Consider the following 72089-nt stretch of genomic DNA (forward strand, 5'->3'; position numbering starts at 1 on the left):
CAGCCCCAAAAAGGACTTCCTCCTCTGACAGTTTAATTGTTCTCTTGGTTTCCAGGTTTTTCACCTTTTACGAAATATGATGCTTTCTCTACATCTTGTCTAAATATGGATTTGAAACACTGGACTGGTTTAAAAGCTGAAAAGCTAAAGTCTAATTGGAAGGCAAATGTGATTGTTGCAGATATATACAGAGCTTCTTGAAAGACAGCTCAGGACTTCAGACTAATGTCCCGGGAAGCATAAGGCACAGGCAAGGTGCAGATTCTCTGGAACAACACTCAGGGTGCCTGGGCACTCAGCAGCCACTCGATGGCGTTTTGCCGTTGGCCCATCGGCTAACAAGTGAGTACCTTGCCTGTACTGGGGACTGCCTTTCCACCCCATTAGCCTGCTTTATGGTTCATAATGAGCCCAGTGCCTGGAATCCACATAGCCACTGTGTTCAAGGCGAGACCTCCACCTGTTCTCTTCGTCCCGCCCGTCTGCCCTCCCCTAAGTTCTTGCTCTGCCACTTACATCTGTTCCGTGTCTTCTGACTCTTCACCTCTGCTTTTCTCTGACTCCTTCCCCTCTGACTGTAAACACGTTATATATATACCATCCTTAACCTAAAAGAAACAAAACGAAATCTGTCTTTGAACCAGCCTCCTGCTCAAGGTAGGACCCTCTCTCATTTTCTTTCTTGCAAAAACTTGGAGAATCTTTCTAAATTTACCACCTTCTCTCTTTCACCTTCCATTCACTTCAGCTCACGCGCTGCCTCTTCACGGCGCCTGCTCTTAAGGGAACCACTGGTTTCCTAAATCAGGAGACTTAGTCCTCATCTCACTTGACCTTGGAAGCATTATCAGCAGTGTCAGAGGAGCCATGTGCTGAGCTAAAACCAAGAGGTGCGAGAGATAGAGAAGGGGCAAAGAGTATCAGAGGTCAGTTGACGGTCTCTGCCCCACTAATATTACTCTTCTTGACCAGTCAACTTCTTTTGTTTCCCCTTTAATTTTCACCTTAATTGGTGGTTATCTTAGGATTTGTACTCACATCTTTCTCTTCTATTTTTCATTTTCTTCTTTCATCATATCTTCTCTACTTACTTTTATATTCTTTTAGGCAACATCATCATTTTCCCCAGCTTCAAGTACCGTCTCTCTGCCTGGACTTCCAAATCTTTACTTTCACCAAGGACCTGTTTGCTGAGCTCTAAACCTGTATTCCAAATGCTTGTTGGGCACGACCCCAGCGAAGTTTCATGGGTACTTCAAGTTAACGTGTCACAAAGGGAATTTGATAATATCTTCAGAATTGCTCCTCTCCCTGTGTTCTCTCTTTCAGCAAACCGCAGGACCACCTACTCCGTACTCTAAGCTAGAATCTTGGATATTTTCCTGGTCTTTCCTCTATTGCGTTTCTCACACTCAGTGTTATCAAATGCGGTGAATCCTTCCTTGTCTAGAACTCTCGAATTTATCGTCTCTTTTCCAGTTGCACTGCCGTAATTTGGGTTCTGTCCCTAGCATCTCTAAGGCTCGTTAACTAACATGTAGCCCAGCGCTTTTTTCCTCCAAGTGCAAATCGCCTGGAGATCTTGTTAAAGTGTGGATCCTGCGTTCAAAGGCCGGTCGGGGGGCTTGAGTCTCTGCGTGTCCGACAAGCTCGTAGGTGACGCGGCTGCTGCTGGGTCGTGGGCCAGAGCTCGAGCAGCAGTGCTCCGGACAAGTAATACCTGCTCTCAGTCCCTCTCCCTCTATCTTTTCACTCCCTCACCCTTCTCTTCCCTCCCTGACCTGCACCCTACATAGCACCTCCTTATGCTCACAAGTCATTCTCTACAATGATGACAACCTTCTAATTTCTTAAAGCAAAAATACGATAATTTCATTGTCTTGTTTAAAAAACTTGATGGGGATTTTGTTGCCTTTGGGACAAAGTCCAACCTGTTTGGTAGAATATGCAGGACAATTTTAATGATCTGTAACGCACGTGCCTCTTATCTCCCCTGCTTTCTTAATCCACAGAATATCTATGTACAATTATTTTATTATTATTTTTTTTGGTGAGGAAGATTGGCCCTGAGCTAACATCTGTTGCCAATCTTCCTCCGTTTTTTATGTGGAATGCCACCACAGCCTGGATTGATGAGCAGGGTGTAGGTCTGTGCCTGGGATCCAAACCTGTGAACCCCAGGCCTCTGAAGTGGAATGCACAAACCTAACCACTAAGCTATCGAATCAGCCCCCTTTATGCACATTTTTTTTATAGGGAAAGGGACTGAAGAATCTGTTGGATTCTCGAAGTGGTCTTTAACCTCAGAAAGGGGAATCACTGCTATCCTTTCTTGATGAGGAAATTTTATAGATGAAGAAACCATGGTCCACATAGATTAGACAGTTTCCCAGAGCTCATGAAACATGCATAGTTGCAGAGGCTGGACTAGACCTTGAATCCTTGGAGTTCTAGTCCGGTGCTGATTGCACTGAGCCATGAAAACCAACCTTCGTTAGTGGGTGAGGTCGGGGTCGAAGTGAGATGGCTGTGAGGAAGTGGGATGTCTTACAGCTGCAACAACCAAGCGACGTGCTTTAGCGCCTGGGTTACTCCCCTCCAGTGTTTGCACCCTGGAGGGGGCTTCACTGTACCTATGCGCTCGCGGTTTTCTAACCAGAAGAGAGAAGCTCTGAGGCTGCAGGAAGGGCAACTTGTACTGTGGCTGGAAGAGCTCACTAGGAATGTGCGGTGTCAAGATGGTGACGTATGAGCCACAGAAGAAGGAACTTGGCTGCTTAGCCTGGGGGAGAGGGGGGTAGGGGTGGGGGCTTCTCCAAGGAGTTATGATGGCTGTTTTCCAATATCTGCCAAATTACAGTATCCAGTATATATTGATTGATTTTCCACAATGTGCATGTGGCTGTTTGTGTTTATTTGTATGATCTCCTAGAAGCCAGCAAGGTTGCTATGTGAGCGCTGGTTTAAGTTTTGGTTAGTGTATTGAAACATCACCTCTGAAGACCAACATTACTTCTTCTTTCAGCAGAAGACTTGAAAACCCACCAGCAGGGCAAAGGGAGAAATCTGTTGACTTTCAAAGCTGTAAACTTTTACTATCAGGCTTGTTCATCTTTAAACATACTGTTTTCACTCTCAGAGGACATTTTTTCTAATGTCAAAATAAATAACATTTGACATTTTAAAATATAATTAGTAATGAGCATTCAGTAGAGGGGGGTAGGAGGAGCCACTGGGTATATGCGGAAGGAGAGGTTTCTGGTGTCCCCGTCTATCACGCTTTTGGAATGATGGCAAAAGGCAGTGACCACTACGTCTTTGGGTCTGTTTAATCTCCAGCTGTGAACATGTGATCAATCATCTTGTGGACAACAAAAGACTTTTTCTAGAACCAGCAATGATTTCCATGTGCTTGCAAAGGTTTAAGCACGTGCTGGTCTGCCAGCGGGTCGGCCCCGATGATGCAGTCTCTGTGCTCGGTGACTTACAGGGAGCTCAGGAAGAAGCCTCAGGACTTACTACTTCTACTATCAACTTTGCAGTTAACTCGCTATCTTGAGCAGTCGTGTGCCAGTTTTCTTTCTAATAAAAATAAGGGAAATCAAGCTTGTAAGTTTGCAAAGCTCTTTGAAATTTAAAATTCAAATATTATCAACGTGCAAATGATTGTAAGTCTCTCTCAGTTGCTGCCTTCTATTTACAAACAGCTGAGCCTTTTCTTCCCACTTCTGGATGAGACAGAGAAAGGGCACCAGAACCAGCCTCAAAAGGTTTGAAGGAAACATGTTGTGGCTTGGAACGCAGAAAATCAGGAATGCTATCTTCAGAGAGAAAGAAAAGGCAGATTATATCTGCTACAGAGGTTTCAGGCTATTTGGCTAGAATCCCTCCATGTATAGGGACATATAGGGTGAATTTAACTCAGCAAATAAACACTTTTCAATTCAAATTGGATCCCAGAGCGCTATCTGAGGAAAAATCATTTTTCAGGATCTTCATTCTCTATAGTTTCTTGGAATTGAAATTGCTTAAAAGAATTTCATGTTTTATTTTAAACCATTTAAAAACATATCATGGCAGGAACATGAAATCTACCACTGGAATTCCCATTTCCACCATTTTCAAAATGGATAGGGCTGGTCGAGGGCTGGTGTGACGCTAGTGGGGGTTTTCTGGGTTGCTTTCCGTCGTGTGCTTGGTGAAAAAAGGCAGAGCATATGGAAGGCTGGTGATTCATCTCCGTGTAAGATGTCCTGGGGAGGGTTGGGATGCATTCGCTCTGCAGCATTTCCCCCGCTGTACAATGCTGAAGTTTTTGCCTTAATGAAACAAAAGAATTTGCTCTATTTCAGATTTTCAAATGGATGATCCCAGAAATTTTTTCCAAATCAAAGTTTCCTCCTTTTCTGTCTTTGTGTGACCCCATCTCCTTTTGCAGTCTTATTCACGAGGGTCCCACTCTACCCCGGCAGCTGGGGAGGAGTACGATAGCCTATGTGTTCAGTGGTGCTTTCAGGGCTCAGAGAGCACTGCCCCGTGAGTGTGTGGCAGTGTAGGTGTCCCCAGGTGGAAGGACATTATTAAATCAGGAAGAATATTTCAACAAATAGATGGCAGTGTATATCTTAGTGATGGTGGAAGGTAAATATTTAGGCAGTCCAAGCTGTTGTTTGCAAGAACTAATTTTGTTGGAGATCAGGGTCAAGTGTACGTACTGAGAGTCTTTGGTTTATTGGCATTATTCAAAAATTGGGCTTAATTTGTTCTTCCCTTGGAGGGCACATCTTTCGCGCTTGACTTCAAAGCATCAGTGACATGACTGGAAGAAGCTTGAGATGTGGCTACTTTTTGTAAAAATATTAAAATGTGGAAAATCAGAAAGACCTTCTTTAAATAGTCTGCTATAATTAAACATTTATCTTACATCCATATAATGGAAAATGGTGAGCCATTGGAAACTATTTTGGATAGTTTGTTTAATTTTAAACTATTAGAATGTTTAATGTCAGTAAAAGGAGATTACGTTATACAATTAAATGAAAAAAATGAGTATACAAATAGTATGTATGCCATGGTCCCATTTCCTTAAATCTATCTACAACAATAGATGGGGCTATATGAAATTACCATTTCGTATGTCAAAATATTTTGACGTCAGCAATTTTGGATAGTTCAAGGTACAAGAGAAAGCGTCCACATCCACACACACCACATATACACACATACACACATGCCACACACACACACACACGAATGATAATTACCAAACTCTGGATGGGGATCACAGGCAATTTAAAAAATGTTTCTTTTTCTTATTGATGCTTTCTATAATGAACGTGCGTTACTCTTTTAATAAGAGAGAGAGAAGCAGATGCAGAAACTTTCAGGGTGGAGACAGGTTGGCTTTGGAGCTTGTCTACGTTGTCAGTAGAAGACTGGAGGATTTTTGTCTCTGATTTTCAGAGCTCTTTAGAAATGACCAGATTTGGTGAAAGTAACTACCCTTCTCTTCTCTTCCCTTCCTGTCCCCAGGTAGATTCCCCCAACTAAACTGTGGGATCTCCTTTTGCATGCAAGGATCTGGCATTAAGCAGGAGCTCAGTAAATATTTGTGAAGGACTGAATGAGTGAATACTTGAAGGGGAGAGTGATCAAATTATTGTTGTATAATATATTCTGAAATTTTGCCTTTTTCCTCTCAATTACTAAATGACTTGATTTGTCCTAAGAATAGAATGGGGTTGAGTTATAAGTCCATATACTAAGAGGAAAATCCAGTCTGTTGAAAAAGGCAAAAATGAAAACATTGAATTGACTGCCGAATTTGTCTAGAAGAATCTTCACAATTCTCCTGGATAGGGTATAAAATATCTGGGTAAAAATCTCAGTTTATTTTGAATTTCTGGAAGATGTTAGAATTCCTGACCCCTTATTATACAGACATTTCTAAAGCAGCCTGACCTATAGGGACAAGTGCTCAGGCCTAGCTGGCCCTAGACTCTAGTTTTGGCTCCTCTGCAGGATGCATTTAACTCTGTCTGTGACCAGAAGCATCGTTTGTTCAGTCTTATCCCCCTCCAGGATTGCTATCTGTGTCCAGTTTTCATTTCAATGGCTATCCACTTCTACTTTGGGTTGAAAGGAGGGTAGGAAAAAAAGAGAGAAAGAGAGGAAAGATGGAAGGGAGGAAGTGAGGGAGGAAGGACTGAGGGAGAGAGGGAGGGGTAGGGGGAGGGAGAGATTTTTAGCCATGTGGGATCTTTCAGTACTCTTTTTAGCAAATGGTTATAAAAATGCTCCAAAGGGTAGATGCTGATCATTTACCAGCTGACACGATCAGGGGAGCATTATTTCCATCCTGTGATTACCTCTAAGTGACTCATGCCAGCCTAGATGGGTTCTAAGTCCCTGAGTAGCGCAGGTCCTGAAATTAACTCGAATAACCTAATTTCTACCTTCCCGTCGATCTCTTCTTACACACTGTGCAAAGGGCAAAACAGAAGTGAAACAAGAAAGATTAACAAGGTCTGTGCCAGCTGTTCGAGGAGAAGGCATTGTTTGTCTGCATTTAAGGAGAAAAGGACACTATTTGGCAGCGTGGGGTGCCTCGGCGTCGGCTGGAGCTAATGATCATCCTGAGAATTGAGCTGTAAGGCGAGTTGCCCATTGACCGGCCCTGACTGCTCTGGCTGACAGGTGCTAATGGGAGGGGGCAGGACACAGCTGCCTGAACAGGAATCCCATTATCCTTTGCTGGGTATTGATTCGCCCTGTGGGATGTTTCCTTTCTGGCTGTGTTAATTTTCAGAGTGCACGTTCGCCTCGTTCTCAGCACAGAGAGAGAGTCAGAGGTGCTTGGGGCTAACGTGATGGGCTCTGCCTTCCAGTCTGCAGAGGTTCTGTCTGTAGGGATGTAGGCTTTCTCTAATTATAGTGCCTGCTAGGGGACAAGGTCTGGAAGAATAGCTTTACCACTAATATAATTGCCCGAGGTGCATGGCAAATTAATCTAATGACATGAGGTGCATTTTGAAAGTGTTTTTTTTTTCCCCCACTCATAAACAGTAGTTCAAATTTAAAACTCAATGTTTTTGCACAGAAAATCCAGGAAGAGATCCAACAGTTGGAGTCTCGGCCATCTACAGTCTTCTAAAAATTTTCAATCTCTTCTTTGTTTACAATTAGGCCTTCTAAAAAATCTTTAGAGATAATTTAGAGATGACCTTTGCCTTTGGTCTTCCTCTGTGATTTGGTGGTTTGTATTGAAGGGCAATACGTGGGTGAATTGGTTTATTATAGTTAAAGTGATTGAATATAACATTTAGAGATATCTTATTAGGTAGGTAGGCCAAGGCAGATTGTCCATTGAAGAATTAGATACTACAGACTCAACTCTGGGTACCAATGAGTCATTTAAGTCATTTCATTTGACTCTTTTTCGCATCAGCCAGTCCACATCATTTACAGACTCTCTACGTGTTAAAGAAATTGTCCTTAGATTGAGCAGAAACCTGTATTTCTGTAAACTTTATGCAAGTGTATCTGTGCGTGTTGTGTATCGTGACAGGGTATTTCAGGTACATTTAAATGCTGGAACATTCCGTTTAGTTCACAAATTGCCCCAATTTCTTTCAGCTCCTATGTCTCTGTTAATGTCTGATGCAGAAACTGCAGGAGGCCTTAGTTCTGAAGGGACACTGGTCACATGCATAGCTTCTGTTCCTCAGCCTCCATCTGGCTGTTTCCCCGTGGGTATGTCGTGTTTCTGAACAGTGCAGGCTTCCGGCTTTTGGAATTCCTCTGCATTCAGCTCTCCTGGGAAAGGTGAGACTAAGCAAGGAGGGATCTGTGCTCAAAACGTTGACAGGAGGCTGTCTAGCACCACCCGCGGTGAGTTCTGTTCTTGAGAAACAGATTTCTGCGTCCACTTGCAGTGCTTCTGCCAGCAAGGAAAGTTCGTGTCAGAGGTTCAACTTAGCAAAAGGCAGACAAGCTAGGCATGAACGATTTGTCTGAGGAGGTCGGAAATGGCTCTCATAATGATCATATGATTTTTCCTCCACGGCAAGCTCGAGATGTTTTCTATTCACTATTTCTTGACTTTTCAGAAGAGCTCTGTGGTAATCTGGTTTCAGTGTTAGAGCCCGTTTGATCGATCGGGGACTGAGGAAGCGGAGCATGTCCATTCAAGGGCTGGAGTGGGACTTAGGCCTGCATTTGGTAAAAATATATAGAACTTGCTTGAGACAAGAGGCAGCAATCCTTTTTTTAATGCATTATATTTTTGTGGTTATACAAATAATTATGTAGCTTTTGTAGGAAATTTAAAAATATAAAAAATGACAATCATCCATAATTCTGCTATTCAGAAATAATAACCGTCATTACTATTTTGATAATTTCTGTCCATTTCTAATTATATGATTTTTGTGTCCTTGTTTATCGTTTGTTATTCTGCCCAAAACCTTCCCTCACAGCACTAAAAACTCTTTAGGGATGTAACTACCAATGACTGAGTCACACTCAGGGCAAGGAAGGACAGTCGGGGAGATGGGGCATCTCCACAAGCCTGGAGCACAGTGGACAGAGGGATGAGTTCCCCAGAGCAGGTAGAAAACGCTGGTGGACAAGATGGGGGTGACTTGGTGGCCTTTAGGAGATTTCTACTGCCCTGTTTGGCTCGATGAAAAAGAGGGGAGGTAGAAGTGAAAGAGGGACATCATAGTGGTCGCATCTCTGAAAGAAGAGGGTGACTGATATAGAGGGTGGATGGGGAATACTGCCCTACGGATACCAGTCTTGGAGAGCTCAAGAGAATAAAGCTGAAATCACCTTACAGAAAACGTAGAACTGATGACGTCATACCTCTGGTGGAGGGTGTTGTTGAGAAAGCGCTCAGAAGTAATGGGCTCAGACCCAGACCTCCAGCCACTCAAGCTCAATCCTCCATCCCTCTCCACCACCACCCTGCAAATGGGTGACTCATTGAAAAATTGTCATCAAAATGCACGTGAGCTTTGTAGATTGATTCCAAACACAAGTGGAGAGTTAGAATATAAAAAGTGAAAGGCATGTAGAGAATACATACCAGAAAAAATGATGCCGCAAAGGTAAAGAAATGTATAAACAAATAGTTCTCTATGGATGCAAAGATATTAACAAACATGTGACCTTTCTGAGAGAAAAACTCAAAGGAGAAATGTAGGGCCTCAAAGTAGAGATCATAAAAGTAAGAAAACAATCAAAATCGTTATGGAAACAAGACTCTTATTACCAGAAGCCAAAAAATATATACAGCAAAAGACACATTCTGAGACATAAAAAGTAAGTTTCAGGGAATAAGCAAAATGAAATAGAAAAGAAATAAATTACAGATGGTTATAGAAGAAATCGTTGGTAGTGAAGACAGATAAAGGATAGCTCATATAATCATAGTTGTGCCTGGAAAGGAGAAGAGAGAAAATGTAGGCAAAAATTTAAAATTATATTTTTAAATTTTGGGTTTTTGTTTTACAAACAGATTGGCATCCACAGATTGAAAGAGTACACCATGTCCCAGGAAAACAAGTTCAGAAGAAAACTACTCTCACGTGTTTTGCTGAAGTTAATAGGGAGGATTCCGTGGCACCTAGGGGAAAATCAAGTTCTCTCTAAGTCGACAAGGCAGGGTGGCCCCAGACGTTTTTATAGCATTCAAATGGGAAACGCAATGGACCAATGTTTACAAAGTTAGAGATGAAAATATGAGTCAAGATGTTTATATGCAACCTAGCTGCTATTCAAGTAGAAAGACAACAGGCAGGTCTTCTCAAGCATTCAAGAACTCAAGGTGTATAGTCCCCAGTAGTCCTCAAAAAGCCTGTGAGAGAATAAGCTGTAGGCAAGCAGGAGATCACTAGAGATTTTAGATGAAGACGGAGGAGCAGGAGGAAGGGAAGGAGAGAAAGGGGACGAGGCAGGAGGAAGAGAAGCGACGAGAGAGAAGGAGGAAATGAGAACGGAAGAAAGGAAAGGAGAAGACTGGTGACAGCATCGAATTCACTGAAATGAGACGCAAAGCTGAGTAACTGGAGAGTATGATTAGAAAACAGAATGTAAACATAAAATATGCTAATAATAAACTGCCAAAACATTGAGTTTGAGTGGGGAGAGAAGATGTGAGTATTTATGGAATATATCCAAACAAAGACATACAAAGGATAACTTTAATAGAAGAGGTGGTGATTTACCAGGAAATGCAAATAAAAATAAAAATAAGGCAGAGTTGTAAAATTCATGTCTAGCAAGTTTTAACTAAAAGTAAAAACTATTAAAGATAAACACTGTGTACTGATAAAGATTACAACCTACAATGAAGGTCTATCCTGAATGTTAATGCACAAAATATGGAAAAACTCATTAAAACAGAAAATAAACAGATGAAAACACAAAAGAACAAGTAAACTTTAATTTACCTTTCTTAGCTTACAATATATCAAGTAAATAAAAACAAGTAAAAGTATAGAAAGTCAAATTATTCAAGACGTGAAATAGATATGTATTGATTGATCATATGTTAAGCCACAATGAAAACAAAGTTCTGAAAGTAGAAATGGTTCAGATATTATCTGATGGCAATGTTATAAAAACTAGAAATGGACAACTGTGATTGACGCTGCCGGTGACCTACTCAATATTCATTTTGTCTTCTGCTTTTTAGTTGAATCTCAGTTTTGCATGGGCTGCAATGTTCCCAGCTGAAAATACTCACCCAGACGCCATTTCTGCTAGGGCTGCCATATGACACAATTGCAGTCAGTGAGACTTGGAAGCTGAGAGTTCTGGAAAAGCTTTTGCTTTCCTGATACAGTGCTCTTTCTTTTCCACTTTCGTTTTCTTCCTTCCTGCTTCTTGCTTGGAAAGCAAATGTGACACCTTGAGGGAAGATGAAAAACACAAGGAAAAAGATCTACATACTTACATACTGGTAAAATTAATTTGTATACTGGGATCCACAAAACGGAGGCTGCCCCAGGGGTCCAGCTGAGGCCACGAATCTAAACCTAAGTCAGACTGTACTTACAGGAAACACCTCATCGTCAAGGAAACCTAACATACACCTGTGGCTTAGCATCAAAAGAATGACAGGCATATTTACCAGGCAACTCTACATGCAAGAGCTGGGCAACTACCCTGAAATTCTCTGCCAGAGGCACATGTGTGAACAGCAGTTTATAATAAATGACAGAAAGTTGTAAATGTGACTAAGAAGAAGTGATCAATTCTAGGAAAACTTTAGAAAGTTGCATGGAAGGAGGGTCTTTGTTTATGTCTATGTTTATGAGGGCTACTACCAAAAAGTTGGTATTTTTTTGGGTAATGCCTTTGTCTGGTTTTAGGAATGCTGGCCTCATAAAATGAATTGGGATGTACTCTGTTCTTTTTTATGTTGTGTAAGAGTTTGTGTAGAATTGATATTATCTTTTCCTTATATGCTTTTTAGATTCACTAATGCCACCATCCAAGCCTGGGGTTTCATTTGTGGGAAAGTTTTTCAACTGTAAATCCAATTTCATCTACAATTTAAATATAGGGCTTCAAGTAGAGAGTTTTATAAATATATCAGTTTCAAATATTCTGTTTATTTTCATTTAAATATTGACAATTTGTATGATTCAAGAAATTTTTCCATTTCAACTAAGTTGTTGAATTTATTGTCATGAAGTGATTCACAATATTTCCTTATTATCTTTGCCTTATCTAGAGGATCTGTAGTAATGTCTCCTTTTTCATTCCTGGTATTGATATTTCACATATTTTCTCTTTATTTTCTGATCAGTCTGGCTAGAGATTTATCAATTTTATTGATATTTTCATAAACCAGTTTTTAGTTTCACTGATTTTCTTTTTCGGTTCTCTGTTTTTAATTTTGTTGATTTCTGCTTAAAAAAATCCTTTCCTCGTATTATTTGAGTTAAATTTGTTCTTAGTTTTCTAGTTTCTTGAGGTATAAAGTGAGATCATTTTATTTAAGACCTTTCTTCCTTTCTAATACAAGCATTTAATGCTCTAAAGTTTTCTTTAAACATTGCTATAGCTGTAAACTGAAATCCAGCAAGTTTATTATGTTGATTTTTAATTTTCATTCTGTTGAAAATATTTTCTAATTTCTCTTTAGTTTTTACTTTGACTCCTGGGTTGGTTATGATTTCCAAGTCTCTGAAGATCTTCCATGTGTCTTTCTGTTACTGATTTCATTGTCGTCAAAGAAGTTACTTTGCATGATTTCAATCCCCTTAAAATTTTTGAGGCTGACTTTATGGCTTATTGTATGATCTGTCGTTTGACTATTCCATGTGACCTCAGGAGCGTGTTGTTGAATGGAGCATTTTATGAAGATCAATTAGGTCAATTGGGTCTCAGGTTTTCCAAATGCTTAATTTTCTTTGAATTGCTCTAGCAATTCCTGAGAAGGAGTTGTTGAAATCTTCAACCATAATTAAGGATTTGTCTACTTCAACTTCTAGCTCTGTGTTTCTGCTTCATGCCCATTGAAGCATTTTTATTACATGCCTACACATTTAGGATTTTTAAATTTTTATCTTTTGCTGGAGAAGATTGGCCCCCTGAGCTAAGATCTGTGCCAATCTTCCTCTATTTTGTATGTGGGTTGCTGCCACAGCATGGCCACCAACAAGTGGTATAGGTCCGTGCCTGGGAAGCAAACCTGGGCCACCATAGTGGAGCCTGCCAAACTTAACCACCAGACCACAGGGCCAGCCCCACATTTAGGATTTTTGTAGGCTGTTTATTATTATGGTATGTCCCTATCTATCTCTGGTAATAATCCTTGTTTTGAAGTACCACTTTGATATTAATATAACCACTCCATATTTCTTTTGATTAATGTTTGCATTTAGACTTTTTAAATCTTTTTACTTTTAATCTATCTTTGTTTTTATGTTTAACTTAGATTATTGATATACTATGTTTGCCTTGTTTTTTCTTTTAATCCAGTCTAACAGTATCTGTCGTTAATTGAGGAGTTTTGTTCATCTACTTTTACTGTACTAATGAATATGTTTGAGATTAAGTCTACTCTTGCTATTTATCTATTTTTCCATCTGTTCTTTATTACTTTTTTGCCTACTTGCTTCCTTTTGTGGATTCATTGAATTTTCTTATGACTACTCTTATTTTTTGAGGAAGATTATCCCCGAGCTAACATTCGCTGTCAATCCTCCCCTTTTTGCTGAGGAAGATTGGCCCTGAGCTGACATCTGTGCCCATCTTCCTCTATTTTATATGTGGGAAACCTGCCACAGCATGGCTTGATAAGTGGTACACAGGTCCTCACCTGGGATCCGAACCGGTGAACCCTGGGCCATGGAAGCAGAGCGTGCAAACTTAACCACTGCGCCACTGGGCTGGCTCCTTCTTATGACTACATTTTACCTGTACTGCTAGATTATTAGTTGTTCCTCTTTTATTTTTTGTTAGTTGCTCTAGAGTTAACATTATGAAATTTTAATTTATTTCAGTCCCTATTCAAATATTTTACCACTTCAGTTTTAGTATAATAATCTTATTACAGTGTACTTCCAATAACACCTTTTTTCTTGTGATATTATTGTCATACCTCTTAGTCCTACATATGCCATAAATCTCACAATACATCATTATCACAAGTATCATTATTATTGCTTTAAACAATTTTTTTATACATTAAAAAATAATTAAAATGTATTTTTATAACAGTCTACATGTTTACTATTCTCAGCACTCTTTATTCTGTCCTATATGTCTAAATTTTCATCTAATATTATTTTTTTTGAAGAAACACCTCTTAAAGTTCTTGTAGTGCAAGTCTGATGATAGTGAATTATATATTTTGTCTCAAAAAGATCTTTATTTTATCTTCGCTTTTGAAATGCTGGATAAATTCTAGATTAGCAGCTTTTCAATATTTTAAAATATGTCTCTCCATTGTCTTCTGGTTTGCATAGTCTCTGGTGAGATATCTGCTGTAATTCGTATCATTGCCCTTTTTAGTTTATTGTATCCTTTTTATCTTGTTTTTGAAAGATTTTCTCATCACTCATTTTCAGAAAATTTTAACTTCACGTATTATCCCTTGCATTTCTTTTGCCTGGGTTTGTTAAGCTTTTAGGATCTATAGATTTACAGTTTTCATCAAATTTGATATAAAAGTCTTTGTCTATATTTCTGCAAAAATTTTTCTCTCCATTTTCTTTCCAGTCCTTCTAGTGCTCCACTTACATGAATGCTGGAGAACTTGACATTGTCCCACAGTTTGCTGATAATTTGTTTAATTTTTCATTCTTTTTTCTCTGTCCTTCATTTGGGATAATTTCTACTGCTATTTCTTTAAATTCACTTGTCTTTTCTTATTCTATGTCTAATCTGCTCTTAATCCAGTGTTTTTATTTTTAATTTGAAATACTTTTTATTTATAAACGTTTCACTTAGTTTTTTTTTTCTGTAAATTAGATCATTTCCCTTTTCATCATGGTCATGCTTTCCTCTGCCTTCTCGGACGTTTGGAATAAAATTATGTTCTCTTTTTAACTTATTAATCCACTAGTTTCCTCATGTCTGAGTGAGTTTCTATTTTTTATTTCTTCTGATTATGGAAAAATTTATGCTTTTTTACAAGCCTAGTAGCTTTTTAATAATGCCATGTATTGTAAATGTCATGTTGTTGTTTGCTGTGTTTTGGTTTTGTGTGTGTTTTTAATAATGATGAATTTTTGTTTTTGTATGTCATTAGATTAGTTGGTATCACTTGGTATTACTTTGAGGCTCATTTCTTCTTTTGACTGGAACCATATGTTATGTTTTTAGTGACTTGCCATCATAAATGCAGGCGGATTTCTTTGTATACTTCAGGTATAATATGCAATAGAGTTTTACATAATGCAGATTAATTTTTGTATTTTATTTCTTTAATCTTTCATTAAAATTTATGCCAAAGGCTTCTTTAATTTTATTCACATTCTATTTCTTAATTAAACTTTTTATTTTGAAATAATTATAGCTTCATGTGCAAGAAGAAACAGTACAAAGGGATTCCATGTGTTCTATACCCAGTTTCTCCCAAAGGTAACATCTTGAAAAACCACAGCACAATATCACAAACATAATGTGGACATCAATACAGTAAGACTGCTCCCTCACCATCTGTTGTGTGGCTCTTGGTAGAATACCCATTTGCCTGCCAACCATGCCCCCTCCTTAACCCCAGGCAACCAGTAATCTGCTTTACACTTCTATAATTTTGCAATTTTCAAATGTTATATAAATAGAATCATACAGCATATAATCTTTTGGAATTGGCTTTTTTCACCCAGCAGAATTTTCTGGAGATTCATCTCAGTTGTGATGTGTATCGATAGTTTGTTCCTTTTTATTGCTGAGTAGTATTTCATGATATGGATGTGCCACAGTTTATTTAACCTGTTGAAGAACATCTGAGTTGTTTCCAGATCTGGGCTATTGTGGGTAAAGCTGCTATGAATGTTTACGTACAGGTTTTGAGTGAACATAAGTTTTAATTTTATCTGGGATTAATCCCCAGGAATGCAATTGCTGGATGTATGGTATTTGCATGTTTAACTATTTAAAAAACTGCCAATCTTTTTCAGACTGGCTGTACCATTTTACTTTGCCACCAGCAACATATGAGTGATAACAGTTACTCCACGTCCATGCCAGCATTGATGTTGTCACTTTTCTAAAGGTCCTAGCCATTCAGATGAGTAATTTTATTTTGCATTTCCCTAACAGATAATGATGTTGAATAGCTTTGCCTGTCTTTATTTGCCATCTGCATATCTTCTACAGTGAAATGTCTGTTCATGTCTTTTATACATCTTCTAATTAGCTTGTTTCTTTACTGTTGAGTTTTGAGAGTTGTTTCTATATTCTAAAGAGTAGCCCTTTGTTGAATATGTGATTTTCAAATATTTTGGCCTTCTCTGTAGCTTGCCTTTTCATTTTTTAATAGAGTCTTTTGCAGGGCAAACGTTTTAAATTATGATAAAGCTGAATTTATAAATTTCTTTTATGGATTGTGCTTTTGGAGTCAAGTCTAAGTGCTCTTTGCCTACCCTAAGATTCTGAAAGATTTTTCCCCTATTTTTTTCTAAAATTTTTATAGTTTTACATTTTACATTTAAGTCCATGCTACATTTTGAGTTATTTTTGTGTAAGACAAGGGGGTCTGTATTATGTTCCACACGTCTGTGGGTCTCTCTCTCTCTTTCTTCCCACTAACACCACACAGTCTTGATTACTGCAGCCATAATAAGTCTCGAAGCTGGTTAGACTGACACTTCCCACTTCATTCCTTTTTGTTTTTAAGGCTTTGTTTTTTTAGAGTGGTTTTAAGTTCACAAGAAAACTGAGAGGAAGGTGCAGAAATTTCCCATATACCCACTGTCCCCACATGTGTATAATCTCTCCCGTTATCAACAACACTCACCAAACTGTTACATTTTTTACCAAGGATGAACCCACACTGATACATCACAAGCATCCAAAGTCCATAGTTTACCTTAGCATTCATTCTTTCTGTCCTACACTCTATGGTTGGACAAATGTCTAATGACACCTACACATCATTTTAATACCATACAGAGTATTTTCACTGCTCTAAAAATTCTCTCAGCTTTGCCTTTTCATTTTCCCCCATCTGCACAAACAACCACAAATCTTCTTATTGTCACCATAGTTTTGCCTTTTCCAGAATGTCATATAGTTGGAATCATACAGTATGTAGCTTTTTCAGATTGGCTTTTTTCACTTAGGAATATGTGTTTAAGGTTCCTCCATATCTTTTCAAGCCTTGATAGCTCATTTCTTTTTAGTGCTGAATAATATTCCATTCTGGATATTCCGCAATTGTTTTACCCATTCGCCTACTGAAGGGCATCTTGGTTGCTTCCAAGTTTTGGCAATTATGAATATAGATGCTATGAACATCTATGCACAGGTTATTGTGTAGACATAGATTTTTTGCTCCTTTGGGTAAATACCAAGGAGTGCGATTGTTGGATTGTATGGTAAGAATACATTTAGTTCTGTAAGAAACCACCAAACTGTCTTCCAAATTAACTGTACTATTTTGCATTTCCATCAACAACGAATGAGAGTTCCTCTTGCTCCACATCCTCACCAGCATTTGGTGTCATCATTGTTCTGGATTTTGGCCATTGTAATAGATGTGTAGTGGTATCTCATTGTAGTATAATTTGCATTGCCTTGGTGACATATGATGTGGAGCATCTTTTCATATGCTTATGTGACATTTTCTTTGGTTAAGTGTCTGTTAAGGTCTTCGGCCCATTTTTTAATGATGACATGAATGTTAAATATTATTTTATAGTCCCTTAGGTGACTGCAGCTCTGTTCTTTTTTAAACTTTTTTTCAGTATATCTTCTTTCTTGCTCAGAATGGGTAGCTTCTATCATTTTACCTCCAAGTTCACTGATTTCTTTTCCTCTTTCCCCTCTGTTCTATGAATGATGCCATCCATTGAATTCTTTATTTTAGTTATTCTTTTTTTAAGTTAACATATTCCCATTTGGTTCCTTTTTATATCTTCTATGTCTTTGCTGAGGCTTTCAACTTTTTAATTCATTTCAAGCCTGTTTGTAACTGCTTTTTGAAGCATTTCTCTGATGGTTGCTTTAAAATCTTTATCAGAGTAATTCTAATTTCTGTGTCATCTTGGTGCTGGAGTCTGTTGACTTTTTTCCTCATTCAGTTATAGATCTTCCTGTTTTTTAGTTTGACAAATAATTTTTGATGGAAACTGGGGCATTTTGAATATTAAGTTTTGAGACCCTGTATCTTATTTCAACCTTCTCTTTTGTTTGGCTTCCTCTAGCACTATCCTCTAGGGGTAGGGGAGCAATGTCACCACATTACTCTCAGGTGGGTGTAGAAGTCCAGGATCCCCACTCAGCCTCTAAGACTTGTGAGGGGCGGGGTCTTCTCATTCTTCCTGAGGGTGGAATTTCCGGCTCTTTGCTGGGGCTCCACTGATAACATCCAGGATGAGAGGGTTAGAAATGCCTCATTACTGCTCCTCTTGTGGCCTCATCTGACACCTTGGGCAGGTGGCTTCTTTATCACTGAGCACTTGTAAAATCCCTGACTGTATTCAAGGCCTCCTTTGATGCCACCCCTGTAGTGAAGGGGAGAGGCACCTTACTACTGCTGGGTGGGGTGGAAGTCTAGGCTCCCCACATGGTCTTCACTGACAGACACTGAGGGGCAGGGGCAGAGGGGGAAGGGCTCATTATACCTGGGGGGATGAGAGTCCTGGCTCCCTAGTCTCTCCTTCTCAATACTTCCCTAGGGAGGGTTTGTGGGAACCTGATTACAGCCTGGCAAGGATGGAGGTCTGGCTCCTCCACTTGGCCTTTGCTGGTGTGGGTGGGAGTGGGATCACAACATTTTTGGTGTGTTTGACTGCAGTAGAGCAGGTAGTATCTAAAAGTTTTCTGTCTTTCTATGCTGCCTCTTCCTTCTACCTCTGACTAGAAAGAACATACTGGGGGGGCCTCTTTTTATCTGCACCTGGCGGCATTTCTGTGTTGCCCGCCCCTCTAGCTCTGAGTCTGGAACATAGGAGGCAATGTGAAAACCCAGGGAGCTTCCTGTGGTGTCAGTCTTTGGGTCCCAGTGTCCCTAGCTAATCTGTCTTAGCTCTACTTTTCAGAGTCTTCTTCTATTTGTCTTTCGTATGATGTTCAGGGTTTTAGTTGTTCTTAGTGGGAGGAATAGGGTAAAGTATGCCTACTCTGTCTTCCTGAAAGCAAAAGTCCCATGAGACTAGTTTTGAAGCCTTGTAAAGGTGATTCCTCAGACTTTAGTCTGGGGTTAGTTTAGTCCCACTTCTAATGTCTTATCCTCCTGACGTGTCTACTTAATGCCCCGTGTATGACAAGCTCCTTTCTCTTTGCCTGGTGGGAATATAAGCTATTCCATAAACACACCTGGATTTTGACAATAATATTAGCTAAGAGTATCTTTCCTTTAATTTGAATTTTTTTTGATATTAGTGTGGTTGGATATTTTCTTTCATATGAAAACTAGGTATCTGCCCCTCAATGCCTGTAACTTTTCCAGTTTGCTAAGAGTCGTCTTGTCCTTTAAGGTTTCCATAAGCTTTGGCTTTTCCCTCCCTGTTACTGATCCCTTACAATATCTTTGGGAATCTTGAAGCTGGTGGCTGGGGAGGACACATGTCCCCTGGTCACTTAGTGCTCTGTGTTCCTGCTTCCTCTAGATTCTCACTGCCTATGTTCTGCTTCACCTCCTGTGTGCGCTGGGTTTTTCTGCGCTTCATGGAGCTGGAGAACACTCCACATCTGGGCTCTCAGAGCACCGCTGACTCCATGGTGGGCCGCAGCCTGCTCTACCCAAAGTTGGGAAGATGAGGTGGGGGTCATATTAGAGCAACAACGACTCACATGAGAGCTCAGCAAGCAATTTAAGATCACGCGTTAGATTTCCATCTTCTCAACAGTCTCTTGGCTGCTTCCAATGCTGGGGATGTTCCCTGAATGACTCTTCCCTTTGTGCTCAAGTATTCTGCCATGTTGCTCAGCCCTCTCTCCTCAACCTCTTCATCTCTCTTTCTTTCAACCTCTGCCCCGAAATCCCTCTCCATTTCTCGTGTACCGCTCGTTGACCCCATGGCCTCCCTGCAGCCCATCTGGGCCTTGCCCAGACAACAGCCTCATCTTTCTCACCAAATGTTTTCTGAAGACATTGTTTCCCGGAGAGAAATTTTTTTTCCATCTTCAAGCTTATACATTGCACCACTCCAGGGGGCATCTTTCACACTTTCACAGAAAGTAGACCATGAGCGGGTCCTGGGACTGTCGGATGGGGAAGCCTGGGGCTTTGTGTAGTGCAGACGTTAGCTCTTTGACTAGTAACATAAGCCTGGAAAACACTTTTTCTAGTTTGCCATTTGTCTTAAGATGTTTGTTGCTTTATTTTGCTGTATAAAAATATTTATATACATAAAACCTGCATTTGAAGTTGAATATGTAATTTTTCCTTTATTTGTATTTATTATTCAGGCTTATTTAGAAAATCTGTCTCTGCCTAAAGGGTATAAAATACCACATTTTCTTCTAGTGCAGTTCTTTTGTTGTCTTGTTTTAATTTTTTTTAAACCTGTAATCCTGTTGGAAACAGTTTGAAATAAGAAGCTAAAGACCCTGCTTTCTTCTCACTCTTGCCAAATAACTTGTTTGACATCGTTTACTGGTTAAAGAATTATTTTCTGTTGATTTGAAATGACACTTTTCCACTATTTATACTTGAGCCTTTATCTGGGTTCAAGTTTAATGTTATATCAAACTTTAATCATGACTTCGTTTTATCTCTGTTCTTCTAAAGACATTATCTCGGGTTCAAGGTCCTAGACTGCCAGAACTCTATGGCATGTGAAAGTCATCTGGGTCCAGCCCCATCATGCCATGGAGGGAGAAACTGAGGGCATAAAATTCAAGCAACTTGGCTGTTGGCGCACAGGGAGCCGGCAGCAGGGCCAGAGTTTAAGCCAAGTTTGTGTGTCCTTAAAATGGGTTTTGCCTCTACCCTTCATCTTCATTTCTACCACATCACACATATCTGTCCTTGTAATTTCCCTTCACTGGTTGTGCTGGTCCCCTCTTCCCCACCCTAGTACATGGTATACAGACCTTCTAGAATAATCTTGGTAAAACAGAAACTGTGCAAGACAGAAGAGAGGATAGCATGTTGCCTGTGTGGAAAATTCTATTGTGGCACAGCCTCATGGACCTTCCTGAGCTATGTGGTGAGTAAGAAGACCCTGTAGTCAGGGCAACCTTGGGGCCCAGGACGCCTGGCACAGAGGCTCACTGATCAAGTGCTACTTGAGGTGGGGAGGAGCGTTCTCCTACTCCTGGTGCAGGACCCAGGCATGCTGGCTGGCTCAGAAGCTGTTGGCAGAGTCGATGGGGGCATCAGCAGGCCCAGCAAGCAGTGCCCCATCCAGAGGGTGGCGGGAATGGAGCATAGATAACAGGCGGACAGGGGCGGTTCCTAGAAGACAAGACACCCTGGCTGCTCTGTGAGTTGTGAGGCAAGTAGGACAAAGTATGAGGGCAGGGTGAGTAATGATGCATGTGTGTATTTGTAACGTGCTTCAGAGGTAAGAGCTGTGACCAGTATAGCAAGAAGGGGGTATCTGTGAATGCCAGAGGGTCTGCAAGAGAGGCACGTGGAATGGAAAATCCTGGCTGAGAAATGGGGATCTGCTCCTAGATGCAGATGGGATGGTGCCTGCCCTGTTCCAGAGGGAAATGCTGGGTCCTGACACTGTATGTGAGAGATTTCTGAAACCACGTCCTTCTTTGGATTTCCCGTGGTAGCTGCTGCCTTGGCTGGGACTCGGTGACCCCACACGTGATGTGTTGCTTCACACAGTTTTCCAGACAGGCCTCAGCAGGTTGTCATAAAGGCTGCTTGGTACCTGAGAGGAAGACAATGGTGACTAACACCTGTGGGCAACAGAACTTGTTTAAAAGCTAATATAGGACCCCCGAGGTCTTCCAGAAATAACAGAGAGGATTTTTTCAGGGGGATAACTCCTGCTTTGTGGAGTAGGAGCAATGCAAATTTTACAGCCCAAGCAGTATAAATTTTACTGATAACCTCACCCCATTTTTCTTCTTTTTGAGCCCATTTTTAATTCCAAGTTGAGATGGCATGAGGATACTTGGGTTACGTGTATTTTCCCATGTTGCCTCAGAGCCTTGGAAGCAAAGTGCATGTTACTCCAGCTGTGGCTGTATTGAGATTAACACTATTGAAAATATACTTCCTTTGACCCCAGGTATGTGCCTGCAGTTTTTCAAGCCTGGGGCCTGTCGGAAAAGGAAGTGGAAGAGGGTTGTGGGAAAGCTTGATAATAGCTGGGAAAGAAGAGAGCATCCCTCTAAACATGCACTTGATCAGACTCTCAAGGAAATCATGCTAGGTTTGTGATAAACACAAGGAGCAGGTATTTAGAATGCTCCTAGTTCTAAAAGGAATAATAAAAAACCCAAATCTCGGTAGTTCTAAGAGTATATCACTGTGTATATTAACAGATGAGAATATTGACTAAAAGTAGTTACTTCTCATAACAAGTGGCTCCCCTATAGAAACCTTAGAACTCTTCCCTTGGAATGGAGGAAGCAGAAATTCACCCCAACCTAGGTGCTTAGAGGGGCAAGATGCCCACTGCCTTTAACTAGTTGACCATTTTTGTGGACATCTACCATTTTGGTCATTAATCAATGATGTTGGCAGGAAATCACCCATTAGGATGGGTTCATGCAGGTCTTGAAAAATATTAACTGTTTTGTCTACATTGGGGTTGGAGAAATCCCACAGAGCAGGTTGTTACGGACTAAACTTTTGTATCTCCCCAAAAATCATATGTTGAAGCCCTAACCCCCCATGTTATGGTATTGGGAGGTAGGCCTTTGGGAAATACTTAGGTTTAGATGAGGGTCTGATGGATTAGGGCCCTTATAAGAAGAGGTGGAGCCACCAGAGCTTCCTTTCTTCACCACGAGAGAACACAGCAAAAAGGCAACCATCTGCTTGCCAAGAAGGCCCTCACCAAGTACTGAATCTGCCAGCACCTTCATCCTGGCTTTCCCAGTCTCCAAAACTGTGAGAAGAATGTCTGTTATTTAAGCCACCCAGGCCATGGGATTTTGTCATGACAGCCCGAGTAGACTAAGACAGAACAGCTACTTCTAGTGTCAGAGAGAACTGGGCCCTGGGTTTGGCTTCCTCACCTAGCTAATGGGATGGCCCTGGACTTCTCTGAACTCCCATTTACTCATCTCTAAAGCAGAGGTAATAATACCTCCATTGTAGGACCATTGGTCCATTTAGGATACACACACCCAACCCTGCACTCCCGTTCCTCCTCCACACATGCACAGCATGCATCCGGCCCTGGATAACTGGGACATAGTTGAACCTCCATATATATTTCTTATTGTTTATTGGTTTATACAAATAGAAGCTCTTTTGGGAGCTCTCATCTATGTGATGAATGTGATTTTTTAAAGGGGACATTTAGAAATTGGACTTCAATTTGGAGGTACAAGATTTTAGAGGTACTAAATTTGAAGGTACTTGAATTTGACTTATTTTTAAGATATTTGAAGATGGAAGCCAAAAAGATAACATCCATCTAGTCTAGAGGTAAGCACCCAATAATAAACTACTATGAATAGTAAAGAAAAATTGCTGCATACGGCTATTCCATTTTTTGGTTAATAGGATCTGATGTCACTGTAATGGTATTTAGTAAATTATAATGCTCCCATTAAATTATAATCCTGTAGCAAGTAGTTGTGAATTCAATTATGCTGCTTAGCTTCTAGCTATCCTGCATATTTCATCAAAAGCTGATGTGCCAATGATGGCAATGGCTCCACATTGCTATAAGGAAAAAGACATGGTAGGTAAAACTTGGGTTGAAAGTCAACCAGTTAATGAGAGGCTCATCAAAGTCCTACGCTAGCCCAGTCATTGAAATCATCTTCCACTGACGTGGCGTGCCCTGAGGTTTTCTGTCTCATGTTGTTCCATCTGTCCAGGCCCACTCTCCAGCTGTCCACAGAGAAGAGGAATGGGTGATTCCCTTCAACTTCTGTGTGAAATATGTGGCCAACGGTAGATCCCACCTGGGAAAGGGGAGGCTTCAGTCCCTGAGCTCAGGTGTGTATACCTGCTAGGAAACCTCAAGGGCAAATTAGCACCCAGAGAATATAGAATCTGGTTCGTAACAGGAAATCTGAGCGTCAGCTTTCAGCGACTCAAGTTTCTTTGGGGGAGAGTCTCTGAATTAAATAGCTTTTCTGAGGAGAGCTAAGAATCCAGGGTAGACAAGGAGGTCTTCAAAGCAAGGTCAGAGGCAGTAAGCAACATTCGCATGACCCAAGAAAGCCATTGTCCGGGATGCAAGCTCCTTGTAAGAGGCCTGGAGAGTGAAATGAAATGAAAAGAGAGGCCGTATGGGAAGAAATAAATTGTTCCTGTTGGCATAAATACAACTGGAAAAAACAACTTGGTCTGTAGGTCTTAGGACAGCAAAGCAATTGGCAGCTTGAAAAGTGGAAACACCCTTGGCTGTGCAGTTGTGTTCAATGCCAGGTTCAGATCTCGGCTTTGGTGGGTGACCTTGGGCAAGATCTGCCCTTGTAAACGGAAATAATGATCCTGTCTTGGGAGCTATTGATATCGGCGTAAAGCATCCTGACGCATTTCCAGTGTGCAGGCAAAGAGACTGGGGTCTCTGGAGCCAGATTGCCCTGGTCTGGATTTGGTGTCCACTACTTACTAGCAGCCTGATTTTGGACAAGTTCTTTTACTTTCCTGTGCCTCGGTTTGCTCACATGAAATAGAGCCAACAATAGTACTTTCCTCAAAGTGTTGATGTGAAGAGTAAATGAGTAATGTATGTAATATAGTTAGAACAGTGTCTGGCATCTAATACTATTACTGTATAAGTATTTGTTGTTATTGTGATCAGGCATGGTATTATCACTTCTTGAGGAACTATATGGTCTTGAGAGAATATTGAGTAAAGAAATAGAAATGGGAGGATACTTGAGAGAGAATCAGTAGCTGTCCTCACTGTATATGCAGAATGACCTTGAGTCCATTTCTACCTGACAGAGGGGCACACTTTCCGACATCATTCATCCAATTGTGATGCAGAGCTGGGGTTCGAATTCTGTTATACTGTAGCACCTCCTCCTTAGACATCCAGTGCTGTGCAGCCAAGATAAAACCTACCTGATTAGTGGGCTCCCTGTCTCCAGGATTTGATTATTAATCGAGGTCAATACAATATTGTAAAGCCTTGGCTTGGACCGCCACTGGGAGCAGCCGTGCAGCTGCGAGCGTGCGAGAGCAGAGGAGCTGACTTCCTCTTTATCGAGGGGGAGAAGGAAATCCCAGTATCTAAAGGCAGGGAGAGGCGATGTTGATTCCTGACTAGATTCTAGAAGATCTGTGTGCTAGGCATGAAAGGTTTTCACCAGTATCTGGTTCTCCCAAAAATTAGGCAAAGGATTGAGCTCTGCCTCCTGGGAGTTCATTGTGGGCTTGCAGAGCGAGGGATGTATGTCAGTTTTGGGTGGAAGCACTTGCTGGGGGACAGCTCTGAGCCCACTCCTCCCTGGTACCCATGGCAGAAGTACATCTTGACTTAAAAGGGCTGTGAGAGCAAAATATTCTGGAATTTTGAGCTAACGCAAGGAGGACTTTGTGGTCCTGGAGAGGAAATAAACTTGTGTTTGTTGGGCCACTGTTACTACCCAGCCCTCAGAGACTATTTGATTTCACTCATTCACACATTCATTCGTTCTTTAGTTTGTTCATTCAGCACATGATTATTGGGTATGTAGGGTGCTCAAGCCCTGGATGCCCTAAATCACTTGTTAGCTCTTGAAATACAGATCTTGTTCTCCACTATACTTGAGTGTTTGGAGGCACTGAATTACGCTGTTGAACTGTTTGTCACAATATTACTGCTGGTGTATTGTAAAAATTACAGTGTGTTCATTGTTCCCTCTCCCTGTACTCATTTCCTTCCTTCCAGCTGATGGTGAATTAAAACAGATGCAGAGAGAAGAGGGCAGAAACGCAACCTTAGGCATCACAGACAGGGACAAAGGGAGTGTTGGGTCACATTCTATTGGGACATATTTGGGATGCTTTCTGTCATGCATTTGCACCAAGTACACTTTCCCAAGAATGAAAAGCAAAATAAAACAACACACACAGGTCAAGGATTTGAGGTTTCTTTGATTTGGGTTGCTATTTGGGAACCAGAGAAAGCAAACCAGAGGAGTTTTGCTTGTTAAGTCAAGATGAGCATATTCTTGCAACTAAGTTAATTTGCTCAAATACTTAGGGAACAATATCTACCCTCTAAAGGAGATAATAAGGATTTTGTAAAAATCGTATGCAAAAATAGTGCTCTGCAGCCAGCTGGCCCTCAGACTGTCCAGTGGCTTCCTGCTCTCGCATCTGTGCACCTTCACTTTGCCTGGTGCTGGACCCCTCAGTGGCATCTGACAAGTGGCATTTGTGTGTTGAATTGACTGAGCCTCTCACTTTTCAAGCAACTGTGGTGGCAACAGAAAATGTAGCATCAACTCATTTACGGTGGCTGCTATAACACACTAAAATGCAGTAGAATGTGGAAAAGGGAAACTTTCACAGCAACGGAAGCTCCCGTTGTCCCCCAGCACTACAGGGCTCTGTAGCGTGATTTTAAAGGCTGTAAGTCACAGGGAAGAGAGGGTTTCCTGAGCCTCTGGGGAAACCTCTCTCTTTTCCGTTCCATGTGATTGTGAATGGAATAACTGAAAGGCTAAAATGGTCTCCAGATTAGAGAACCAGGCAATTTTGGTTTGTTTCTGTATTGCTAATGGGATTGTAGAAATAAATATATTTTATTTGAAATTTTTATTTGCTTAGAAAAATAAGATGTTCTCATAAAAACTCAGAAACTACAAGAATATATTTTTATACGTATAAATTGACTTTTAAACATATTTAAAAGTGAAACTCGTTCTGCTCTTCCTACTAGACATAATTACTGTTTATATATGTAAATAGATATACACACATATCTAGTTGCATATAAAAGTCATATAATTATATATATAATGTAATCTCAGCTGTGTATATTTATAGACTATTTCACATTTTTCCTACTGTTATATATAAAATTTTTTCTTATTTTAAATATAAATTTACATACCTCTTTTTATAAACCTTATTTTATTGGCTGTATAATATTTCATTCCATATTCACAATGATGATTTTTTCATGTAAAAATTTCCTGTCAGTATAAAATCATAGGCTGTTACTCTTTCCACCTGCAGATGCATCATGCAACTATGAGAAGATGTTTGTTAAATCAATTGCTAAAAAAAAAAAATGCACAGAATCTGGCTAGCAGTAAGTATCATGTTCACCCACTCTCGTCCAAAACTAGAAAGAGTTAACATATGTGCTGTCACCGCAAGCACGAGTGTGGGAAGGAAAGCATTTCTCCTCCTGAACCGTTTTTAAATCACACCCATAACGTGGCTGGAAGTGAGTGTCAGGCCAAGAGAGAAGCGTTCCTCTGTTCCAAAGAATACCGCAATAGGATCACAAACGAGGCAACTTGGAACCCAGCAAAGCGAAGGTACAGGAAGCGACTTGATTCAGTTACACCGTGTCTATCTGTGCAGACTGTTCAACAACAACAGTGTTGTCATTTGCTAATTATGCAAAGAAACTCTTTTCACTTTGTAAAATATATTTCATTCATATATATTAAATTAAACTAAAAGGAGAAACTTTTTGAATATTGCTGGTTTGGATTTTTAATTCTGATTTAAAGAATGACTCAGCCGTTTTGAATTCATAAATATATCTTACTTACTTAGTTGCGTCCACAATAGATGGGTCTACCATCATGTCATTTGTTGGCTCTGCTAATGGCCCACTCTTCCAGAATTAGAAGCCGCTGTCTAGACCTCCTGACGGGTTGCAGCCCAGGCTGTGATCTTCCCGGCCTGCAGGACCTCTCCTGCCAAGAAGCGCCATCCCCATGCAGGCTTGGGAGACACGTTTCATCTTGGTGTTGTTTGCAGACAGACTTTAAAAAGCTGTTCCGAGAATACATCTCTGCCAGTAGTTTAGTATGTCAAACCGAGGACAAGAAGTTTGCTCTATTCTTAAAATGCAACTATTTGTATATTGGGAATACTGGCCAATGAGAAGGAGAGCTGAAGGTCAGGAAAACAACTAGGCTGCTCATGTCAGAGCTGAGTCATGGCGCCCCGTGGGATTCTGGAAAGGCCTTAAGTGGTGTGGGAAGGACTGAAAGGGCGAGCACACCCCAGGGGTGGCTGTTTTGTGGCTTCTTGAGATATTAACTCCTCCATACTCAGGGGTACGGATGGGAAATGACCAAGCTAGAAGAATCCTCTGTTTATTTAAAAAAATTTATGGAAAAATAATAAAATCCTAAAGATAAGAGTGTGGGAGGCACTGTGGAGAGGAAGAGGCATGAAGAATGTACATAAATAGTTCTTCCCAGGGAAACCGGACCTGGGAAGATGAAAGACTTATGCAAAATTTGGTATCCTTGAAACTCTCAGTATGCTTTTATTAAAAAAAAAGAAAAGGCACTGACTATCCCTGTATTGTCCACTACCCAGGCAGAGATGAGGGCAAGCTGCATGTTGGGCACGTGACTGCCCAGCCACCTGCCTGTCATACCAACGTGGCCTCAAGGCCAAGCCAGAAGGACTCCTCCGTGCGAGTGAAGAAAACCGAGCAGAGGATAATTTATGGCATGTGCTTGGAGATTCCCTTAAATAGAAAAGACAGCCGCTCAACTTTTCCCAGCATGTGCACCATATTCAATGTGCCACACTGAATACACGGGAAACACAGACCTCCGCAAATGTCTGGAAGGGATCTGGGTGCAAGCACAACATCCCGATTGCCACGAGGCCCCGAATTACTGCCTAATGATGCCCACCACTCAGAAGGATTGCAAGGTCAAGTGAGGGAAGGCTGAAAGCACACCTCACCCAGCTTCTGCACCGAGCTGGCCCCCTGTACGTCAAGGCTCATTGCCTTCCCCAGAGTGTAAATTCGACCAAACAGGTAGCTTATTAGATAATAACCCCCAGGTCATAACTCACTTTAGAATACATTATAAATTATGATTTATACATACTCTTAATTGTAAACTGAACATTACATTAAATTTGAACTTTAAATAAAATTAAAATTAATTAAATTCCTCAGTCTACACTGAGTAGATAGTGAAAAGGCACAGAGTGAGAATCTGGAAATTAAAACATTTACAATGGATACGCTGCAACTAGATAATGCTGAAGTGGCTAGTATTAGGTGTGCTGACTAAATTCCCCACAGCAGTGCGTTGGTTTAAAAGTGACACTGGGAGGTCACTGTGCTGACGGTAGACTAACATTGAATTACTACACGCAGTTTTTGGAGGTAGCACATGTGTAAATAATTTTTAAAACATCGAAGTCTAACTGGGTTTTGATAAAATCTGGTCTGATGGGTCAAAATTATTTGCTGAATTTATTTAAATCTTAATAGCTGCATGACTAATTTCCTTGGAATGATCACTCTCTTGAGGGCTGCTTGGGCAACCTGTTTTCAATCCCCAAAAGATGAACTTAAAAGAGCATTTGTTCTCAGATGGAGAGGATAGGAGTGTGTGTGCAGTAACTTGGTGTGGTGATATGTTGGAAGGAAGGGGAGATTTAGAACATAGCATCAGACTTTTCATGGAACGACTGCAAGAAGAGACCTCAGACCGGAAGTGGTTCCCAAGTCAGGAAAGGCGATCGAAGGTCTGTTGAATATTCTGACCACGGAAACGAAGGTAGCGTGCACAGCATATAGATTTGCTCCCCATCCGGGGACTCCTCCTGGAAGGTTGAGGGAGAGTTGGCTGAATCGTTTACTGTCACCCACCACAGCCCCTGCTTCTACTGTGGAGAACGTCCACATGCGGTCTGATGTGGTACAGCCTGCCTTGATCGGCGACTGGACCTATGGTCCTCTAGGCAGTCACTCGGGGCTGCTGATTGGCCAGAGAGGAGGGAAGTCAAGAATGCACCTAGAGGCACGGCCTTAGCCTCCTTGAGGCGCTCAGCTGCCAGCTGAGTTGGAGTATACAAAGAAAAAACCCCAAGAGTTTTCACTGTGAACCCTTCCAGGCCTTTTCATTTCTTAACTCCTGTGAAAAGAAAATTGATCTCAGAATCTTACACATTTAAATATCTACTTGGACTGAAAATATTTTATTATTTAAAATGCCTGGGAAGTCATCGTGTTAGAGTTCGTATTTCCTACAATTAGAAGGAAGGAAAACAATTAGCATTTTGTAGCCACCTACTATGTTCTAGATCTTGGGCTCAGCAATTTTAAATATGTGATTTTTTTGTCAGAGGGATGGGTGGTGGAGTGGGGGGTGAATTTAGGGCCCCAACGTGCTCTCATACTGATTCCCAGATTCCTGCTGAAGACTCAGATTGGGTTTTTGAGAAACTCAGCAGCAAAAGGGTGAGCAGTTGTGGTGTAGGAGGCGTTCGTAGGGGGAAAGCAAAGTGGAGAATCTTAGCCCTGGTGGATGGGGGGCACCAGCAAAGAGCAACAGGTCCACAGGGTGGGAGGGGCACCAAGGAGGCGGTGATTAGCCAGCCTCCATTTGGCTGATGGGGTCTTGGGGAAGGCTTCTCACAAGAGGTTATAGTTGAGTAAGGCCTTGTAACAAGAATCAAGGGCATTCCAGCAAAGGGCACAGGACAGAGGGGCATAGAGGTCAGGCTGAAGGCAGGGTTAGGGCATGGGGTGTTGGGAGTAAGATGGAGCCCACTGGGGCTACCGCCAGGGCTGAGTCGAATGATAAGAGTCCTGTGTCCTCCAGGCACTCTGCCCTGACGTGGTGCAACAGATGCAGCTGGGTGGAAGGGCCTGGAGGATCAGTGACCCAGTTCCCCAACTTGCTCAGAAAGTGCCCCGGGGAAGACTGCACAAGCTTGCCTGGAGTTTGTAAGCGCATATGATGGAACTCCGAGTCCTAGAAGTTAGAGAGAGCAGCAATTTCATTTTATGTTGAGAGGAAATTCTTAGAGCAGACTATTTCGTATCTATTATCTTCATTACACACATGAATCATTTGAAGGTATTTCCTGAGGTCATACCCACTATGTGTTTAGAGCTGTATGTGTATAGCTGGAGAGCGGCTGCAGCCTGCCAGTGGGAAGCTTCCAGTTGGGTTGGATGACTCAGTCCATCCCAGGTAGTGGGGTGAGGGCTATATGGTGCTGACTTGGGGCAATCCGTATCGGCTACAGGGCAGAGAGAGCTTCATGAACTGAGACTGGAGTGTGATTACGTTCAGCTGGGTGAAGGGGAGGAGCAAAAGCCTCTCATGGGAGGGGAAGCTCTGGAAATGTGCTTTTGGGTATGAGGTTGTGAAATGGAAATCATAGCTTTGGAGATCAGCCTTACTGGAATGGAATAAATCAAATGTAACATGGCTGGAAGGAGGTGGAATGTGGGGAGGACATCAATGTTTAGATGATTGAAGAGCCAGACAGAGAAATTTAATTCTGCTGCATTAGGCAAGAGTAACAAGCACACATGCGTCAATGTCTTCAGGGCGAGGCAGCTTTCATAGCTTGAGAAGCCGTCAAGTGTGGGGCGATAGGGAGTGGTGAAGCCTGTGGTGAACCAGAGAGTGCAAGGCAGGCCTGGAGATACCAGACTCATTTTTTAGTATAGTGACAAAAACCCCAAAACTTTGCTGTAGTTGTGGTCATTGGTCTCTGAATTGGTTGACTCTATTTTTTTTTGTGGGGGGGGGGGAAGATAATGTTAATATTGTAAACTTTCTCAAGAAATGGAGTAAAAGTAGTTTTAGGACTTTGGCCTGATACTAAATCAAGAGGAGAGCAGAGACAACTAGTCAGGGAGAAGGTGATTTCTAAATTCCAGGCATGAAGCCATAAGGCCTGGATGCTGTGGGGAAGAAAGGTCCGTGGGAAGGTGTTGAAAAGGGTGACTGGGACCAGAAAGCAGATGGAGTCCAGGAGGTCCGCACTGAATTTCTGAAGTCCTACAATTTCCCATCTCCTGAGCCAGAAATTATAAAATCAGGATAGTTTTACAAATAAGTGCTGGAATAAAAAAAATCAAAACAAACCCAAAAAACCCACCTGTTCCTAGAGTCTTTGCATTTTCTTTGTTATTGTTAATAACGTTCCTGTTTGCACAGATACACAGTCTGATATTAGTTCAACTCCAGGAACCGTGGTGAGGTAAGTGAGGAAGAAAAGAGAGAAAGCAAAAGTGGGATTTTAATGAAGGAAAGTGAAGCATCTCCAACTTAAAAACAAGCAAAACATTGTCATGATTATTGAAAATAGAAACCTGAGATCAAAATCCAAAGATTTTACAAATCCATGCACTCTTTATTAACTCATCCAAGAAAAACTCCCACAAAAGATTTCTGAGATGCCGGGAGTGGGGGCAGGGTATAAATAGCTGTGCTGGAGACAGGAATTCAGACGGTTCTAAGCATGCTGACAGTATGGTAAACAAACGAGCAGTTGCCTTCCTGACACAAACATTGGGACTCGGCTAGTTTTGATTTCTAGCTCTGATTCTGTGTGACTGTGCCACCGAAATTAAGATTTCTCACTTTACATCTCACCATTCTTGATGGGGCCAGAGCTGGTGCAACATTACATTCCGTCTAGAACGATTTCACCCTCAAAGCAAAACTGCAACATCTCATATGGCAACAGAGCGTTGTATTCATGACTGCCTTTTCTTCCTTTCTTCCTTTCTTTTCTTTCTTTCTTTTTTTTTTTTTTGTAAGCAGAAAAATAATGTGGTTTGATGCAATGGCCCAACATAATAGGAGCTAATGAATAGAGCGTGTTGCTCTCGAGAGACTGCAGTTCAATTACTGGTGGTGCCAATCAAGGCAGAAATATTAACCATGGTAACCACAGATTTCCAGCTCTATAGATGCATCAGGGAGGCAGTTGCTCTTTGGGAATCATCGGGGTCCTGGGAGGGAGAAGGGCTTGGAGTGACAAAGCACCACTGAGCCGGTGAATGCCGCCTTCACAAAGATGGGCATTGATGGGCTACTGCTCCAAGAAGTCCTGCTGTGGAGGCCCAGAGCTTCATTCCAAGAGAACTTGCAGGGGTCCAGGAGGAAGGTACAATGGCAAAGAAATATGTATTTAGAGGGAGCTGAATAGGGCGAGAAGAAAGAAAGTGAAAGAAAGTTATGTGGTATGGATCATGCGTTACCACAATGATCTGGATTCATTAGGATTTGGGGGCAGTGAATTACATACAGGGTAAGGTATGTGTTACGGGTTGAATTGTGTCTCTCAAAAACTCATATGTTGGAGTCCTAAACTCCTGTACCTCAGCATGTGACTTTATTTGGACATAAGGTGATGGCAGATATAATTAGTTAAGATGAGGTCATACTGGAGTAGGTAGGATCCCTGATCCAATATGGCTGGTGTCCTTATAAAAACAGGAAATTTAGACAGACATGCACACAAGGGGAATGCCACGTGAACATGAAGACAGAGATTGGGGTGATGTATCTGCTAGCCAAGGGACGCCAGAGATTGCAGCTAGGAGAAAGTAATGGAACAGATTCTCCCCCACAGCCTCAGAAGTTACCAACCCTGCCAAAAGCTTGGTCTTGGGCTTCCGGCCTCTGGAACTGTGAGATGATAAATTTCTATTGGTTAAGCCATTCAGTTTGTGGTGCTTTGTTAAGGCAGCCCTAGCAAGCTGGTACAGCCCAGATCTATTGAATCAGGAACTTCATGGCTAGGGCCCAGTTACCTGTGTTGGAACAACCTACCAAGAGATTCTGATGCACACTGGAGTTTGAAAACTGCTGCTCTAAATCATTAGTTCCCATTAAAATAGTCTAGAGATGCTTTCTAAAAACCAGACTTTCCTAGCAGTTGTGATATTCTCCCTTCTCCCCCCGCCCCCCCCCCACAGATTGGTTGAATTAGAATCTCACAGATATTTCTTGCAACAAGTTTGGAAATCCAGGGCACAGGTTTTCTAATGGTGTGTCTGGTGCTTCTTCCACTTAGAAGGCAATTGCTCTTCCAATAAGGAATCTTCAGTTTTGCATCGTGTTTTCCAGTTTATGGCACACTTTAACATGAATTGTCTCATTTGCTTAGTTTTGGGTCCTGACCCACTAGTGGGGAAGAATAAAAAGGAGAAACTTTCATTGGTTCAGCGGTCCCTCGGTGAGCCAGGCATGGGATGCATGCCCATGCAAGGTTCTGTTCTCCCAGGTGAGTGCCCGAGGGCACCCTGGGCTCTGGAAGAATCACGTGAGTTGGGGTTGCAGATAGAGAACCTCGCAATACTTGCTCATTTAATGCTCGATCATGTTTTTGGTTGGCTTTATTTGGAAGTGAATCCTAAAATGCAGTCTTGACTGTGTCCCCACTTCCAACGCCCCAGGGCCTCCTCTGTCTCTCTTCCCTTCAGGACAGCACCTGATTTACTGGGTTGGGCCTTCAAAATTCACCCCAACTTGCTGCCCCAGGCTCATTTCCCTCCGTCCCTGTCCCCTCACCCCGCACTCATGCTCTGTTCCGTTAGTTAGAGAGATAATAAACACATGGGCTCACATTGACCTTACCATGTGTTACTCTCAGCTCTTTTCAAAGGTCAGTGTGCAAAGTTCCCTGGGATCAGTGTCTGAAGTAGGCCCAAGACTCCGCATTTCTGATGAGCCCCCAGGTGCCGCTGACGATATGAGCATCACAACTTAAGGAACAGACCCTTAGCACATATTAGCTTATTTAATCCTCACAACAACCCATGAGGTTGGTGCTCTTGTTGTTCCTTATTCAGATGGGGAAACTGAGGCACAGGATGGTGAAGTGTCTTTCCTAAAGTCACACAGCCAGTAAGTGACAGAGCTGGGATTTGACCCCAGGCAGTCTGGCTCTAAGTTCCATTTTCTTGTCCATTTCCCCAAGTTGCTTTTCAACAGGAATTACAAACTATTTGTGGTTTCCCAATACCCCATCTTCTTTTTCTGCTCTGTGCCTCCAATGCAAGTTAATCAACCTCTCCTCCCCTCAATGTTCTCATCTGAGAAATGGGGCTATGGCAATACCTCGCTCACAGAGTTGTTATGGGGATTGAACAAGACAGTCTGCGAAGCTTGCTTTTGCTTCTCCTCCTCCTTATCATTACTATTATTATGTGGGTAAAAATGTGGACTTCAATTCCTCTGACTGTGTTGGAGCTGTCTCTGCAGGCCGCCTTAGCTGTGTGGCCTGGCATGTGACTTAGCCTCTCTGTAAGTCAGTTTCTTCTTCTGAAAAGGCTATAACAATAATAATTCCTTCCTCACAGAGTTAATGTACGAAGCATTAATTAGAGAATACACGTAAAATCTCTTTGTGTAAGCCAGGCATGTAGAAAGGCGTTAAAAATTGTTAATTGTTATTATTTTCATTCAGTAAACACTTCTTTCAGCCATATCCACATGTTCTTATTCAAGTAATATTCTAAGCCCTTTCCCATGCATCGTCTTAGTTGAGCTTTACAAGAGTCTCATGAAACATTTATTCGTTTCCACTGTGCAGATGAGAGAACTGAATCACAGAACCAGAGTGACTTGCTTAATGCCATGCGGTTCATTATGGGCGGAATAGAGTTGAAAGGTCCAACCATGGCCATCGCTTCCTCTTCCTGTGATGGTCAGGGCGCGACCTTCACCAAGAGGGGTCCACCAAGTGCAGAACGAGAAGAGCACTCACGTGTGCTGCCCCTCGACTGCCTCTCCGCTCCCTGACCTCTGAGCTTGGTGGTGGTTTCCTTAAATCCCTTTCTTTCACTACGTCTTTACGTTACTGACTTTTTTTCATGCCCCTTTGTCCTCCTTGCTCTCCGACTGTGGCCCCTTTTGTGATAACTCTTGGTCACGGTGGCATGGGTAGAGTAGGCGTGGACAGTTCTGGTAACCAGTTTCTCCTTGGCTCTTTAGACTCGCCCCTTTAGCTGAGAGCCAAATGGGTCAGAGGGGGAAATGGTTTTAGCAATCCTTGCTCCTGGTAGAACTAACTCCCCCCTTCAACTTCTATGAAACAAGAGCAAAAGTGGCTGACAAAATTTGAAAACTGAGTCCAGATTATTTCAGTGCAATGTACACCCATGTTCCATATGGTGTTCTGAGATGATATGAGCATCGTCTAGGGCAGAAGAAAATATTTTCCTTCAGTAAATCGGAAACTTTTTTGAGGTTGGTGGCTAGTTTACAGATATTCATTCTGGAGTTAGGATATTTGTCTTTCTCCTAAGTATTATGTGGCCTGTATAAGTGTTATTTGTGAAATGTAAGTGAATTCATATTAATTTTACTTTCACTTCAACAAGCATTTATCGCAGGCCTGTGATGCGCTTATCAGTAGGACAGACCTTTCCGGGCTCAAAGGGCCCAGAATGCACAGACACACACGGACACACACATACAAAATCTCTTACACTGAACTTGGGGAGATTTGCTTCTCTCTTGGAGAACTTAAAAAGGAAAGAATTGGGGAATATTTGTGATGTTTTCCCATTAAAAACCCACGGGAATGATGGTCAAATGCTGGACTATTAGTTGTCAGCCCAAAGCAGTGCTTTCTGTGAATAATTTGGATCACTGTGTCCCTCTGACTGAGGGGGGACAGAATTTTCACGCTATTGGGATGGGGATAGGGCAGAGACGTGGAGATCTGTTTTTCTAGGATGGAAGTGGTGATTTGGTAGAAAGAAAATTGAACATGCAGGCCAAAGACTTGCATTCCAATTTTTGGTCTGATATTTGTTCACAGTGGGATCTTACACAAGTTAATTAACCTCTCTGAACCCAATTTGCTCATCTGTAAGACAGAGTTAAAATATCGACTTTGAGGATTGCTGAATAGAAGAAATAGAATAATAGATGTGAGCATATTCCGTAAACACTGGAGCGCTGTACTCATTCAGAGGTTATTATTATAATAATGTTGACAACATGATTAACCTGACTGTCCAAATGGGGACGATATGCAGGAAATGAAAGCACAGATCCACCCTGGTGTCCCCATTGCTGTCCCCAACAAGCAGCCAGGCCTGAACTGAGGGGAGGGAGAGTCAGGGTATCTGAAGCATACAGGGTGCAGCCTGAGGGAGTGGTGGGACCAAAGCAGGAGAAGTGTAGCGTTTAGCGGCAGTAAGTACATTCACAGTGTTGTACGACCATCACCATTGTCTAGTTCCAGAATTTTTCATCACCCAAATGAAAAACTCATACCTGTTAAAGGAGTCATTCTCCATTCCTCCCTCTCCCCAGCCTGACAGCTACAAATCTGCTTTCTGTCTCTATGGATTTGCCTAGTGGGGATATTTCATATAAGTGGAATCATAAAGTATGTGACTTTTTGTGTCTGGCTTCTTTCACTGAGCATAACGATTTCAAGGTTCCTCAGTGTTGTAGAGTGTCTGTGTGCTTCATTCCTTTCTATGTCAGAGTAATATTCCATTGCATGGGTATGTCACATTTTGTTTATCTATCCAATGGACAAAGGTAGAAGGTCCTTTCTCCCTCTGGGCTGTTATGAATAGTGTTTCTGTGAACACTGGCATGCACATTTGTGTTTGAATCTCATCAACTCTTCCCTCCCACTATTTCATTCTCCATGTGGCCAAAATAATCTTTTAGAAGATAAATCTGATCTTCTCACCCCCTGTCTTAAGCCTGCAAAGGCTTCCCAGACCTTGTGGGATAAAATTGAAAGTCATTAGCGTGGTCTGCAAGGCCCTGTGTGTTCCTGCTTCTGCCCACCGCATCAGCCTGTGTTTCTCTCCTCCTTGCTTTGTGCACTTCAGCCACTTAGCACTTATTTTGGTTCCGGCAGTACAACATACTTCTACCACCCCTGGTCAGTGCCACAGCTTTTTCAGCTCAGCCTAGAAAGCTCTTCTGGATTCCTCTTTACCAACCTCACTCAATCACACTTGAGATTTCAACTAAAATCTCACTTTCTAGGGCAGGCTTTCATGCTGCCGAACTAAGTCCAGCCTCCATATTTTGTATTCTCTCACACCCTGCCCTTCTCCTTGGTAGCATGTATCACAATTGCAATTACAGTGATTAGTTGTCTATCCCTAAAGAAATGTAAGCTCCCTGAGGGATGGTACAGGATTGTCTGTAGGCAGCTGTAAATCCAGCACTTAGCGCCTTGTCCTACAGACAGTAAGCGCTCAGCTTTCATTTGTCCAACATCGTGGGTGTCCAACCCCAGCAACACTGACGCATCTAATATTCCTGCCCTTCTTGCTGCCGCTGCACACTTCCGTGTTAGCACAGTGTGGGGCAGAGGCGAGGAGGCCCCTTTGTCCTGAGAAGAATTTGGGGAATATGCATCATTTCCTGTGAGGTCCATGGCGACATTCTCTGTGTTCTGCCATGGCCATGAGGTGAGAGGTGCCATCTTTCACTTAGAGGCTGGAAAACAAAATGAAGGTGCCATGTGGGAAAATGGCCTTCACTTGCTCTAGGACTGTTTTCTGTTAAGCAGAGGAACTGCAGCCAGAGCAAAAGTTGAGAATGTACAATGGCTGAAATACATTAAGCTTTGGGCCAATGTTCATACATTTGAAATGATGTCAGAGCCATGGAGACAAAGTCCTTTAATCTCCTATAGAAGACTGAGTAAAGTTAGTGCCCTGTGGAGGACCACTTATAATATTTTCCTCCTGGAACAAACTGTGGGCAAGTGGGGTACGGTTGTCTCTACCAGGACAACGGCAACGGTGACCACACTCTGTAGGGTCCCTGCGGTGCTATAAGTGGTGGCGCCAGCTGTGGCCACACTTTCATATTGCAAGAATGAACCATTGCAGGTGAATGACTGCTGCATTGATAGAGGATGCGAAGGACTTTATCCAGGCCGGTGGCCTGGGGTGAGGTCAGCTGTCGAAGCTGGCAGTGGGAAGAACAAAGGTGGCCCATATAGACAGATTCCCAGCCAGGGCGAACCATCAGATCATTCTGAGCCTTTTGCAGTGCACGAGGCATGCGGAAAGTCTTAATGAGGACAGTGCTTTGGTTAGGCAATTTTTTCTATTAAAAAGATTTTTCTTTTTAATAGAGGAAATATTGACGATCAAGCATTAATCATCTTTCAAGATCATGGCTAACACCCATTGAGCAGGCCCCCATGCCGGGCACTGGGCTGCATTGCTTACATGGGCCATTGCTTCCAAGTCCCCACGATGACCTCCCAGGTGGGCCTCCTGGTTAGCCCATTATGTAAATGGACCCGGAACTTGGAGAGATTAAATGACTTGTCCAAAGGTATTTAGCTAATAAGCGACAGACGTGGGATTCTAACCCAATTTTCTTTGAACCCAGAGCCAGTGCTTTTAATGGTGACAGTGAATTGACACTATTTTGGAGGTTTGGACAAGTGCAGGACCCTCTTAGGATTCGGTCCTATGCAGCAGGAAGTAGTTATAGACGATGAAATGGAGAAATCTGTCCTTGGTGTCCCCGTAGGAATCCATAGCAGATTTTCTGGAATCATGCACAGGTGAACACGTACACACACACACACACACACACACACTCCAAAAAGACAAAAACAGGCGGATGAGCCAGGAGCCTCCGGGGGCAGAGTCTTCCTCTGAGCCCTGCAGGGCCCAGGGAATTGGTTCAGGTTGATGCTGAGGTTGGAATCCTGTGACCAAACCATGCAGTCACTCTCTTGAACTCTGTCTCTGGAACTGCCTTTCTGGATGCGGGCTACGTGTGACTTGTGGCATTACTTCTTTGACAATGTCAGAAAGTGGTGGTTCATCTTCATCTGTTCCCCTTGTACAGCCTCATGACAAAATATTGAACACCTGTGATTCACAGGAAGGTGGCATAGCTCAGGGCTTAAGAACACAAGCTCTTGGGACAAGTGTCCCTTCCAAATCCCAATTGTGCTGCATGCCTCCATGTGACTTGGGGATAGTTACTTCAATAATTTGTACCTTCCTTTCCTCTTCCATAAAATGTGGGTAATGAGGGTACCTTCCCGTGATGGTTAATTTTATGTATTAACTTGGTTAGGCTATGGTATCCAGATGTTTGGTCAAACATCAGTCCGGATATTGCTGTGAAGGAATTTTCTAGATGAGATTAACATTTAAATCAGTAGACTTTTGAGTAGAGCTGATTACTCACCACAATGAGGGTGGGCCTCATCAAATTAGCTGAAGACCTTAATAGAAAAAAATTGATCTTCCCTGAGCGAGAAGGAATTCCACTAGCAGATGACCTTCAGACTCAACCTACAACATCAGCTCTTCCCTGGGTCTCCAGCCTGCCGACCTACCCTGCAGATTTTGGACTTGTTGGTCCTCACAATTGCTTGAGCCAATTCCTTAAAATACCTCTCTCTCTCAATGAGATTATATATCTATCTATTATATATATTTATATATAGATTCTTTTTCTCTGGGGAAGCCTGACTACTGCCCTTCCTCACTGGGTTATTTTGAAGACTAAATGAGTTATTACGTGTGAAACTCATAGAGCCGTACGTGGCACAAAGTATGAGGTCACCATGTTAGCAATTATGTTAAATCTAGCATGAACTAGTGCGATCTGCATGCACACTCTGCAGGGTGTCGGCGTGGATGGGACATGAGGTTGAGGAAGGCACGGGCCTTGCCTCAGAAGGAGGACAGTCCAGCGGAAGGGACAGGCATGCACTCTGGCAATTGGAATGCACTGAGGAGAAAGAGAGAGAAAAGGAGGAGTCGTAATAGTGGGCTGACTGTGCGCATATTGCTCTCAGACACCTTGACCTGCTGCTCAAGGTTAGTGCCTTTCTCTAGGTCCTTCTAGTGTCATAGAAGGCATGAGTTTAAGGTTATGTCAGCCTCCCAAATGTGAGACTGGCTTTTACACAGGAAGTTGATTCTTATTCAACGATGGGGTTACGGAAGGCAAAGCTACAAGTGAATGTGTCATGCTCGGCCATGGGACAGGTGAACAGCAGATGTTTCATAGCAGGTGTCAAGGCCTATCTACAGTAAGGTTGGCACCGGTACAGGGTCATTGGAAAGGCAGCTCCTGTCCCTGGGAAACCTGGACCCTAGGGAGGGACACTCCCACCTGGTCAACAATTCCAAGGCTTTGGCCTTGCTGGAGTGGAGGTCAGTGCCAGGGCAGTGGGAGTACAGAGGAGGGAATGACAGGAGCCAACGGGAGCCAAGGAAGGAGCTGGAGATTCAGTGGATAAATAGTAGTCAGGGGAGAGCAGAGGAAGAGACCCTCACAGAGGGAGGCAGAGCCTGGCTGGGCCTTGCCTGGCACGGAGGAAGCACTGGGCAGTTGGGTGTCCTGCAGAAGGTCTCTGTGTCCTGGGAGTGGGGAGGAGGAGCAGCATTAGATGAGAGAAGTCCAACTTCAGCGAAGCTCCTCAATAATAAACCCATTCACCATGGCGCGTGATTCACGGTGGTTACAAGAAAGCCGGGGCACAGTTGCTGAAGAACCACTTCCCCTCGAGCCCATATCTTCTACTGAATTTTGAGATAATTGTATGACACCACCCAGAGAAGGAACCCCAGCTCCTTGGAGACAAAAGCATTGCCATTCTCTCTCTTAGGGCTCCTCTAGCTCCCAGCGTGGTGCCCGGCACAAAATACATTTTCAATACATTTTTATAGAAATGAATTCAATTTTAAGCCTTTACTTTTCAGCTCATTCTATCCAGTCAATCAGTATTTAGTGATTGTTGACAGAAATATAATCAAAGAATTTCAGATCTATAAGGACCTTGGATACTGGCTATGCACATATCTCGTAGAGATGAAGATACTGAGGCCTTGAGATGTCAAGTAATTGGCCCTAAATTACCAGGTAGCATGGCTTGTCGGGTAGAGGCCATCCAACTCTTTCTAGTCTGAGAAACAGAGCGATGATGCAGATCCTCTGGAACTGCGTATGTCTTCAGATGTGGTCTATTCATTGGTTTGTGGCTGGTCTTCTGTGTTATTTAGAGAGTGGTGCTGGTAAGATTAAGATTGTTGGTCCAGTTGCATTATGGGCGAGTTGGCTTCCATTTCTCCCTGGGAGATTGAGTGCATGGCTCACCAGCTCATAACCCAAAAGATCAATGCTGGATCAGTGCAAAATCACCTCTCAATTATTCAGCGGGCATTTTCCAGAACAGCGTTAGTTGCTGGGGTTTAATGGATATTAGAAGATGAGTCAGACATGGTTCTTGCCCTCATGAAACTCAAAGTCAGCTGGAAAAAGAGCATAACCACAGGAAACAGGACAAGGAAAAGAAAGTGAAATGACCATAGGAGGCAGTTGGCAGAATGGCCTGGTTTCAGGCTCTTGCCCTTACGATGGTAGGACAGTGTCTCCGAAAGCTCAGCCAGGGTCAGTTTTGCTTGTTCTTCACTGAGATCAGAGCCATTTGGTACCCTTGCAGTAATTTACTGTTAAAAAGGCAATCGGTTGAGTTTTCCGTTCTGAAAATCAGTGATGAGGAAACAGCCAGAGAGAGCCCGGAAACACTATTTACAAGCCAATGAAGTTGGAATTGAACAAGAGAATGTCGTTCGAGTGTGCTCCAGAATTCCTTAGGGGGGACTGCATTTTCTGTAGAGAGAAAAGGAAAGCAGGAAAACACTAGTTTGTAATACTATTTCACCACTTGTGGGTTATGCGTGATGAAATAAGAGGCCAAATTAATTATGGATGGGGAGTTGACAGGTGAATGTAGTGGCACCTTTCACTGAATCTCTTAGAAGCAGCAAACAGGGCTGGCCCTGTGGCCGAGTGGTTGTTAACAGAGGGTTAAGTTAATGCGCTCTGCTTCAGTGGCCCAGGGTTTCACCGGTTCAGATCATGGGCATGGACCTAGCACCACTTGTCAGGCTACACTGAGGCAGCATCCCACATAGCACAACCAGAAGGGCTCACAACTAAAATATGCAACTATGTACTGGAGGGCTTTGAGGACAAGAAGAAGAAGAAAAGATTGGCAATAGATGTTGGCTCAGGTGCCAATCGTTAAAAAACAAACAAACCCCCAAAGCAGCAAACATTTGTTGTTAGTGCCATCAAGTGGATTCTGACTCTGTGACCCTGTGTACAGCAGAGAAGGACACTGCCTGGTCTTTTTGTACCATCGTCTCACCTTCTGGCACTCTATCAGACAATGCTCCGCTGCTATTCATAGAGTTTTTATGGCCAATTCTTCTTAAGTGGGTGGCCAGGTCCTTCTTCCTAGACTTTCTTAGTCTGGAAGATCTGCTGAAACCTGTCCACCAGGGGGGACCTGCTGTTATTGGAAACAGCAACAGTAGAGCTTTCAGCATCGCAACAACCTGCACCCGCCATTGGATCACAAGCGACAGGTGGGTGATATGTTTCCCTGGCCGGGAGATGAACCCAGACTGCGGTGGTGAGGGAGCTGCATCTTAACCACTAGACCTCCAGCGCTGACTGCAGCAAACATAGCTCCTTGGGAATCTGGATTTGGTGTCTATTACCAAGGACACCCAAAAAGAGCCAGCTCACTCAGAGCAGGACTTATGGCAGTTTCTGCACAGGTGAGAACAGACATTCGTACTCATGCTTAACGAAAGTGATCCTCGTAAGACCACATGATTTATTATGACTCATTTCCCATGAGAAACTTAGCAGAATTAACCACAGAACCCATCCAAATCATCGAAAAGCTAATCATAAGGACCTCCTCTAAAATCAAGCCCCCTTAAGACAGTACCCACTCAAAGGAATCTTTGTATCACCCACAGTACTCTGCCTAGGCTCTAGCCCATAGTAAGTGCATCCTAAATGTCTGAGGAGTGAATGAAAAGAAGCCATGACCATGATAAAAAGGAAACAGAGAAACACATCAAGTTACTGTCTTTAGCTATGTATGAACATGCATAAATAATTATGAAACTGATTAAATTTACACATTTAGGAAATAACCACTCAGGATAATATTTCTCCACGAGTGTATCATCAGATATGTCATCCAATTTGGCCCTCACACCAGAGTAGACACTTCTGTTTCCAGTTTATAGAAACTAGTGCTTAGATGCATTAAGCAACTGCCCTGGATGATGGCTATAAAAATATGGGTTCATCAATTGTCACAAATGTCCCACTCTGGGGGGGAGGCTGTGCATGTGCGGGGGCAGGGGTATATGTGAAATCTCTGTGCTTCCCTCTCAATTTTACTGTGGATCTAAAACTGATCTAAAAAATAAGTCTTTATTAAAAAACATATGGAGCAAATGAATGAGTGACCTGCACATGGTGACTCAGCCGGCACGTGATAGAACAGACAAAATTCGGATCTCCTGATTCGTATTTAGTGTTCTGATTTAAGGTAACTCCTGAGTTAAGACCAAACAGGCATGTGCTTCTGCTCTATAACCTGCTTCTCTGGGTTTTGGTTCAGAATCACTAGTTGAAGGATACCACGAAATTTACACATACTTATTTATCTTCTTTCTGCAGGTCATTTCTGCACAAGTGCACATTGCTGTCACCCATGCTAGTGTGAGTTTCTGGAAGGTGAGGCTAAGTCAGCCCCTCCCTCCTCTGTCCTTCCTTCATGCTGTGTACCCGCCTCTCCTGTCACACCGGATCGTGAGCAGGCATTTGTCTCTGTCTCTCTCAAAGACTGAGGGCCATGTCAGACTCGACTTTCTATGCCCTCTCCCAGCTCAGTGCTTTGTGTGTAACAGGTTCTCAAAAGTTGCTAACTGCAGAATAACTATGACCATTTAACTGCCTTTATCTGTCACATATAAAATAGATTCCAATTAAATACCTTTCGACGATGCTAATAACAACAAATAAGAATATCAACATTTCTTGGGTTAATGTGATGTTCAAACAAAAGATTACATAATTGGATGAAAGGAGCTTCTCCCTTGGAAACTGCAAAGAAGTGCTTCACTTGTGCCAGGGAGGACTTCAGACCCTGGTGCGACTCAGTCACTCAGCGTAGCACGATGATGGCGTGTGGACGGAACACATGGGTTCATAGTTTGCATCCCGGTTGGCTGGTGTTCCTAACTTGATTCAGAGAACATTCCTTTTTGCTCACCATTTTGGACCACATGCCTCCAAAAGGCTAATTCCCACTTTTTGAGTTGGTGTTTATTGAGTTCCATCTGGTGAGCAGAATACCATGAACATGTCTGAAATGGGTTACGTTAGTGACTGCTCAACGTAGGAGAAAGGGGACAATGATAGCAAAAATAAGGTCTGTTCCTGTTGATTAGAAAACACAGTTGTAGTCTAAGCATCGGAGATTTTCTCAAGGTTAAGATTCCACCCAAGAAAAGAGCATGAATCAGAATTAGAAATCAAGTCACACAAAGACAGACGTGTTTCCTAGTGGTGTTGATAAACCGGGACAAATGAGGGGGGAAGATCAGGCAAATATTTGCAAGTAAAGTTTCAGAGAGCAAACGCAGATTAGACACATCAGAGAGAAAATTTGCTTCAAAAATAGAAATTAATTTATTTAGTAAGTCAAAGATAAGCTGGGTTGTCATTACATGAGAAAATGGAATGATGTTCCCTAAAATAAAAAAATGTGTTTAATCCCAGGGAGTTCAACTTTTGGAAATAATTCTAGAACTGGATTAAAAAATAACTTCGATAACTGCCTTGCCAGCCCTTTATTCCTCCTTTTTTGAAAAAAAGTCCAAGTTTCCTCTGAATCGAGTTTGAACACTCCTAGTGGAATTTGTCCGAGGCTCCGTAAATTGCTAACATTCCATCTTGCCATGTCTTATAAACATATAGACGGCAGTTGTTGCACAGAGTTAGGTTTTTAATAATTTTTCAACTCCTTTCCCTCTGGAGTCCAATTAAAGCCATCCTCTGCTGGGAATCCATTCGTGAATTTCGGAGCTTTATTATGAGAACAAAGAGGTAAGTCTTTCTGTAGAGAATAATCCTACACTGGCGGAGAGCTGTACTCGATGACCTAATGGGTCCTTTCTATCTCTAATTTCTATGATTCTATGAAAATCATCACTCACTATAAGAAACAGATGTTGGCTGGGAGACAATGGTGGTGAGGACCATGTTTCTCCATCGGCCCCTTTCAGAGGCGTGCTGCCACCTCTTTTTCCCCCCACTTCTCTCCTCTGTGGCAGCTGACGGGATATTTATAGCCTCTTCCTCAGCCTGCCAATTATAATTATCAATATCTCCACTGATAAAAAAAGAGGCATCATCAGAGTTGTGCACAGTATGTGATAAGCCAAGTTTGAGTTGAAAACGAGAATAGTTTCTTCCCATTATGGACAAAAGAGAGGTGCATTTGGTGGCGGGGCTGCCATCTAGGCTGTGTTACTGTGGCCACAAGAGAGATTTTGGCCTCCCTTAAAGCACCTCTGTGGACAAATAGCGAGGTGGAGATGCTCTTATGAGCAGCTATCGCTTGAAAAGACAATGCAGTCTGTACAGTACGGAGTTAGAGAGTTGCTCTAAATATAATAAATAAACGTGAACTCTTACACCAGGCAGCACAGCTTAGTAATTGCTGTTCTGGAGCTCACGTCTCTGCAGCTATTTAGCTCAGCATTTCATCTCCAGCTGCAGCACAATTTTTGCCAAATATAGATAAGTGAAGTTAAAGTTATTGGCAACCACTAGTTCTGTGTCCCTGTTTTGAGTTTATAGATTTCATAGGAATGGCATTACTTTATTTCTGCAGCAGACAATTGTTCTTCTGCAGCAAGAACTTTTTCCATGGTACAGTCTGCATGGCATTTCGACTGAGGCTGGAAATTGTATCAGAGAGATGTATGGGCAGCCGGAGGGAGATTTCTGTTTGGGCTACAGAGCAGTTGAAATTTGGTGGTGGAGGCAAGACAGACTCTCAACCCAACTAACATATTTTAAGGGTTTCCAAACCTTAGCGGAATTTTAACAAAGTATCTGCAGACGCCCCCTTTCATCAAGGACCGCCTGACGGTAGTGATGACTCCATCCACATCTGCAGCTTTTCTGAGACTCACCTTTGGGAATACGTGGCCCCCAGCACCTGAAAGCAGTGTGTGGTTCTAGCCTTTTATTTCTGGTGAAATCTGAGGCTATAAAATTTCCTTTTAGATGACTAAGAATTATAGCGTTAAGAATTTAAAGTGATCTTTGTGTAGGAGTTCAACTGTCCAGGGCATACAATTCCCTTCTGAGGTGGATGACCCCTGACCTCTTGATCACTTTTCTTTGAACATAAAGCTTAGTCTTCCAAGAGGCATCTGCTCCCATTATCTGTTCTCATTGCTGGAGTTCAATATTTACTTGGCGCTTTTTTGGTAGAGGTTAGTGGCCAGGCATCATGCCTCCCCTGGGTAGTCTCGTCTCCATCTTAAACACACCCCTTCTCTCAATTATCTTGTGGCTTCGTTTAGACTCCTTATCACTCTAGTGGCTTTGCTGTTTCGGAAAAAAGACTTTCTAGCACCTTATGTAGCTACACAATAGAATGAGAAAACACATTTCGGAAGGAGATCGTCATGTGAGTCAGTCAGTACCACTTACACACACACACAATCTCAACGTCTTGGTTATTAACTGACCTGAAACTACTTGGTTAGATTCTTGAAGTTAACTATTCTCTCCTTGTTTATGTCACTTATACATAAACACGGTCATTCCCACATTTCTTTGCTTGCTGACCCCTCTGTATGTGATGCTAGAATAGAGTCGTAAATTAGTCTCCTGTTCTTCCTCTCTTCCTCCCTCCTGCTCTCTTTCACTCTCTCCTTATTTTCTTTTTTCCATGAGTGACTTAAGCCCATTTAAAAGATGAATAAAATTCAGCAATCAGAAAATAATTTAAATATTCTAAAATGCACCCTTTTCAATTCATATAATATTGGTGATCACTTCTATTGGAAATCACTTTAGGAAATACCTTTCCTGTTTATTGTCTTTCTACCAAATCTCAAGGCAGTGCAACCACCTTTCCTGAGCCACTTGCCCACCAGGAGGCGGGGTACCCTCCTCTATAGCTTGTGGCAGCTCTAGTATCACTGTTGTCACATTGTATTATAAATATATATTTCTACTTAGCTCCTTCCCTCCAAATGGGTTAATGACCACTTTTAATTTATTTTCACATTCTGAGTCTTAGCGTGCTGATGACTGATGCATAGGTGGTCCTCAGCAGATATTGATTGAATGAAGGAATGTATTCACAGTGAAAATGATTTTGGGAAATAGCAGCAAAGTAAAGGGAGAGCCTCTGAACACAGTTTACAAAAGACCCAAGGAAGCTTTAGTGACTGTCTCCCGGATCTGGAGACTTCTGCTTGCTCGCTCCATACTCCGCTCCTCCTCCATCCTCCGCCCAGCTAGCAGGAGAAGCCTTGCCCCAGCCCAGGGATGCTGTAGGGACTGGGGCTGAGCAGGCTCTGCGCCTGGAGGGTGCGATTCCGGGAAGTCAGCTTGGGAAGCTGTGATTCCCGGAAGGCACACGCTGTTTGAGAGTGCTGCTGAGGGCTCAGCTGTCGGCTGGAAGCTGTAAAGTGCATTTGCAAGCTTTCGCTGGCTGCCTGTTGGATCTGTTCCTCATTCCCCAGACCTGGGAGCTCCCCTGTCGCCTCCAGATGTGCCAGGATCTGCTGCTGTCCCCTTCTCCTTTTGAGGAACAGTGTCTGGTCGCCTCAGGGGGCGGGGGCCTCCACAGCTTCTCTGAGCCGGAACTGGTGACAGCTACTCTTGTCTTCTCCTAACAGCACAAGGAGTTCTAAATTACTTAATTTGAATATGAAAATGTTCCCTAGCATAAAGACCCTGTAGGAATTCTCTTCTTGCACCTCTGAAGGAGGCACTGAGATAACGGTTTGTCCTGGGTCCTTAGTCTTGCCCTAAGGCAGAGAATAGATCTGTGAACATCTTTTCTCTAGATTCCATATTTTATGATTCTGAGGGGATGCAAATGAGTTGCAACAAAGAAGTGCTGAATGGGCCTGGCCAGACACCTGCCAGCCGTAGCCTGGCAAAGGGCCGAGGAGCCTCCAGGAGCAGCCATGCTGCTGGCTTTGACCCGCCAGCCCGTTTAGGGTCATCCTTGAGTGTCAGGGTTTCTCTCATATGCCCTTCTTTTCTTGGTCCATTTAGGCCCGTAGCTACCATTAGCTTTTTTCTAAAATTGAAGTAAAAGTCACATAACATAGAGTTGGCCATTAAGCATTTTAAAGTGTACAATTCAGTGCCATTCGGTACCTTCATGGTGTTGCGGGACCATCACCTCTATCTAGTTCCGAGACATTCTCATTGCCCCGAAGAGGAAACCCCACACCCACTAAGCTGTCACTCCCCAGCCGCCTTCCGCAGCCCCTGGCAGCCACTATTGTGCTGTTAGCTTTTGCATCTTAACATAGTGAATGTTGGAAACAATTCCTTTCAGTCCTTATTATCTTTGCAAAAATGCATTAAGTACATTTTATTCCAGGCACCGTGTTAAACATTAGTTTACATGCACTCATTTAATCCTCACCGTAACAGGTGTTATAAAACAGTCGCTATTTTTATTCCTATTTTACAGGTGAAGAGACTGAGGCAGAGAGTAGTCAAGTAATTTTCTCAGTGTCACACAGCTAAGAAATGGCAGAGTTGGGACTCCAGCCCGACTAGAACTTTACACACTTAGCTAGTATCTTCCAGTATGTTCTGTTCAGACACTTCATCCTCAGCCCTGCTCATTGCTGCCCTCCTGTCCCTGCTGTCGTGGCTTCAAGACACTACCCCAGAATGGCCTTTTCCCAGGGACCACACAAGCCTTTTCATCCTTCGCTTTCTTCCGGTTTTGTTCTGTAGCTTCCTGGGCACTGGGCGGCAGAAGAAGGATCCAGTATTAACATCTGTGCTGTAATTTTCCATGACTATCTCAGAACGACTGAGGACATGACTACTATTTTCTGGATCAAAAAGTCTTTTAGGCTCTGTCCTGACCTCTTTGGACAAACATGGTTTAGGTACGAGTCCAAATGCTTCACAACATTCTTTTGGAAATTGAGCAAAGCTGGAAATTTTGTCAGAGAGAAACAACCAAAGTTCATGGCCAAAGAGTAATGTGTTTGCTTAACCTTGGGGAAAAAGATTTTTTTTTTAAGTTATAAAGTTTAATGTAATTATAACCCTCCCCTCAACTAAAACGGCAACAGAAAACACAATGGGACCCAGGTTTCCAAGTGTGAAAATGTTCTGTGTGTGGATCCATATAAATATCTTAAATACATTTAACTTTGTTGTAAATACGTGTACGTGCTTCTTGTAAATATACAGACCTAGTTCTGTCCAGATTTCAGAGTCATAGGAGTTATGGTTTTTATCTCTTTCTCCAACGTTAACAGTTTTCGTTCTTATAAAACAAAGGTAGCTTTTTCAACTAGGTACAGAGTCATTGACCATCCCCACAGTCGTGGATGGCTTTGGATTCTGGCCCATGTCTGCTTACGAGGCAGAGTCTCATCCTCTGGGCAAGTTGGCCCTCAGCTCTCAGTGAGCTCGCAGGTCCACAGTCCTACGCGTAGGCCCTGGGATGAAGAGGTGATTGTCATAACGGGAGTTCACACGGAGGCCCTAAGCGGCAAGCACTGTGCTTTGTGCCTAGTGTGTTTTGTCTCCTCTAATCCTCACAACAAATCCACGAAATCAGTGCCATTATCACCCCTGGCTTACAGAAGAGGAAACTGAGACACCGTGTGCAGAGTCAGGAGGTTTTAGCGTGGAGTCTGGTTTCATTGCTGGCCCTAGGAATGTAGATGTCTCTCTCCTTTTTTTCCATTCAGCTTCCTTCTATTTATGTAAATGAAACTCAAGGAAATGAACAGGGAATCTCTTGCTGGATTCTCTGTTTAGTCTCCTTGGACAGGACGGAGAGGGGTCCTGTGGCCGTTCCTCTGCCAGGTGTCTCCCCAGCCTCGCTGGCCTCTGTGCCTGTGGAGGACGCTGCACGGGTTTGGGCCTCTGAGAGACGCAGGGCTGTCGATGGCCCTGTAAAACCCTAGACTTCTTCACGCGGTTGGTTTTCACCTTACAGAGAAAAGGAAATGTTAAGTCCTATTTTATGACTTTGGGTTTTTCTTTTCTCTTTGTAATGAGAAGAGTGGAGGTAGGATTCCACACTATCTCAAAGAAACGTAGCCATATATTTTAGTTAGAGCACACATTATCTTGGTAGAATATTATATGTGGCCCAACAATGACAGTTCCTCAATTTAAATACTTTGTGCCAATGCATGGCTTGTTGTCCTCCATGGTGAGGGCTGGTGCCGACCACGCAAATTCTTGTCATCACTTCTGTCTGTCATCTTCAGTCCTGTGGAGCAGGTTCTGTGCCCAGGTCAGGGCTCTCACATGATGAAAGAAACTCAAAGAAAGGCAGATGAGGAAGGGACAGTCAGAGAAAGAGCCCAGTCGCCCCTCACATTTGAGCAAGAGGAGAAACGGAGCCCAGACAAATGTACAACACTTGTCCTAGCACGAGGTACCCAGTAGGCATTCAACAGATATTGCTAACTCCGTTCTCCCAGCTAACGTGAAGGTCTGACCCAGGTCAGACCAAGATAACACATAGATTTAGCTTGATGTGACAAGTCTCACCACAGGCTAGTAGGTGTGTGGAGAGCTTTGATGAAAAGGACTGTAAGGCTGAGGCTTCAGTGGGAAAGCTGGTGGGGATGGCTTAGGATGCCTGCCATGGGTAAGCAGGGGCTGATGCCAGCATGCAGGAGCATCTGCGACCCAGTGATGTGGGACAGTGCAAATGTATATCATTTATGAAGTCCTACTAAGAGTGCACACTAGACATTTTACAAATGTTAACTCATTAATTATTCTAGCCACCCTATGAGATACTTGTTATTAAGTTCATTTTCCAGATGAGGTAATTGAAAATTAAAAAGCTTAAGTAACTTGTCCAAGGTTACGTGGCAGTTCAGTGGCAGAGCCCGGGTTTGACCTCACGTCTGTCTCGTTTCAAAGTCTTGCTCTCTCCACCACTTTCTCCTGGCTGCAGTCAGAGCCAGCTGTCATTTCTGCTGAGCGTTCCAGCACGCGTTACTGATGGCCTTTGGTCCAGGGTGCTGATCTGGGGCATGGTGTTTCCTGATCGGCAGACGCTTGTCTTCGTTTGGACGTAGAGAAGATTCCTGGGAGAAATGTGGATTGGGGAGCAACCCATAGAAGAACTGGACATCCTGCCTTTCCTCTGACAATATGTGGCGTGGTCTGTCCTCTTCAAAGTGACAAACTGAGAAAAGCGATCGGCTGATTGTGACATGGAGAACACCTTACATTTTTACCTGCTATATCCAATGGCACATATTTTGTGTGTTTGTTTCAATAAATCCTAAATTACAAGGGGCGTTTCCTCCTGATTTGTTACTTCACTTTTCACGTTTAAGCGTGGTCCAGTGGTGAAGGAAAAATTACAGAATCTCTCTATCCTGGTTCTTTCCTCTCATTCTCCATAGTGGAAAAAGAAAAGAAAAAGGCTGGTTTCAGTCCTGGCTGGTAACTGAACTGTCCAATTCTGAACTAAACTTGGCTGATGGTGGTTCCAGCTTTGTTCATGAATAATCGACAGTCACATCTGGATTCATATATTTACCTAAATGCAGACAAACGCAAATTATCTTGGATTTGCCTGACGTATTTCTATCTGATGCTGTATTTTTTTCCCTAAATATCTCACCCCACCATCTCACGCCTCCACATTTCTCTTTTCTCCAAAGACCTAGCAACAAAAATATGGGCTTCTTTCCCCTGTCACATTCTCCACCCGAGCAGTAAGTGTAAGGGTTTAAGAAATAGACCCTCTTTTTCTTTAAAGTGATTCAATGCAAATTTTTGAATATGTGTGACATGCAAAATATCAGAACATCTTGAAACAGCGATACCTTCCGAGACGGCGTGTTTTCACGTCTCGTTTTAAATGAAGCCTGAAAAAGATCGTCTCCGCACCAAATAAGGCGCAAGCCTTCAGGCGCACACACGTGCACACCCAGTCCTTCCTCCCACTCCACCCCGCCAGCCTATTTTTTTTTTTTTTATTAGAAAACACTTGAAACTTATCATGTGCAGCAGATGGGAGTAGAAAATGCAACTTGAAGACAGTTATATAAATATATCCTTGATGTCTGTTTTGCTTTTCAATTTGCAACGAAAAGTACAAAGGTAGCGCGGCGCGCCAGCGAGGGCCGTCTGTGTCTCCTGATATCCATTCCAGATGTCGGCTAGACTTCGTGGAGCCAGGCTTATGGCACTGGGGCTGGAGCCGCGGGTCTCCTCCTCCAGGTGCGATGCCTCATGCTGATCCCCCACATGCTCGCTGGCCTTGTCCAAACACTCTGCGCTCTGGGCCGGCCTCCACCACCCGTCCTGACCCTAATTAGCGTCCTGATTCCTGGCTCTCCCAGGGCGGGTCTAGAGGCAGGGCCACGTGTGCCTGCTTAGCACCTTGCCTCCGCAGACATGAGAACCTTAAAAAGGCAAAAAAGAAAAAGAAAAAAAAAGAGAGAAAAGGAAAAAAAGTAACCCCAATGTTGTTGGCAAATACCATCTGCCAGCCAGCAAGCGGCTCCTTGTGCCTGTCCACTTACTGGGCTTCCCGAGAGGCTGGCGCTGCCTGACCCCGGGACTGGCAAAGCGCGAATGTGGCTCTCTGTACACGCTTGTAAAGGATTTTACACCGTAATATGTTAACTTCCTGATTAAACAGAGCTAAGCACAGGAGTGTCTCATAAATCTTGCAGGCGCCGACTTCATTTATCTGAACATCGGTTACTGTCTGGTGTGGGTAAACAAGTGACAGGGGCATTTATTACGATGTATGGGACCACAGAGTAGTGCTATTAATAACCTGTGCCCCGGGTCCCCTCATCTGAGAGATACCCTTGTCTTTGAAGGGGAGCCTGCAGCCTTTCTGCTCTCAGTTCAGACTAGGTCCATCCAGGGGAAGGTTCTGGAAGAGTCTGCACAAAGAATTTCAGGTGAAAGATTATTGGGCAAAACCAAGAATCACTAATCGCCTCCCTGCCAGCTGCCCTCCCCTTCCCCATGCGTTTCAGGGCACTGAAGGGCGCTCGGGACCGAGGGACTCTTGGGATGTCATAGTTCTCTACACTGTTTTGCAATTGGAAAACGTTTAAGAACATAACAGTTCGAAGGACAGTTTTAGGAATGACAGACTCGTTCAAGGTCACAGTGGGAAATGGGAGGACTCAGCCTAGGGGGAGCCCTTTTTCTCCCTGGTGCCTTTAGAAGCAGGATATGAACTGCATTAGGCGTTATTAGCACCAATGGGTCTATTCCTCTGTGTCAAGGACAGAAAACAAACACTGAGAGATTATCTTGCCTTTCCTTTTGCTTCCTCATAACAAAAAGAACCCATCTTAATTGCACACATCTTTATTATTTTGAATCCTGTGTGTGTGTGTATCTGAAGGGGGGACAGAAATAAACTAACTCGTGGATGGGAAATGGAGAAAAAAGTCTGAATTCTTATTTACTTTATTGCTTTGGAATTCAGATTCTCAATTATGTGTTCACTGTGGTAAAGTAAATGTGGGTCCACTGAAGTGTTGCTAGTGTAGCATTCATTCTTCCCTGAACTAGCTGTGTGTCATTGGGCATATTACTTAATCAGTCTGAACCTGATTTTTTTTTCACCTCTAAAATGAGGGAGATAGGTTACCTTGAGCTTTAAGTAAAATTTTTTTTTTTTATGAAAGAATCTAGCAGGGGGCTAGACACAGAAAATGTTCTTGATACATTCCAGAAATGTGGAATTCAGCAGAAAAGGCAGAAAAGATGCCTTTGATGGGAAAATTCAAAATACTCTGTTATAAGAGTTTCACCTATAATTAGATTTATTTTCAACCAACAAGTTTGAAGGCTCAGCATGCAGGGCAGGTGTGCAAGGCAGGTGTTCTACACGCTGTGGGACACAGAGATGAGAAAGTCATGACCATCCTTGGGGGATATCCTCTGAAGGGGAGACAGACCTGGGACGCAACTGGCAGGGCTTCATTATATGGCTCCAATGGCGGACTGAGGAAGAGGCTCGTGGATGGTGGCAGAGGACGACGGAGTAGAGAAAGATGATTGGGTCTCAGTGGCACTAGGTCAGGCATCAGCCGTGTCCTCTTAGGGAGCACCATGGGAAGAAACCTTGGGTTATCTTCTTCAAAGAACACCACCCTGGAGCCTGGTGGGGACTGTGCATCCAGGGTGTTCACATAGGCACCACTCCTGCCCCTTCTGTGACCCCACCCTCACGTTCCAGTCTCCTGGCAACAAGTGCCATCCCCAGATGGGCCAGCTTCTCTCAGCTGTCTACATCTTTGCTTCTGCTGCCTTTCTGCCCAAGATCAATTTTCCTCCATTCTTCAACTGGTCAAATCTCATTTTGTTCCCCAGGAGTCTAGCTCAAAGCTCTCTGTGAAGTCTTCCCCAGCTCCTTGGCTAGAATTAATCATCCCTGTGCTCCCCTAGCCTTGCACATGCATTTGTTTTAAATGTTCCTTTTTGTGTGTGTGAGGAAGATTGGCCCTCAGCTACCATCTGTGCCCATCTTCCTCTTTTTGCTTGAGGAAGACTGTCACTGAGATAACATCTATGCCCATCTTCCTCCACTTTATGTGGGATGCTGCCACAGCATGGCTTGATGAGCAGTGCTGGGTCTGCATCCTGGATCTGAACCTGCGAACCCCAGCCCACCAAAGTGGAGCACACGAACTTAACCACTACGTCACCGGGCCGGACCCTCAATGTTCTTTTTAAATGCAGCTGTCTTGGAAGATGGGTAGGCAGGGGGCCATGTCTCATTCTGCTCTGCATCGTTGGCAGCAAAGGGGTGTCCCCAAGAGGGCTGTAGAAGGGAAGGGGGCGTGGTGCTCTTGTGCCCTTTCTGTGTCCACGTGGTACACATCTTTCCCACCTGGCCTCACTGGCCCCTCCCAGCAACACTGCAAGGGAGGTGGTGGCACCACATTTTGGGTCAAGAAACTGAGATTTAAAGAGATTTATTGACATGTTCAAGATCACTCAAATAGTATTATGATGGAAACAAGATTTGAATCCAGGTGTTTTTGATTCCAGCTCCTTGATTAGACATGGTTCTATGGGAAAAACCCGCAGCCAGGACTGGCGGGAGCAGCCGGTCAGCATCCAGGGATGGTGCTTTGAGCAGGTGGTCCCAGCGTGTGGCTCCCTGCCCCGTACACCAGGGTTCCTGCAAAATCGGGTAGAATCGGCCACGGTCTATGGCTGGTTAGCCTTCTAGTCATGAGACCGGCCTGTGCCCCAGGCGGAGTGTGCAGTGTGCAGCTGGAGGGCCGGGTCGGAATACTATCTCCGCCAGCCTCTGCCCTGCAGGGCTGCCGTGATAATGCAGGCGTAGCACGCATAACAGCGCGGGGCCCACAGGGGTGATCCAACACTATTTGGAATCTGATAACAATACTTATTACTTACCTTTTGCCCTGGGATTGCTAAGAACATGCTTTTATCAGAACTAACAATTTCCACGGACTTCCAAAAGGGAAGAAGGGCAAGATCGTCAAGGGTAATTCAGACTTGGTACTTGTAGAAGCTTATTGGACTCAAGTTCAGCCTGGCAACTGGTTGTCAGGAAAAAATATTCCAGAGCAGGGATTGGCAAAACGCTGCCCGCAGCTGAATCTCAGCCCTCAGCCTGTTTTTCCACAAACCATGAGCTAAGATGGCTTCTACACTTTTAAAGTGTTGTAAAAATAAAAAAAAAAAAAGTAAAGCAAAACAAAAGAAGCCTGTGAGACAGAGAGCCTCTGTGGCCGGCAAAGCCTCAGACTTTCCTATCTGACCCCACGCAGACAGAGTTTGCCGACCTCTGCTCCGGGCACTGTTTTCCCAGAGCGTCTACAGATACAGGTATTAAAACGAAGGCTCCATAGCTGGTGAGTCTGGGAAATGCTAGGCTTTTAGCAAAGTAAGCAGAGAACTGCACTGCAGGGCCCTGAAGAGCCTTTAAATCCCCAAATTTATTTGGCCTATGAGCCCCTTCTGCATGGATCACCTTGAAGACGTGTGTCTCAAGACTATTCTTTGAGAAACGCTGATGTAGGAATTTTAATACAAAGGCGTCTCCACCAGTAAACACTTAAAAGAGAAAAGTATGGGCTGAAGTCACAAGTTCAAGATAGTCACCCTTTAAAGATGCCAGTCTACTGGTTTGATGCCAGGGGGGACGCAGGCCACCTGAGATGTCCTAACGGGTCTTCCTTTCCTGTGGTAAGTTAGGGTTTTAAATTTGCATGATGGTGGCAAAATTAAAGTGGAAAATTGTACTATTGCAGGTGAGTGCCTCGAACGTGGTCTAGACGGCTGCACTATCAGTCCCCTGCCCTCTCCATCGGTCCCTGAGGGTCACCCCTGGGACGTGTGATGTTTGCACCAAAGAAATTCTTAACAGACTAGAGCATAAGTCAGGCCAAGCTGAGCTGTCTGTTGAGCTCTGAGGCCGCCAACAACCTCGATGAATTATTTAGTGAAGAGTCCTTGAAAGGCCAGATCTGGCCAAGGTAGACAGAACCCAGCCAGGATTGAGCCGGGATTATAACAGTGCTCAAACTTCCTTCATTTTGTTACTCCAGACATTTACAAGAGGCACCTACTATGTGCTAGGCATGTGCTAAGAGAGGGTGGATACACATATAATCAAGAAATTCTTTACCTACTAAAATTTATAGAATCAATCAATACTTATTAGGCACCGACTATGTGCCTTGCAGGAAAACACAGAAGACCTGACCCTGACCTTTATGGAGCCCACGGTCTAGCAGAGAAGACAGCACTGAACGAGTAACTAAAGTACAGTTAGGGTAAGTCCTGGGACCAGAGTGTTGAACAAAACAGACAGTCCCCTCCCTCTTGGAGCTCACAGCTCGATGAAGAAGACAGACATGTGAATTGAAAGTCACTGCACAGTGTGACATTGCTAACAGGATACTACAGGTTTGCTGTGAGCTCACAGGAGGCACAATGTAATCTCTCTTGGTGGGCTGGGGAGATGTTGAGCTGGAGAGGAACCTGTTGAAGGAGGACTAAGGCGTCCACAAGGCAGAGAAGGAGGAAGGACGTGCCAGGCAGAGGGAATATCATGTTCGAAAGCAGAAGAATGTGAAAGAGCCTGGCGAGCTAGACAGAGGGCCGGGGGTCCAGGCCAGGCACACACGAGAACTGTGAGACGGCAAGCAGAGCCCGAGACCAGGCAAGGGATGTGTTGGGGGCAGGTCAAAAATTTAAAATACCGTAGGTGAACGATGACCAGCGCTACTGAAGTCAGAGTAATTTTCTGTGTTTCCTGCTGGTTTTTCAGAGAAGTTGAAATCTCCGGATCAACTCCCTCTTGGGGGGATAGTTTTTCAAGAGTGGGCTTGGGGACATTACTCTCCTGAAAGTGTCAGGCACCGTGCAATTTCGTGGTGTGCTCTTTGAGGAGAAGACAGAGGTGGCTTCGAAACCACATGCCCTGTGCTGCCGAGGCAACCCGTGCAACAGAAAAGAAAGTTTCAGAATTCAGGTGTTTGAAATCTTATCAGTATTGTAATTACGAAGTCAGCTGCTCTCTCAAAAATTAAGAACGTGCTTTTGTGAAATGACACAGATAAGAACCTACTGATGCAATTAGAGATTGATTCTTACAAAATATGCTGGGTCATGCATGGCCCTTAGCCAAAAGCCTCAATCTTTCAATCAAGAAACTCTTGGGGCCAGCCCGGTGGCCGAGTGGTTAAGTTCACATGCTCCGCTTAGGCAGCCGAGGGTTTTGCTGGTTTAGATCCTGGCTGTGGACATGGCACCGCTCATCAGGCCATGCTGAGGCGGCTCCCACATAGCACAACCAGAGGCATTCACAACCAGAATATACAACTATGTACTGGGGGGCTATGGGGAGAAGGAAAAAAACAAAAAAAGAAATTCTTGATGGGTTTTGTTGATGTTGGTACATCCCTCTTTTCAAAGTATCATCTTATACAAATTCATCTTTTTGAGGAGTGAAAATCTAAATGAGTTTTACTTAGGTGTTTTGCAAGAGCCCTGTAGTTGCTTGGCACATGTGTGAGTGTCCAGGAAAGAGCATGGCTTTAGCCACCAGCCAGAGATCTGTGTCTGGCTCTGCCATCCACCAGCCATCTCACTTGGGGAAAGTTTCAGACTTTCATTGATTATAATGATTTTAAAAACAAAGGGAGGGGGCTGGCCCCATGGCTGAGTGGTTGAGTTCGCGCATTCCGCTGTGGCAGCTCGGGGTTTCACTGGTTTGGATCCTGGGCACGGACATGGCACCACTCATCAGGCCACGCTGAGGCGGCGTCCCACATAGCACAACCAGAGGCACTCACATCTAGAATATACGACTATGTACTGGGGGGCTTTGGGGAGAATGAAAAAAAAGAAGATTGGCAAGTTTTTAGCTCAAGTGCCAATCTAAAAAAAAATCAAAGGGAACTTGGAGATAATTTAATCTGTCCCTTTATCTTGTGAGTGAGGAGCTTGAGGCCCCTTGGGTGGAAGAGACTGAGAGGAGATCACTGCGTGAGGAGAGGGCAGCACCAGGCCTGAACCAGAGTCCATGGCTCCAGCTCCAAGTGCTGCTTTCCCTCATTCTTTCTTTCCTTACTTGTCTCAGTTTCTTTATCTGTAAAGAGAGAACAGTAATTGCTGCCCTGCCTTCTGCATTGGCTTATGGTGAAGATCAATAAGATGAAAGCAGAGAAGCACATTAGGAATAAGAATCTACTGTCCCTGTGCAGGAGAAAGAGTGTAGGCTGTAGGCAAGAAGGGAGGGCTCTTGCTCATCGCGTCCTCCTATCGTTTTTGTGTCTTTTCATCCCTCACTTGTAACAGGAGCTGACACATTATGGTCAACATGATATATTAGCAATTTAGAAGTTTCAGAGGAGACCTTTACTTGAGCTCTACCAGGTGTCAATCAACTGCTTTGTTAGGCACTCAGCACTCAGAGAAACGGCCCAGGATTAATATTTATTGAGTGAGTCGAGTGTATGTATGTGTGTGTATTGCTTTGTCACGACTTATTTCTAAAATCACCTGAGATTAGGCATTCTTACTGCTAATTCATTAATGAATAAGCTGATGAGTGCAGAGGAAGTCACCTGGGCAGTCTGAGAAAGACAGAAGTGGTGAGCGGCAGTGTTTGAGAAAAGGTTCTTCTGACTCCAGAGTTCCTGCCATTCCCATTGTAACTGCAGACTCCTGCCTGCGAGTGCTTTTGTTTTGACGGTACAGAGTCAGAAAGATGTGCACGATTGTAGCTAGCATTTCCTGAGCACTTGCGACTTGTGAGGTGCTGATGGAAGCCCTGGATAGGTGCAAATGTTGCTCATTCCATCCTCCAACAGCCAGGTGAGGAGGCCCTAGTATGAAATCACTTTAGAGACGAAGAGCCACGGGCACAAGGAGGCAGCTGGCCTAGCCCGCTTTCACTAGGGACGCAGACCTGGCCAGTCGGGGAACCTTTGTTTTCACGCCTGCCCCCGTGACCCCTGCGTTGGAGCCCTCGTTCTAGCAAGAGAGAGAACTATCTGCGAGGGTTTTAAAACAGCATTTAGCAAAATTCTTAGAGTTCATCCGATAGTAAGAATTCATTTAAAATTTTCCACTGCAACCTACTATATGCGTGTGCACACACACTCAGAACAAGAGTTTTTTCATGAAATAATGCTTACCCTTACAATAGCTCTGGGTTTCTCCGTCTCAGCACTGTTGACATTTTAGGATGGGTAGTTCTGTGATGGGCAGGACTGTCTTGTGCGCTGTAGGATGTTTGGTAGCATCCCTGGCCTCTACCCAGTAGATGCCAGTAGCACCAACCCCCGCAGTTGTGACAACCAAAAATGTCTCCAGACATTGCCAATGTTCCCTTGGAGAAGGAAACACCCCTGATTGAGAACTAATGCCATAGATGACACTCGTATTTTCTATACTATTCTGTAATATATTCTATTTATTAAAAATAAAAAAAAAATCAGGTTGCAACCTACAAAATCGATGGTTTGACCCACTGTCAGGTCTTGGTTTTCCATTTGAAAAACTCTATTATAGGATTGTGGGATTATGGGGGTGTTTTGTAAAGAAGGAGAAAATAGAAGATAATGATTTCAAGAGACAACAGGTAGTGGGAATTTTATAATAAATGAGGAAATCAATAATATAAATTTGAAAATATAAATATACTACCTGAAAGGTCCTGTTTAGAGGGGATTGAGGCTTTCAAAATATGAAGATGGTAGACTATTTGGGACATACGGTGAATTGTTCAGATAGGAATTCTTCTCCTGAGCATTTGGGGAGGGATTAATATAGTTGGAATGAATGTCCTGAGTTCTCTCTGGCTCCCTAAGGAGCTGGAACTCAGGTGCCCTCAGGACCTGAGAGGGTAAAATGACAAAAGGATTTTTTTCATTGAAGTATTTATTTACAAATTCTACCCATAAAAAGGACAAATGACTTCATAAAAAAGTAAAATGAGGGTCTGGCCCAGTGGCGTAGTAGTTAAGTTCCGCGCTCTCTGTTTTGACAGCCTGGGTTCGCGGGTTTGGATTCCAGGGGCAGACTACACACTGCTCATCAAGCCAAGCTGTGGTGGTGACCCACATATAAAGTGGAGGAAGATTGGCACAGATGTTAACTCAGGGCTAATCTTCCTCAGCAAAAAAAAAAAAAGGCAAAATGAGTAAGTATAACCAGAAAAACCTATGAACAGGAGATTTTTTTTTCTCTCCTACGTAAAGGGAGGGTAGAACTGTACACGATTTTTTTAGAGCTCAAAGTCTAAAAGCACCTCAGTATCAACAGTAAATTAATGGGGGCTTCCTGAACACTTTCATGGTTTAGGTATCAATATACCCTGAGCCCTATCCTGAGCATCCGAGAGTCTGAGGAGGTGACTAGAACAAAGGTTCGGAGTTGTATAGGTCTGAGTTTGAGTCCAGGTTCTGTCTACTTTCTACTGGAAACTTGGTGAAATTGCTTAGTTCCCCTAAGCTTCATTTGTCTTCTCTTTAAAGTAGGAATGATAATATCTGTCTCAAAGATGCTGACTGCTGTGAGTATTAAAAGAAATAAGCCTCACAATGCCTGGCATAGGGTATGTATTCAGTAAATGCCCTAAAAATAGAAATCACCATTACTGTTGATGGGTAGCCTTGATATTAGACAAAGTCCTAGGATCATGGGCCCCTCCAGGCTTCCTCTGGGTGGAGAGTGAGCTGCTGGGAGCCGTATTTTACGTTGGTTGCCCAATGAGATTTGCCCCGAAACAGTAGCTGCTGAGCAGAAATGACCGACACCTCCGTGGTGAGAAGTTTCACACTCTCAGAGAGGCGGCTTGGAGGAGGGACCTGGTGACTCCCCACGGCATCAGGTCTGAGCAGTGCCTCGTGGAGAGAGCTCTATTGATGAAGGGCCATGAATGCCCGATGACTTAGCTCCTCCTCCGCTTAAAGGGGAATCATGAGAGTCTATTGCTGTGTTGTTGGGCCAATGACATATGATAGATAGATGGCAATCCATATGATGAGGAATTCTCAATTTGCATCATATTCAGTTGTATTTTTTAAAAAGCCTTCTGTAAAAATGGATATTAATCAGAACAACTATCAAATTACACGCATGTCTGACAAAAGAAATGTGTTGGTTGAAGTCACAGAGTGGTAGCTGACCACTCGGATACGTGGACTTGCCCACTAATGTTGCTTAGAAACACCACGTTATCAAGAAGAACCTCATGTCAGTTTGGAGCAGTTCCCAGACAGCTGGTTAGTAAAGATAATTTGCAATGGAAAAAAGTCTAATATCTGTTCCAGTAATTTTTCTTTTCTCTTGAATTAATTTTTTCATACTTAAGGAGATAATTTTGGAGGAGGAATGGTAGACATGGTTGATACTTCCTTCAACAAGACGGAAAGTTAAATAAGAAAATACCTGTAAATGTATAAATGTACAGTTTGTCAAAATGGCCATTAAAAAGATAAGGAAGTCTGGGGAGAAACTGATGAAACTTGGTGACTAAAACAATGATGCATTCCTGGGGGTTGGCCCGGTGGCGCAGCGGTTAAGCTTGTACGATCCGCTTCTCGGCGGCCCGGGGTTCGCCGGTTCAGATCCTGGCTGCGGACATGGCACTGCTTGGCAAGTCATGCTGTGGCAGGCGTCCCACATATAAAGTAGAGGAAGATGGGCACGGATGTTAGCTCAGGGCCAGTCTTCCTCAGCAAAAAGAGGAGGATTGGCAGCAGTTAGCTCAGGGCTAATCTTCCAATAAATAAATAAATAAATAAATAAATAAAAAAAATTAAAAAATTAAAAAATGATGCATTCTAGAAATTTCCGGGAAGTGTAGCTAGGAAAGGAGACCCTAAAAAGTGACAAATGTGTCCTCCACCTGAGTGTTGACATAGATCAGCGGTTCCAAAATACTTTATCACCATAATAGCAGCTCTTCTGGATGAGAACACTCAATGCCAGTTAGGACTTTCCCTCTCAAAGGACACTAAGATGCTTTTAAAAATCTCATCTTTTGTGGATATCATGGTTAGAAGGCCTCCTTTTTTATTAAGATGCTCTAGGAAAGCCAGAGAATATCTAGAGGAAACACTAAGATGGAACCAGTTAGAGTGATTTAAGCTTGAATGTTTATGAAACTGCCTAGCTCAGTGGATTCCAAAGTTGCCCCCAGTTAGTTGAACTGTGAAATTCTTTTTTTCAGAGACCTGCCATTGGAAAGTCTGTTATGTAAAATAAACAAAGTAGAGCAGCTCCAAGGATGGTAGGGGGCAGAGGAGTCCCACCCGCTCTCCTCTTTCCAGTCTGCCTTTCAGGCTCCCAACCCCGACACTCTGCCCTTGACCCAGGGCCCCTGACGGGTACCTTGGAGCTCTGTGGAGGGGTGGGGCTCCCTCAAGGCAGCTAAGGGTCCACCTGGAGCTCAAAGTCTAAAAGCACCTCAGTATCAACAGTAAATTAATGGGGCCTTCCTGAACACTTTCATGGTTTAGGTATCAATATACCCTGAGCCCTATCCTGAGCATCGGAGAGTCTGAGGAGGTGACTAGAACAAAGGTTCGGAGTTGTATAGGTCTGAGTTTGAGTCCAGGTTCTGTCTACTTTCTACTGGAAACTTGGTGAAAGGACACTAAGATGCTTTTAAAAATCTCATCCTTTGTGGATGGTGACCTCCAGGCACATCTCAGTGCCCAAGCAGACGATTCCATCCATGACTGGTCTGGCAGGAATGAATATCCTAAAGAAACGATTTGTAGGACTAAGTGTTTTAATGAAACTTGTGACCCACACATATCCTCATAAAATTCTAAGCACAGTCACGTGGGGCATAAGACTTTTCAGTCAATGATGGACCACATATACGACAGTCGTCTTATGAGATTAGAGCCATACAGCCCCGATGTGTAGTAGGCTATACCATCTAGGTTTGTGTAAGATATTCTATGATGTTCACATAATGATGGAATTGCCTAACGACACATTTCTCAGAATGTATCCCCATTGTCAAGCAACACATGACTACATATACATATATGTAAATGTGTATATATATGTATGGGTGTGTATTTGTGCACGTTTTTTCTGTATTACTATTGGCCACCAACAATTAACAATCTGGGGTCCCAACTGCTTTCAGAACTGAAAGCAGGGCTTTGTTGCAAATGCAGAAGTGTACAATGTCTGGGCGTTCTACCATCTGAAGCAGTTGCTCTCAGAAAGGTTAGGTTTAGTGTTCTTACATTTACCTTCTGGAACAGAGTGGGATGTCCCCCTGATCAATGAAGGAGAATTCGACTCTCGAAAGGGCAAACTGATTTCCACTTGGTCTCCATTCCCGCCTTCCCGAGATCCAGTTTTAAAGAGTTGAGAGCCCTGGAAGGCACCGGGGGGATGTTTCTACCTGAATGCACGCAGGCACTTTCACGGCAACCTGCACGCCTTTTACAGTGATAAACAGTAATTGTTTAAACCTTGGCTCACTTTCTTCCCTCAGTAAGAAGGAGAAGTCTGCCAGTTTGAACTTTCCTGGTCTCAGCTGTTTCAGAGTGGTGCAATCACGTTGTTAGATTCATTTTGCAGCTGGCCTAGTGAATTATATGCATTCAGAAACCAGCCTTACCTGGTTGACTCCGGTTTCCCTGCAAATGCGCTCACATGGGCATATATTTGCCTCTGGCCCTGCCTCAACCAAGGAAATCTTTAATCCAGGAGGAAATTGTTATTGCTATTATTCTGGTGCTCTGCAACCGCCGTGCCTCCTCTCTGAGGAGTTCTCCAGCCAGATGGAAAGGGGGCTTGTATGGCGAGTGTGCTCACACACACTGAGAAAGTCTTGCACATGCAGCAATTGCAGCTTCTATTTCTGAGAATTTTGTCAGGAGTCTTGACAATCAATGAGAACTGAAAACAATTAGTCACAGTTGTGGATCTCTCTTTAAGTTCATGGTCCAAACAGCTTCACAGGAGAGCCACGTCCGAAGGCGAAGACCAGGGCCATGCAAAATACAGTTTTTAACCAGACAAGGGCATTTCAGTCTGGGGCTCAGGAAACATCGTGACATTCCCTTTGTTTAATCAAAGTTCTTTCCAGCTCTCAAATGCTGTCTGATTTGCAGAGCTGCCTTATATTTCCTATCTCCGACAGACGATGTGGTTGGTACTGAAATCTTTACAGCAAATCTGAGCAAAATGTTTTCAACTGGTACAAATGCAGCCAAACAATGCTATTCTTATTATCAGTGAAAGACATTTCTGAATTTCCCTGAAGCAGGGAAGGACTCAGTTTTCTTTCATCCCATTCACTGCACCCGGTGAATTCACATTGAATTTGAGAAGCAAGAGCTCAGGAACAAGGAACCAAACCCCCGGCTCCCGAGAGAGGTGTTGGAGAGACTCACACGGGGGTCAGCTCTCAGCAGAGCTGAAAACCTGTCTAGCCTGCTTCTAATGACCGTTTCTCGTGGCCTCTGCTTTGCTACCTGTCATTTTCTTGCTGTGCCTTGTCACGCGGAGGAATGGTGTAGTGGAAAGAGTATTCAACAAATGTTTCCAGAGAGCTCCGCCTGTGTTGAGGCATGATCGCAAACGGAGCCCTGCCCTTCAGTAGCCCACAGGCGAGTGGGGAGGCGGTCTTGCAGACAAGCCAGAGCTCGAAAAGGTGACTTGGGTGGCCCTTCCACCCCACGGACTGCATCGTAACTCTGTACCCTTGGCTCATCTATTTAATCTCTTGTGTTCTGTTTCGTCATCTGTCACTTGGGTAATACCCACCCTGCAGGTTTGTGAAATAAGGGTCAGCCGAAGAGTTAAGTGAGATAATATATACACAGCACAAAGTTTGGTGCTTAACACACAAAGTGAGGGAGCTAATGGGCTGAGATAAATGTTGGTTCCCTTCTCACTGGGCACTCCTGGCCTCTACTTTCATTTATGTCATTCCAGACACAATGGGCAGGACTGTAGTTTTGTTTGTTCGTTTGTTTTCTTCGACTTTGTTCTATTTCATTTCTTTTTGGCCCTGGTCCCTCTGCTGTGCTGTTTCCAAGTCCTCTGGGCTCACTGGGGACAACCTGTATATGAAGCCACATACCTGGCTGCCCTGAGCCGAGTTAGTTTTCCCAGGTCCCGTCTGTCCTTGTTCTCCATTCTTCCCCACCCCCCCTGGAAGGCCTCACTATGCCTCTGCCTGAACCCGTGTGTAGTAGAATTTCAGGGGTGGTTTTATGTCATTCCCAGCAGGCTTATAAAAGAATAGGCAGTCAACAAACAATGTTGTACTGTTAAGGGAGGCAAGAGGTTGAGTTTCGGCTGTAGACTTCTCCAGGCCTCCGGAGCAACCACAACAGCTGCCCTGCAACAAGGCAAGAAAGCAGTGTAGCCCCAGCCTCTGACAAACCCCTTGGGCTCACCGTCTCCACTCTGGAAAAGTAGGTAAACTGCACATGTGGCGTGCAAATGTTCCCCGCTTTACCCAAATCTTATGCAATGTATCTGGAACAAAGGCCACCTGAGAGAAAGTTCTGCCGGTTCCGTGTCTCAACTCTGTCCCTTCTGTTCTGTGTTCTGTTCCAGGTTGGAGAGGAAGCTATGGAAAGCCGCTCTTTTCCCTGTGGGGGCGCAGTGAGCTTGATGTGATTTCACTGTGTACAGACAGCTCCTTTCAAGAATCTGAAAACTGAAGGAAGAACTGGAGTCAGGAAATATGGCTGTGGACTTCCCACAGGCGGGCAGAGAGGATACTGTGAAACCTTGGGGATTGACAACCCCAATTTCGTCTTTTCCTTCACATGAGTCTGGCCCCGTGCCCTGGACCTAGCCAGCAGCCCACAGCTGCTGCAAATTGATTTATCCCCTGATGATAGTCGGAGCTGCTGCCTGTAACATCAGAGAGACACTGCTTTGCAGGATGTTTTTTAAAGACGATAAAATTTCCTTCGCTCCTTTCTGTTCTTTGTGCCATCTGGCATTTTGGGGTGCAAAGTATGATTAACAGCTATTACTTTTTCAAGTCAGGATTGTTTTGAGATGTATGTATTTGGGAGAGCAGTGGGGATGCCATGTCGCTTGATAACCATCGGACACCCCAAGACACCTGCCATCCTGGACGGCTAGGCTCATGGCTTTCTGTTGAAAAGGCCTATTGGAATTCCTTCTGTTACTATTCCTTGCCCCTTAGGACAAGTTGAACCAGAAGTGGCGAAATCTCCCTATTCTAACTGATTTCCTTCCCTGCCCTCTTAGGAGACTGGGCAGCAGGCCTTGGAGCTGAGCCAAGACATGGAAAGGCCTCGAGCAGAGAGGTGACCATGGGAGGTCACCACATGCTGCTGAGCCCAGGACGTGGCCTTCCAGGGAAGAGCCCGAGCCGGCCATGAAGGCAGGGGCAGTGCGGCCTTGTGGGAACGGCGCAGGGCTTGGCGCCCAGTGGCCCTGGTTTGAGTTCGCTTCCCGCCGCTTTCTGACCCCTGAGCAGCCATTCATGCTTTTGAATCGCGGGTGCTTCATTTATACAATGGTACGGTACAAGCTTCCTCATGAGAGCGTTGCGAGGATTGAGTCAGATGAGGTAACGGCTGCAAAACCTCTAGTCGTGCAACGATTTTCCATCTGGGATGGAATCAAGCTATCTGGAGTGGCTAGAGCCTGTCTGGGAGGGGACACTGTTTTTATAAGAATCTTCTCTCTCCTGCTGCCCCTGCCTCGTGGGAGGGCATTTCCCAGAGACTCGTCTGCTCCGCCTGCAATTCCAAATTCAAGATTTCATTCTCGGGCGTTTCCAGAGCTTTCTGAAAGGCTCACCTGGTCCAGCTGACTAACTCTAGGAATGCTCACCTGCACACCACAGCTAAATTGATCATGAGAGCCATTTGTAACATCACCCCAAGAAAGTGGGCGGGTCAAGGAAGAATGGGATAGAAAAGGACTGTCTGTGAGGGTGGGATTCACAGAAACTCCCAAGCTGCCTGCACTGCGCGTGTCACCCCTCCCAGCCTTGGAGATCCAGCGCCACCTCCGACCTGGTGCCTGTGGCCTGGCAATGTCACCTCAGCGTGTGCTCTGTACCACAGGGAGTTACCCCACCTTCCAGCCCACATTGGAAACTAGCCCTAAAAATCTAGTCACCCATATTTTGTATTGCCAACAGCACATTTCCAATTAAAAGCACAAGTTTGTGGGTATGAATCATGTACTTTGAATAAATTCTGCTATGTGATGATTTATTTTCTTGACACCAAATAAATTATACACAGTGAACTTGGCCTATATTTATACTACCTCGTCTATGGATCCTGGGTGAACATAAAGTTAATCGATTAGAATGACAACTAATTTAGTGGATGATGAGGACTCAGTAATTTGGACCCTGGAGGCAAATTATTTCATAGAAGTGAAGGGTCAAATAGTTTTTATGAACCAGAGGGTTTTATAATTCCTAGAAGTCCTTCCAGATTCAGAAACTTACCAAACGTGCAATACAAAGCTTCACTCCCCAGTGGGAACCCTAAAGCCTCAAGCCAGCCCACACTGGACATCCCGAGAGAGGTACTGGTTGCACCCAGCCCTCAAAGGCTGGCGTGCCTACTAAGGAAGTACAGAGATGGAAGATCTCAAAGCAAATTTGATTTTGAAATTGACTTAGTTGTAATAACCTAAGCTATCAGCGGCCCATTTTTAAAACTATTTTTTATACCAGTATTCCTTTAAAAAAGAATTCGTTTTATATATAATATACTCTTGGGACCTGATACTATGAGCTGGCTACAAGTGCCTTTCCTTTCCTTTCTTCCTGGAGCAAGTGCTCTTAGATTTGAGGTCATGCACTCACAGACCTGCAAGCAACCATGGAGGCCCTTCCTAGCCTTAAACATGAAATGAAGAAACCAAGGCCCAGAGAGGGTTAGCATTTGGTCCCATGACACGTGGCAAAATTGGGTATGGTTACAACCACAGGGAGCACGTGAGCTCCCTGAAGACATTCTGCTTGGTTCTCCTCCTCCTCTGCCACTATGCCTTTAGTGCTCAAAGCAGCTGGTTTGCAGACCAGCATCTTGGCATCATCTGGGAGCTTGTCACAATGCAGAATCTCAGGCTCTGGCCCAATCCTGCTGAATCAGAATCTGCACTTTGGGCTACTTGGCCACTTCGGTGAAACTGGAAAAGCCAAAAAACCACCCAAAACCAGTGAAACAAACTCCTAACTTGCGTCCTGTTAAATTCTATGAGATGTTGGCCTTAATTGTTTTTCTTTATCGCCACACCATTAACTAACCACTCCCCCAAACCCCCACACACCTATACATTCCTATTTCCATATGTCAAACTTTTAATTGGCCGCTAAATGTTTTGGGTGTTTTTTTCTAAATATCTCTCCCATCCCCCTCTGACTCCTCAACTTCCCACCTCCAGGTTTCCCCTCTCTGAAGTTCCTCCCTGTTAACGCCAGAGTGACTTTCCTGAAAGCCAGTTCGCTCATGCCCCTTTTTCAATGTAAATGGTCCACAGGTTCTGCTATGGACTGAATTGTGTTCCCTGAAAGTTCGTTTGGTGGAGCCCTTACAACCAGTGTGATGCGATTTGGAGCTGGGCCTTCCGGAGGTGACTAGGTTTAGATGACGTTATGGGGGTGGAGCCCTCCTGATGGGATTAGTGTCCTTGTAAGAGACACCAGAGAGCTTTTTCTGCACCATGAGAGGGGGCAGCAGGAAGGCAGCTGTCTTCTAGTGAGGAAAAGGAAACTCACCAGAACCTGACCATGTTGGTACCTTGATCTTGGACTGTCAATCTCCAGAACTGTGAGAAACTAATGTCTGTTGCTGAGGTCACCCAGTCTATGATGTTCTGGTATGGCAGCCTGGGCTCACCATTCTGTCTGAAAGGGAAACTGTGAACTCCTTAAAACGACCTGAAGATCATACACTATTTGGGCTCCCTGTGAGTGACCAGTAGATGGTTTCTGATCATATGAATGGATCGAGCAGGGCCATTTGTCTAGACGTTGATCCAAATGTGGAAGTGGTGGTGGAGGAGGGAGAGCTTGTTCCGAGAATCAAACGAGGGATATTCGATTTCTCGCGGCTTCAGTGTCTGTGTTGACTGATTTTACGTCAAACTGACTGGGCCACGAGATGCCCAGATATTTGGCCAAACGTTACTCTGAGTGTGTGTGTGAGAGTGTTTCTGGATGAGATTAACGTTTGAATCAGTAGGCCAAGTAAAGCAGATTGCCTTCCTCAATGTGGGTGGGCCTCATCAAATCAACTGAAGACCTGAAGAGAACAAAAAGGCTTGGTAACAGGAACTCCTCCTGCCTTACTGCAGGAGCTGGGACAATGGTCTTTTTCGACCTTTGGACTTGAACCGAGGCATTAGTTCTTCTTGGGTCTTCAGCCTGCCACACTGGAACTATCCCATTGGTTCTCCTGGGTCTCCAGCTTGCAGACTGCAGGCTAGGGACTTCTCAGCCTCCATAACTGGGTGAGCCAATTCCCAGGAGAACCTGATGAGTATAGTGTCTTTAAGAAAGCAGACCCAGGGCGGTGGGCTACAGTCATGGGGACAGCCCTGTCTGCCGTTCTCCTCCTCCCACCTGCCTCAACTGAAGAGGTCGCCCCAAGGAAGGTGATCTTGCTGACATCTTGAATCCCAGGAGAAGGAGATCAAACAATGATAGGCTGGGGGTAAAATGGCCTTCCCCAGGGATAAACAGGAGCTGCGCAAGCGGCGTCTTTGTTCCTGCTCAGATTGATAACACTGCTCAGAGTGTGTGTATCACCGGGTGGACTCTGAGGCTGGCCACTGCCCTCCCTCCCCTCCAGCCTCTCCTGTGATTTAATGAGGCTGATGGGAGGCAGGAGTATGGCCCCAGGGCCATGTGCCTCCACTACAAAGTGGCAGCTGCAGAGTATTCATCAGGATTTTATTCTTTTATCTTCTCTTACTTAATCTAGATGTTACAAGTTATTTTAGTACCATCTAGAAAATGATTTGCTGCACATTTTGGCCAGAAGTTAGCAATTCCTTGAACAATTTTACATCTAGATTCATTAGTTTCTTTTCAGTCTGGATTATGGTAAAATCTTGTTAAGGGAAATAATGGGGACCAGGGCAGGGCTAGGTTTTGTGGGCCGAAGCACGCACAATTTTTCAGGCTCTCTTTAAGAAAAAGGATGAAAATTATAGGTGCAAAATGCAAGTGAATATTTATTTAGAATAAGAAAACAAATTTTAAGAAGCTGAAAAATATCACAAATATCACAAAATCTATAAAAATGGCACAATATTTTCATCAATTACCTGCATGACACATCTCCATAATACTTTTATTCCTAATTTTGGCTCATGCACTGTGAAGTGCTTCTTCATTGGACAACTATTTATAATATCGTTAATAGAAAGAGGAGAAGGGTCACTCAATCTTCTTTTAGCACAGTTGATTAAAATGTATTTTGATTATTGATAGTTGGGATGTATAAAATATGCAACCGCACGCACAGATGTGCTCACTGTTTATACTATAGCCTCAGATTTGTGCCTTACAAACACGGTTGTTCAGGTAGAGTATATTTTGTTGGCTTTCCATAAACAAATGCACGATGCATTTAAAATTGCATATGCTACATTGTCGATTGTACTCTTGTAGAAGACAGCTTCTGTTTTCATTGGTCATTGATGAGAACTGCATCCTCTCTTTGCAACTTTACATGACTAATGATTAGAAGGATTTTGCACAGGTTAGCTTCTGGTTCTATATATTTCAAACCTTATTTCTGCCCTATGACCCACACACTTTT

General features: G+C 43.5%; 1 long non-coding RNA gene across 1 annotated transcript; it reads right to left on the reverse strand.

The window, feature by feature from the left end:
* Positions 1-4984: 4984 nt before the first annotated feature.
* LOC139045569 (uncharacterized) lies at positions 4985-27906 on the reverse strand. Its single transcript, XR_011504229.1, has 3 exons — positions 27505-27906; positions 10751-10914; positions 4985-8211 (listed from the first exon to the last, which is right to left on the reverse strand). It is a non-coding gene; the product is annotated as an uncharacterized lncRNA (long non-coding RNA).
* Positions 27907-72089: the final 44183 nt, after the last annotated feature.

Source organism: Equus asinus, chromosome 6, assembly GCF_041296235.1.
Source record: "Equus asinus isolate D_3611 breed Donkey chromosome 6, EquAss-T2T_v2, whole genome shotgun sequence".
Classification (NCBI taxonomy): Eukaryota; Metazoa; Chordata; class Mammalia; order Perissodactyla; family Equidae; genus Equus; species Equus asinus.